General features: G+C 39.6%; 2 pseudogenes; both read right to left on the bottom strand.

The window, feature by feature from the left end:
* The window catches only part of LOC127670629 (vomeronasal type-2 receptor 116-like), an 11224-nt pseudogene extending 10750 nt beyond the window's left edge, over positions 1-474 (bottom strand).
* A 28221-nt stretch (positions 475-28695) lies between these two features.
* LOC127670628 (vomeronasal type-2 receptor 116-like) lies at positions 28696-58866 on the bottom strand (annotated as a pseudogene).
* Between the last annotated feature and the right edge of the window lie 13223 nt (positions 58867-72089).

Genomic DNA, 72089 nt, shown 5'->3' with positions numbered 1-72089 from the left:
CTACGTCAAAGGAAACGAAGAACAGACTGTGTCCGTAATTGTCTTTGTATTTCCTCTTTAATGCCAATTAATCAAAATCTCTCCTTTTCATTTTGCAAACAGCTAATTCTGAGGGAAAAAAGCTGGCTTCCCACCACTCACATCATGTGTACTCACATGAGGAAATTTGTAAAGACCCAACAATGTCCCAATGATTTCAGATGATTGCCATGATATTCCAGTAAGTGTAGCAGCGGATTTGCACTTTTTTCTACAATTGTAATTAGGGATAAATATGCTCAAACCTGTGAGCCAATAGAATACACTCTTCATAATGTTCCTTTCAATATCTGGGAGATTATATATCTCAAGTCCCAGAGACATGTTTGGTAAAATATGAGGGTTCAAGTTGATTTCATTGATTGCAAATAACATGGCCAAAACAAGTTGGTAGTTTCGTATAACCGTCCTGCATAGAAGTATCACAGCATTCATATTGGGAACTCATAACTATTATACCTATAACTTTAGAGTAATGGCTTTTATATTCTGATAGATTGTGTTTGCTTATAACACACAGTCCTTCAACAAATTCTTCATCTCAAATGATATACTGAAGAGCAAAACTTGTTAATTATATATCCAAGAGAGTTTGCTTTCTCTGAATTCCAGATGTGGAAATATTACATAATTCCATCGTAGAATTCACAAATTATCCACTCTTCTTATCTTCCAGTATGTCAAACTATGTAAAATAGTTTATTTTTCATGAAGCCACCAAATTCATGTGATATACTATTATGAAAGTGCTCACTTTCTGATTTTAGTCTATCTGTGGCAAGATTTGGCTTTTGAACAAATTGTTCATTTTTGGTTTACCCTGGAAAATAGTTGGATGCAACGTTCTCTGTGTGGGCCAGAGATTAAATACCTTTTGCAAGATGGAATGGTTAGAAAGGGAATCATATTGTGTAAACCCTCAGAGCCACTAGGTACCTCATTTGCATGGGAAACTATGTTTTGTGGTATGTGATCACATGTCTTATGTCCTTATGTGGAAAATATGGCAAATATCCAATTCAGGAATGTAGTAGGGAGTTAGGAGATGCCTACAATCTCTGGTGGGTGCCTGGGTACCAGAGTGCCGGGATCTTAGACATATTCAAGTTTAATACGTTTCTGGCTTTGTCTACTATCCCAGACTCATCTCCTTAAGAAAACTAGGAGCTGGGTGGTGGTGGTGCACTCCTGTAATCCCAGCACTCTGGGAAGTAGAGGCAGGCGGATTTCAGACTTCGAGGCCAGCCTGATCTACAGGGTAAGTTCCAAGACAGCCAGGGAACTCTGTCTCAGAGAAAAGAGAAACCCTGTCTCAAAAAAAAAAAACCAAATCCAAAAATCAAAAAAAAAAAAAAACAAAGAAAGAAAGAAAGAAAGAAAGAAAGAAAGAAAGAAAGAAAGAAAGAAAGAAAGAAGGAAGGAAAGAAACAAAGAAAGAAAACTAGGAAGAGGATCAAGATTGGTGGCACATTGTGTGATGTTTTGTCACTAGTATTGGATTGCTGAATTCTAATCTTTCAGGGAGTAAAGCGCTAGCTTAGTTGTCAGTTCTTGGTTTTGCTATTTCTACAGACTATGACTGGCCTGATATTTTGTGAACATTCATCCTTCCTCACTTGCCTTTAGGACGTAAGATATATCTGACTACCAATAGCTGGGAAGTAAGTGAATAGCAAAACTTCCAGGAGATATAGGGATACTTCAAAGCAGAAATCAAAGGTGGGAGTCTTGCTAGCAGGACACTGTGGTTTCTGGATGGACCTGAAGATGAGCAGAGAAGTAGAGTTGACCACATCCAGGACATAGTGGCAGGTATTACAGTGGAGAGTTTCAAAGTTTTCTGGAAATCTGCACACCTAAAACTCCTATGCTTTAAAATATTGAAAAGCATCTGTCATTATCTATACCACTGGTGGGTGCATGAGTCTACTACATACAACCTTATTAAACATGCAGAAGCAGGCCTATCTGTAAATTCCAAATGAATCTGTCTATATCTTACTTCCAGACAACCCTGGATATACATTAATCCTATATCAAAGAAAATGAAAAAGTAGAAAAATTTCACTGTGAAGTCACAAATATTGTTAAAAGTACCTAAGTTATCACTTCTTGACCTTTTAGCTAAGTTAGATGCTCTCCACTAAATGATTCTAAAATACAGGAGAAAGAAAGGAGTCAACATAGTAGGACTTCACTGCTAAAGAGGACAGTCAGGTCTGAAGATCAGAATAACATATGAACGCCTAGCCTCAAGTGATTCGGTGATTTCTGCTTTTCCTCACTGATGAACACTCATGGAAGCCCACATAAGCTCTGAAGCTGCAACATGGACAGGATATTTTCCCTGCCCAAAAACAACATCTAGTTTCACTTCTTGTTTCTATCCCAGAGCTGAACCTGTGCACCAGCTCTCTATACCAAAATACTGCCAATAGAGAGTTAGTCTCCAAGTAGTGATGACAAACCTATGAGCACAGATAAGACTACCAATCTGCTCTGAGGGACCTGACCAGAGCCCTCAGATCACAGGAACCAAGGAGAAGTCTGAGATTGGATCCCTTGGGTTTCTGTCTGTGCCCGGAGTTGACCCTGGGCCACAGAGAGAATTCCTCACAGAGAGAACTGATATTGAAGGAGTGCTGACAAGCAGACTTGCAGAAGGGACAAGCCACAATAAGGGACAGGAATACCAACTAACACCAGAGATAAGTAGATGGCAAGAGCCAAGGGAAAGAACATAAACAACAGAAACCAAGGCTACTTGTCATCAGCAGAACCCAGATATCCCATCACAGCAAGTCCTGGATACGCCAACAAACCAGAAAATCAAGGTTCTCAATTAAAATCAAATCTCATGCTAATGATAGAAGACTGTAAGGACATAAATAACTCCCTTTAAAAATGCAGGAGAATAACAGGAAAACAGGTAGAAAGTGTTAAAGAGGAAACACAAAAATACCTTAAAGAATTACAGGAAAACACAACCAAATAGGTTAAGGAACTGAACAAAACCATCCATGATTAAAAATGGAAATAGAAACAACAAAGGAAACAAAGGGAGACAACACTGAAGCTAGAAAAAGTAGGAAAGAGATCAGGACTCATAGATGCAAGCACCACCAACAGAATACAAAAGATAGAAGAGAGAATCTATGGTGCAGAAGACACCATAGAAAATATTGACACAACAATCAAAGAAACCACAAAATGAAAAAAGTTCCTAACTTAAAACATCCTGGGTATCCAAGACACAATGAGAAGACTAAACCTATGGATAATAGGTATAGAATAGAACTAAAATTCCCAACAGAGAGGGCGAGGAAATATCTTCAATAAAATTATAGAAGAAAACTTCTATAACCTAAAGAAAGAGATGCCCACAAATATATAAGAAGCCTACAGAACTCCAAACAGACTGAACCTGAACAGAAATTCCTCCCATTACATAATAGTCAAAACACAAAATGCACAAAACAAATAAAGAATATTAAAAGCAGTAAGTTTAAAAGGTCAGGTAACATATAAAGGCAGACCTATCAGGATTACAACAGACTTCTCAACAGAAACTATGAGAGCTAGAATATCCTCAGCAGATATCATACAAACCCTAAGAGAAGACAAATGCCAGCCCAGGCTACTATCTTTCTACAAATTCAGCCCTACAAAAGATAACAGATGGAAAATTCCAACAGGAGGAGGGAAACTACACCCTAGAAACAGAAGAAAGTAATCTTTCAAGGAACCCCAATGAAGATACCCAAAAGAAAAGAACATAATTTCATCTCTAACAACAAAAATAACAGGAAACAACAATCACTATTTCCTAACATCTCTTAATATCAATAGACTCAATTCCCCAATAAAAAGATATACACTAACAGAATGGATATGTGAACAGGATACAGCATTTTGCTGTATACAGGAAGCAAACCTCACAGACAAAAACAGAAACTACCTCAGGGTAAAGGGCTGGAAAACAATTTTCAAAGTAAATGGTCTCAGGAAAGAAGCTGGAGTAGCGATTCCAATATTGAATAAAATCTACTTAGAACCAAAAGTTTTCAAAAAAAAGATAAGGAAGGATACGTCATACTCATCAGATGAAAAATCTGCCAAGGAAAGCTCTCAATTCTGAACATCTGTGCTACAAATGCAAGGGCATCCAAATTCATGATAGAAATTTTATTAAAGCTCAAAGCAAACAGTGAACCTCACAATAATAGTGGGGCACTTTAATACTTCAATCTAACCATTGGACATATCATGGATACAGAAACTAAAGAAAGAGACACAGTGAAACTTACAAAAGTTATGAAACAAATGGATTTAACTGATAACTACAGATGATTTAACCCTAAAGCAAAATAATAAAACTTCTTCTCACCATGGTACCTTCTCAAAAATCTACCATATAATTTGGACACAAAATAAACATCAACAGATCCAAGAATTTTGAGTTAATCCGATGTATTCTACCAGACCACGACAGAATGAGGCTGATCTTCGATAACTACAAAAACAGGAAGCCCGTGTACACATGGAAGTTGAACATCAATCTCCTCAATTGTAACTTGGTCAGGGAAGAAATAAAGAAGGAAATGAAAGACTTTTAGAATTCAATGAAAAATCCCAACTCAATTCTTCACAGAGTTAGAAAGAGCAATTATCAAATTCATCTGGAACAACAAAAAACCCAGCATAGCTAAAACTATTCTCAGCAACAAAAGAAAGTCTGGGGGAATCAGTATCCCTGACCTCAAGCAATACTACAGAGCAATAGTGTTAAAAATTGCATGGTATTGGTACAGTGACAGGCAGGAGGATCAAGGGAACAGGATTGAAGATCCAGAAATGAACCCACACACTTATGGCCACTTGATCCTCGACAAAGAGGCTGAAAACATCCAATGGAAAAAAGATAGCCTTTTCAATAAATGGTGCTGGTTCAACTGGAGGTCAGCATGCAGAAGAATGCGAATTGATCCATCCTGTCTCCTTGTACTAAGCTCAAGTCCAAATGGATCAAGGACCTCCACATAAAGCCAGACACTCTGAAGCTAATAGAAAAGAAACTGGGGAAGACCCTTGAGGACATCAGTACAGGGAGAAAGTTTCTGAACAGAACACCAATAGCCTATGCTCTAAGAGCAAGAATTGACAAATGGGAACTCATAAAATTACAAAGTTTCTGTAAGGCAAAGGACACCATCAAGAGGACAAATCGGCAACCAACAAATTGGGAAAATATCTTCACTAATCCTACATCAGATAGAGGGCTAATATCCAATATATATAAAGAACTCAAGAAGTTAGACTCCAGAAAACCAAACAACCCTATTAAAAAATGGGGTACAGAGTTAAACAAAGAATTCTCACCTGAAGAACTTCGGATGGTGGAGAAGCATCTTAAAAAATGCTCAACTTCATTAGTCATTAGGGAAATGCAAATCAAAACAACCCTGAGATTTCATCTTACACCAGTCAGAATGGCAAAGGTTAAAAATTCAGGAGACAACAGGTGTTGGAGAGGGTGTGGAGAAAGAGGAACACTCCTCCACTGCTGGTGGGGTTGCAAATTGTTACAACCAATCTGGAAATCAGTCTGGCGGGTCCTCTGAAAACTGGGCACCCCACTTCCAGAAGATCCTGCTATACCACTCCTGGGCATATACCCAGAGGATTCCCCACCACGTAATAAGGATACATGCTCTACTATGTTCATAGCAGCCCTATTTATAATTGCCAGATGCTGGAAGGAACCCAGGTATCCCTCAACAGAAGAGTGGATGCAAAAAATGTGATATATATGCACAATGGAGTACTATTCAGCCATTAGAAACAATTAATTCATGAAATTCTTAAGCAAATGGATTGAGCTAGAGAACATCATACTAAGTGAGGTAACCCTGACTCAAAAGGTGAATCATGGTATGCACTCACTAATAAGTGGATATTAACCTCGAAAACTGGAATACCCAAAACATAATCCACACATCAAATGAGGTACAAGAAGAAAGGAGGAGTGGCCCCCTGTTCTGGAAAGACTCAGTGAAGCGGTATTCGGCAAAACCAGAACGGGGAAGTGTGAAGGAGTGGGTGGGAGGACAGGGGGAGAGAAGGGGACTTGCGGGACTTTCGGGGAGTCGGGGATTAGAAAAGGGGAAATCATTTGAAATGTAAATAAAAAATATATCGAATAAAAAAAAATAGCAAAAAAAAAAAAAAAAAAAAAAAAAAAAAAAAAAAAAAAAAAAAAGCCCAGGACCAGATGGGTTTAGTGGGGAATTCTATCAGATCTTCAAAGAAGAGTTAATACCGATACTCTTCAAACTAATCCACAAAATAGAAACACAAGGAACACTAGCCAATTCATTCTATGAAGCCACAATAATGCTTATACCTAAACCAAACAAAGACCAAACAAGGAAAGAGAAGTTAAGACCAATTTCCCTTATGAACATTGATGCAAAAATACTCAACAAAACTCTGGCCAGCCGAATCAAAGAATGCATCAAAATAATAATTCACCATCATCAAGTAGGCTTCATCCCAGGGATGAAGGGATGGTACAATATATGCAAATCCATCCATGTAAGCCACTACAAAAACAAAATTAAAAAAAAAAACCCACATGGTCATTTTATTAGATGCTGAAATCGCTTTTGCCAAAATTCAGCATGCCTTCATGATAAAAAACTTGGAGAGATCAGGAATTCAAGGCCCATACCCAAATATAGTGAAAGCAATTTACTGTAAAACGGTAGCCACTACCTTATTAGGACTACACAATATAAGATCCACCTGTGACAAGAGATCTCTTCCCCCAAAGGGTAGTAGGCAAATTTGGCATAAGGCTGAATTTGTCCTGAATTGCCTTCTTCATCTTTGCAGGTTAGAAGTTTAGCGCTTTGCTTTGGGTTATTGGCATAACCAATCCCTCAGAGGTGAGTGAGCATATCTGACAAGGGCCAAGTTGAAGGCCAGTCTTGTCCTCTAATAATTGTCACATCAGCTCCAGCATCTATTAGTCCTTCAAAGTTTTTTCCCTTAATAGTTAATTTAAGGTTAGATCTCTTACTAGTAATAGATTGAACCCAGTACACAACAGAGGAACCAAAGACACTCTGTCCTCTCTTACTAGAATCTGGAAGGTAGTTGATACAAGGGAACTAAGTTGAGCAATTCTTTGGTTAGCAGGTATACTTATAATACCATGAAGGGAAGCAGCCATAATTTTAATTTCTCCCTCATAATCATTGTCTATGAACCTGGATAACTCTGCAGTTCTTTTACAATAGTACTGCTTCGTCCTAGAAGCAATCCACAAGTTTCTGCAGGCAAAGATCCAAAAATTCCTGTAGGCAGGAGGGTCTGAACTCCCATTTCTGGGGTTAATACAACATGGGAGGTGGAATAGATGTCCAATCCTGCGCTGCCTGGTGTTGCCCTGAAAATTCAAAAACGGATTTCCCTGGCCTGGCAGCGGCTTCATGGCCCCACAAAATGCTTGCTGTGGGCATCTGGGGGGAGGCTGGCCCCTCTGCCTGAGGCTGGCCCCTCTGCCTGAGGCTGGGCCCTCTGCCTGAGGCTGGCCCCTCTGCCTGAGGCTGGCCCTTCTGCCTGTTTCCCGACAGGGAACAGCCCTGAATATATCTTAGATTTACAGTGCCTGGCCCCGTGATTACCTTTCCTGCATCCAGGACAAACTCCTGGGGAAAACTTGATTGCCCACTTACAGCGCCTCTGTTCCTAGGGCAATCACTTCTAAAATGACCCAAACCTCCACATTTAAAACACATTTTATTCTCTCCTCTCTGTGAGAGTATCACTTGCATGGTGGTTCCTTGCAAAGCTGTAGCCATAGCTAGACTTTGATTGTACGAAGGCCCAATCTCTGCACAAAGGCAAATATACCCAGAGAAGTCTATCCGTCCCTTGTAAGGTCTAATGGTGGTATGACAAGCTGCATTAGCATTCTCATAAGCCAATTGTGTGACAAAGAGTATAGGGTTCTGTAGTAAGATCTAATAATATTTTTGCATTTCCTCAGTTTCTGTCCTTATGTCTCCCTTTGATTTTCTTAAAAAACCAACCCCTGGTTTTGTTGGTTTCCATGTACTTCTTTTTGTTTCTACTTGGTTGATTTCAATTCTAAGTTTGATAATTTCCTGCTGGGTACTCCTCTTGGGTGTATTTTCTTCTTTTTGTTCTAGAGCTTTCAGGTGTGCTGTTAAGCTGATAGTGTATGCTCTCTCCATTTTTTTCTTTCTTTGGGGGACAGGGAAATGACTCATAGCTATGGGTTTTCCTCTAAGCGCTGTTTTCAATTGGATATTAGCCATAAAATAAAGGATACCGATGCTACACTCCACAGACCCAAGAAGGTAAGCAAGAAGGAAGGTTCAAGTGAGGATGCTTGAATCTCACTTAGAAGAGGGAATAAAACAGTCATAGGAGATAGACGAAGGGAGGGAACTGGGTGAGAGAGGGGATAGGGAGGTGAATGAGGTGATACAAGGTTCAGGATCAGGTGGGGAGACAGAAGGGCCCAGAAGGCCTCCCAGAGCCCAGTGTCCTCCATCCCGCGGGATCCTAGGAAGCCTGATGAGGCAGTGCATTCAGGAACCTGAAGGGTTCCACCCCATCAGAAGTGGTGCAGCATGGCCCTGCCCAGGCACTCATGCCTGATGGAAGCCTCAACCTTCTTCTTTACTCTTTGGCTAATATCCACTTATAAGTAAGTATATACAGTTGTAGATTTGGTTTATTGCTAGTATTATCTTAATGGGGTTCCCAAATTATAGGAGAATTTGCATGTCTAAGTGTGAGGCACTGTCCTTCCCAGATTGTGCTAAATGCTGGTAGCAAATGACTGGACAGGGAGACAGAGGTGGGACTTTAGATTTCTCAGAGAGTAGATCACTGAAAGAAGGAAGTTTTAGAATTGCCATGCTGTCACCTTTCCCTGGGACTAGATGTCCCAGGCTAGGTTGGTACCCAAGAGGGTCTTCCTCTTCTCTGTGCACAGGGTAGAGGGGAATATGGAGGGAGAGGGATTTGTAAGATCGTAACTAGAAGAGGAGATGGGGGACTGCAGTCAGGATGCAAAGAGATTTTTTTTAAAAAATAAAATGAAGAAAAATGAAAAAAATTGTCATGCTGGGGAAGCAGAGGATGGAAAGGTCTCCCATTCTCATGGATTGATAGGTTTAATACAGTGAAATGAGCATCTTACTAAAAGAAATCTACTGATTCAATGCAATCCCCATCAAAATAGCAACACAATAATTTACTGACATGGAAAGAGCAAATCTCAGTTTCACATGGAAAAACAAAAAACCAGGATGAATGAAACAATTCTGAAAAAGACTTCTGGAAGAAACACCATCCCTGACCTCAAGCTGTACTACAGAGCAATAGTGACATAAATTGCATGATAGGGGACACGGACAGTCAGGTTAATCAACCGAATAAAATCAAAGACCCAGAATTAAACACACTTACCTGTGGACACTTGTCTTTTGATAAAGAAGCCAAAACCATGCAACCAAAATTATAGCATCTTCAAATCAGACGGGCACTTAACACCTCATTTTAAAACAGCGGTGGATTAAGTAAGGGATTCCTTGCTAGAACCCTTCCCCTCATGTCCAGATGCCTCTTGCTTGTGTGGCTAGGGGGAGATTTGGAGCAATAAACTTCTATTGAACCAGAAGAAGAGAGTCAAATTTGCAGAAGAATGTTTTTACATAAGTAAACATGGATAAACTCACATAAAATTATATATGGATTCATGCTTACACCTTCATATATCTCCATTAAAACCAGTTGGGCCAAACTACATCCTTATCTCATAATTACACACACACACACACACACACACACACACACACACACACACACACACACAAACACATCTATACTTACAAATGCATTTGGAGCAAAAGATCCAGCACCAGCGCAGAATGAACTCATTCATTCTGGATGAAAAATGAGCTCCAATCTTTATTGCATAGAGAAAGAAAAGCTTCTTCAAGTTTGTTGCTAAATGAATTTAAACCAAGTCCATAGCAGAAAGCTTTGTCCTCTTTAGTACAACTAAGCTTGCCTTGCTATTAAGAAAATATCTGTTCTGTCCTGTGGTAAGGAGGGTCCTACCTGCTCCTTCCACTCTGTAGTTTCTTCTTTTTCCCTCTTTCTCTCTGCATTGTGCATATTGCTCTTATTTTATAAAGTTGTCTTATATTTAAGATATTAAACTCTTCATTCTCCTTCTAATCTTGCTCCCTCCTCCTGCTCTGATCTAACAATGCTATTACTTTCAATGTGTTTGTTACTTTTTATTTCACTCACTTTTTTATTAGATATTTTCTTTATTCACATTTCAAATGTTATCCCCTTTCCTCATTTCCCCTCCAAAAAGCTCCTATCCCATCCCTCCTCCACCTGCTTACTACCCCACCCACACCCGCTTCCCTATCCTGGCGTTCCCTGTCACTGGGACGTGGACCCTTTACAGGACCCAGGGCCTCTCCTCTCATTGAGGTCTGACAGGGCCATTCCCTTCAACATATGTGGCTGGAACCATGGTTCCCTCCATGTGTACTCTTTGTTTGATGGTTTAGTCCCTGGGAGTTCTGGGGGTGTTGGTTGGTTCATATTTTTGTTCCTCCTACGAGGCTGCAAGATCCTTCAGCTCCCTGGGTCCTTTCTCTAGCTCCTCCATTAGGGACCCTATGCTTAGTTCATTAGTTGGCTATGAGTATCCACTTCTGTATTTGTCAGGCACCAACAGAGCCTCTCAGGAGACAGCCATATCATCTTCCTCTCAGGAAGCACTTGCTGACATCCACAATAGAGTCTGGGTTTGGTGACTGTATGAGGGATGGATCCCCAGATGGGGCAGTATCTGGATGGCCTTCCCTTCAGTCTCTGCTCCACATTTTGTCTCTGTATCTCCTCCTGTGGGTATTTAGTTCCCCTTTCTAAGAAGTACTGAAGTCTTCCTTCTTCTTGAGCTTCATTTGCTCTATGAATTCTATCTTGGGTGTTCCAAGCTTCTGGGCTAATATCTACTTTTTAGTGAGTGCATGAAATGTGTGTTCTTTTGTGACTGGGTTACCTCACTCAGGATGATATTTTATAGTTCCACCCATTTCCCTAAGAATTCCATGAATTTGTTGTTTTTAATAACTGAGTAGTACTCCCTTAGGCAAATATCATCTACAAATAGTGATATTCTGATATCTTCCATTCCAATTTATTTGCCTTTACCTTCTTTTGTTGTCTAATTGCTTTTGCTAGGTCTTTGAGTACTATATTGAACAGGTAGGGAGAGAATAGACAGCCTTGTCTAGTTCTTGATTTTAGAGGGATTGCTTCAAGTTTCTCTCCATTTAGTTTGATGTTGGCTACTGCTTTGCTGTGTATTGCTTTTCTATTATCAGGTATGGTCCTTGAATTTATGATCTTTCCAAGACTTTTATCATAAAGGGTATTGGATTTTGTCAAATATTTTCTCTGCATCTAATGAAATGGTCATGTGATTTTTTTCTTTGCCTTTTTTTATATAGTGGATTATGTGTATCATGAAGGTGTGATGGATTTTGTCAAATACTTTCTCAGCATCTAATGAAGTGATAATGTGTTTTTTTTCCTTTGAGTTCCTTCATATAGTGGATTACATTGATAGATTTCTGTATATTGAACCATCCCTGCATCCCTGTGACGAAGCCTACTTGATCAAGGTGGATGATTGCTTTGATGTTTACTTGGATTCTAATAGGAAAACTCCAAAACAAGGAAGGTACCTTCACCAATGAGAAAAGAAGATAAGAGTTATCTCAGAACAAAATAATCAAAAGGAGAGAATCACGTGCATATAATGCCATCTACAACAACAAACATAACAGGAACTAAAATATTCCATCCTTAGTATTTCTCAATATCAACAGGCTCAATTCCCCAATAAACAGACATACGCTAACAGACTGGATATGCAAAAAGGATCTAGCATTTTGCTGCATATAAGAAACACACCCCCAATGACAAAGGTAAACATTACCTCAGAGTTAAAGGCTTGAAGCAAGTCTTCCAAGCAAACAGTCCCAAAAAACAAGCAGGAGTTGTCATTCTAATAGCTAATAAACTTTCAACCAAAAATTTTCAAGGGAGATGGCAAACGACACTTCATATTAATCAAAGGAAAAATCAACCAACTGAAAGTCTCAATTCTGAACTTCTGTGCCACAAATGTAAGGGTATCCACATTCATAAGAGGTGACTTTAATGAAGCTGAAAACACACCTTGGATCATACACAGTAATAGTGGAAGACCTCAACACCTCACTCTCACCAAAGGACAGAGCATTGAAACAGAAACTAAACAGAGACACAGTGACACTAATAGAGGTTATGACTCAAATGCATCTAACAAATATATATAGAACATTTTACACTACCACAAAAGAATATAACTTCTTCTCCATACCTTATATTACCTTTTCTAAAATTAGCCATATAATCGGTTACAAAAAAAGCTTCAACAAGTACAAGAAGATTGAAATAATCCTGTGCATTTTATGAGATTATCACAGATTAAGGCTAGATTTCAAAAACAACACAAAGCTCCCAGAAAACCCATGTAATTATGGAAATTGAACAACTCTCTATTCAATGATAACTTCATCAGGGAAGAAGTAAAGAAAGAGATGAATAACATTTTAGAATTCAATGAAAATGAAGGCACAACAACCCAAACTTATGAGACAGTGAAAGCAGGGCAAAGAGGAAAATTCATAGCACTTAGGGTCCTAGTAAAGAAACTGGAGAGATCCTACACTAACACACTAACACACTAACACACTAACAGCACACCTGAAAGCCCCACAACCTAAAGAAACAAACACACCCAAGAGGAGCGGAGAGTAGGAAATTGTCAAGCACAGAACCAAAATCAAAAAAGTAGAAACAAAGAGAATAATACAAATAAAGAAACCAAAAGCTGTTCCTTTAAAAAAATCAACATTATAGATAAATCCCCTAGCCAAACTAAGTAAAGGGCCCAGAGACAGAATCTAAATGAACAAAATCAGAAATTAAAAAGGGGACATAACAACAGAAGCTGAAAAATTAAAAAAAAATCATATCTTTGTACAAAAGCCTATACTCAACAAAACTGGAAAATCTAAATGAAATGGATGATTTCCTAGACAGATACCATGCACCAAAATAAAATTGGCATCAGGTACACCATCAAATCACATATCATCTAAGGAAATTCAAAAATTAAACTTCTGGAGTCTGGAGGCCTCTGGCAGTAGCCCTCAGATCTCTCTGCTTCTGGATCCAGGTCAGCCTGGGCGGCAACAACTCATCTCCAGGTCCTGTAAGAGGCAAGAGGGGCTTCCGGGCGGCCAGTGGAGAGAAGTTGGTGTGCTCTGGTGAATACAGGGAGCCCCAGCAGGAGCCTTCAGGTGCCTGCTTTGGGATCTGAACAGCCTGGGCCACAGCACTCGGTCTCCAGGAAGTGCATAAGACCTGGTGTGCACCCAGAGGCAGTCTGGGAGCTCACAGCACAGCTTGCTCCTGTGAGACAGAGCTTAGGCTCCAGTCCGGAGGCCTCTGGCAGGAGCACTCAGACCTCTCCGCTTCCGGATCCAGATCAGCCTGGGCGGCAACACCACATCTCCAGGTCCTGCAAGAGGCAAGAGGGGCTTCCGGGCCCCCAGCGGGGAGAAGTCAGTGTGCTCCAGTGAATCCAGCAGGCCTCAGCGGGAGCCTTCAGGTGTCTGCTTAGGGATCTGAACAGCCTGGGCATCAGCACCCTGTCTGCAGGCAGTGCAGGAGGTAAGCTGTTCACCAGAGGCCACCTGGGAAGGGGCAGCTTGCACTGGTGAGTCCAACATTGACAATACCAACTAACACCAGTGAGAACTAGATGGCAAAAGGCAAACGCAGCAATGCCAATAACAGAAATCAAGGCAATATGGCAACATCAGAACCCAATTCTCCTTTACCAGCATGGCCTGGATACCCCATCACACCAGTAAAACAAGATTTGGATTTAAAATCACTGGTCATGATGCTGGTACAGGAACACATGAAGGACATACATAAAGAAATTCAGGAGAAAATGGATCAAAAGTTAGAAGCCCTTGCAAGGGAAACACAAAAATCATTGAAAGAAATCCAGGAGAATACAAAAGCCAATAATGAGGAAACACAAAAAACACTTAAAGAAATACAGGAGAACTTTGGTCAAGAGGCTGAGGTCATGAAAGAGGAAACAAAAAAAATCTCTTAAGGAATTACAGGAAAGCACAAACAAGCAACTGAAGGAGCTAAGCAAAACCATCCAGGATCTAAAATCAGAAGTAGAAACAACTAAGAAAACTCAAAGGGAGACAACTTTGGAGATACAAAACCTTGGGAAGAAATCGGTGGACATAGATGCAAATATCAACAACAGAATACAAGAGATAGAAGAAAGAATCTCAGATGCTGAAGATTCCATAGAAACCATGGACTCAACAGTTAAAGAAAATGCAAAAAGCAAAAAGCTTGTAACCCAAAATATCCAGGAAAATCCAGGACACAATGAGAAGACCAAACCTAAGGATTATAGGCATAGATGAGAGTGAAGATTTACAACTTAAAGGGCCAGCAAATATCTTCAATAAAATTATGGAAGAAAACTTCCCTAACCTAAAGAGAGAGATGCCCATGAATAAACAAGAAGCCTACAGAACTCCAAACACACTGGACCATAACAGAAATACTTCCTGTCACATAATAATCAAAACATCATATGTAATAAACAAAGAAAGAATATTAAAGGCAGTAAGAGAAAAAGGCCAAGTAACATATAAAGGAAGACCTATCAGAATCACAGCAGACTTTTCATCTGAGACTATGAAGGCTAGAAGATCCTGGGCAGATCTCATGCAGCCCCTAAGATTACACAAATGCCAGTCAAACCTACTATATCCAGCAAAACTCTCAAACACCCTAGATGGAGAAACAAAGATATTCCATGACAAAACCAAGTTTACCCAATATCTATCCACAAACCCAGCCCTACAAAGGAAAATAGGAGGAAAACACCAATACAAGGAGGGAAACTTCACCCTGGAAAAAGCAAGATAGTAACCTTTCATCAAACCCAAAAGAGGTTAACCAATCAAATTTAAAAAATAACGTCAAAAATGGCAAGAAGTAACAATCACTATTCCTTAATATCTCTTAACATCAATGGACTCAATGCCCCAATAAAAAGACATAGACTAACTGACTGGATACGTAAACAGGACCCTACATTTTGCTGCTTACAGGAAACACACCTAAGGGTCAAAGACAAGCACTACCTTAGAGTAAAAGGCTGAAAGACAATTTTACAAGCAAATGGTCTCAGGAAACAAGCTGGAGTAGCCATTTTAATATCAGATAAAATTGACTTTCAACCCAAAGTCATCAAAAGAGACTCTGAGGGACTCTTCTTGCTGATCAAAGGAAAAATACAACAAGAAGAACCCTCAATCCTGAACATCTATGCTCCAAATGCAAGGACACCCTCTTTCCTAAAAGAAACTTTATTAAAGCTCAAAGCACACATTGCACCTAACACAGTAATTGTGGGCGACTTCAACACTGCACTTTCCTCAATGGACCGATCAGGAAAACAGAAACTAAACAGGAACACAATGAAACTAATTGACGCTTTGGACCAACTAACTTTAACAGATATATATAGAACATTCTATCCTAAAGCAAAAGAGTATACCTTTTTCTGAGCACCTCATGGTACCTTCTCCAAAACTGACCATATATTTGGTCACAAGACAGACCTCAACAAATATAAGAAGATCGAACTTATCCCATGCCTCCTATCAGATCACTATGGAGTAAAAGTGGTCTTCAATAGCAACAAAAACAACAGAAAACCCACATACACATGGAAACTGAACAATATTCTACTCAATGATACCTTGGTCAAGGAAGAAATAAAGAAAGAAATTAAAGACTTTTTAGAACTCAATGAAAATGAAAACACAACATACATAAATCTATGAGGCACAATGAAAGCAGTGCTAAGAGGAAAACTCATAGCCCTGAGTGCCTCCAAAAAGAAAATGGAGAGAGCATACATTACCAGCTTAATGACACACCTGAAAGCCCTGGAACAAAAAGAAGCTATTTCACCCAGGAGGAGTAGAAGGCAGGACATCATCAAACTCAGGGCCGAAATCAATCAAGTAGAAACAAAGAGAACCATACAAAGAATCAACGAGTCCAGGAGCTGGTTCTTTGAGAAAATCAACAAGATAGATAAACCATTAGCCAGACTGACCAAAGGGCACAGAGAAAGTATCCAAATTAACAAACTTAGAAATGAAAAGGGAGATATAACAATGGAAACTGAGGAAATCCAAAAATCATCAGATCCTACTACAAGAGCCTGTACTCGACACAACTGGAGAATCTGGAGGAAATGGACAATTTCCTAGACAGATACCAAATACCAGAATTAAGTCAGGACCAAATAGATCATCTAAAACAGTCCCATAATGCCTAAGGAAATAGAAGGAGTCATAGAAAGACTTCCAACCAAAAAAAGCACAGGACCAGATGGTTTCAGTGCAGAATTCTAACAGACCTTCAAATAAGACTTAACACCAATACTCTTCAAACTATTCCAAAAAATAGAAACAGAAGGAAAACTACCCAATTCCTTCTACGAAGCCACAATTACGCTGATACCAAAACCACACAAAGATCCAACAAAGAAAGAGAACTTCAGACCAATTTCCCTTATGAACATCGATGCAAAAATACTCAATAAAATTCTTGCCAACCGAATCCAAAAACACATCAAAACGATCATCAGCCATGATCAAGTAGGCTTTATCCCGGGCATGCAGGATTGGTTCAATATACGGAAATCCATCAATGCAATCCACTACATAAACAAACTCAAAGAAAAAAAAACACATGGACATTTCATTGGATGCTGAAAAAGCATTTGACAAAATTCAGCATCCTTTCATGCTTAAAGGCTTGGAAAGAACAGGAATTCAAGGCCCATACCTAAACATCGTTAAAGCAATATACAGCAAACCAGTAGCCAGCATCAAACTAAATGGAGAGAAACTTGAAGCAATCCCACTAAAATCAGGGACTATACAGGGCTGCCCCCTTTCTCCTTATCTTTTCAATATTGTACTTGAGGTTCTAGCTCGTACAATTTGACAACATAAGGAGGTCAAAGGGATACAAATTGGAAAGGAAGAAGTCAAACTATCATTATTTGCAGATGACATGATAGTCTACCTAAGTGACCGAAAAATACTACAGAGCAATAGTGTTAAAAACTGCATGGTATTGGTACAGTGACAGGCAGGAGGATCAATGGAACAGGATTGAAGATCCAGAAATGAACCCATACACCTATGGACACTTGATCCTCGACAAAGAGGCTGAAAACATCCAATGGAAAAAAGATAGCCTTTTCAACAAATAGTGTTGGTTCAACTGGAGGTCAGCATGCAGAAGAATGCGAATTGATCCATCCTTGTCTCCTTGTACTAAGCTCAAATCCAAATGGATCAAGGACCTCCACATAAAGCCAGACACTCTGAAGCTAATAGAAAAGAAACTGGGGAAGACCCTTGAGGACATCGGTACAGGGAGAAAGTTTCTGAACAGAATACCAATAGCGTATGCTCTAAGAGCAAGAATTGACAAATGGGACCTCATAAAATTACAAAGTTTCTGAAAGGCAAAGGACACCAGCAAGAGGACAAATCGGCAACCAACAAATTGGGAAAAGATCTTCACTAATCCTACATCAGATAGAGGGCTAATATCCAATATATATAAAGAACTCAAGAAGTTAGACTCCAGAAAACCAAACAACCCTATTAAAAAATGGGGTACAGAGTTAAACAAAGAATTCTCAACGGAAGAACTTCGGATGGCGGAGAAGCATATTAAAAAATGCTCAACTTCATTAGTCATTAGGGAAATGCAAATCAAAACAACCCTGAGATTCCACCTTACACCAGTCAGAATGGCAAAGGTTAAAAATTCAGGAGACAGCAGGTGTTGGAGAGGGTGTGGAGAAAGAGGAACACTCCTCCACTGCTGGTGGGGTTGCAAATTGGTACAACCACTCTGGAAATCAGTCTGGCGGTTCCTCTGAAAACTGGGCACCTCACTTCCAGAAGATCCTGCTATACCACTCCTGGGCATATACCCAGAGGATTCCCCACCATGTAATAAGGATGCATGCTCTACTATGTTCATAGCAGCCCTATTTATAATTGCCACATGCTGGAAAGAACCCAGATATCCCTCAACAGAAGAGTGGATGCAAAAGATATGGTATATCTACACAATGGAGTAATATTCAGCCATTGGAAACAATGAATTCATGAAATTCTTAGGCAAATGGATGGCGCTAAAGAACATCATACTAAGTGATGTAACCCAGACTCAAAAGGTGAATCATGGTATGCACTCACTAATAAGTGGATATTAACCTAGAAAACTGGAATACCCAAAATATAATCCACACATCAAATGAGGTACAAGAAGAAAGGAAGAGTGGCCCCCTGTTCTGGAAAGACTCAGTGAAGCAGTATTGGGCAAAACCAGAACGGGGAAGTGGGAAGGGGTTGGTGGGAGGACAGGGGGAGAGAAGGGGGCTTGCAGGACTTTCAGGAGTGGGGGGCTAGAAAAGGGGAAATCACTTGAAATGTAAATAAATTATATCAAATAAAAAAATTAAAAAAAAGAAAAGGGGAAATCATTTGAAATGTAAATAAAAAATATATCAAATAAAAAAAAACTTAAAAAAAAATTAAATTTCCCAACCAAAAACCGCTCAGGGCCCAGATGGCTTTAGTGTAGAATTCTACCACACTTTCAAAGAAGACATAAAAATAATACTCCTGAAATTATTTCTTAAGGCAAACGCAGAAAAAAACACAACCTTGTTCATTTTTTGATTCCATAATTACTCTGATACCTAAACCACACAGAGACCCAACAAAGAAAGACAACTTCAGTCCAATTTCCCTTATGAATGTCAATGAAAAAATACTCAATATAATTCTAGGAAACTGAATAAAAGAACACAGGGATAAAAGGTTGATTCAATATGTGAAAATACATTAACCTAATCAAGTATGTAAACAATCTAAATGAAAAAAATCACATGATCATCTCATTAGATGTTGAAAAAGCATTTGACAAAATCAACACAACCTCATGTTAAAATAATGGAGAGAACCGGAATTCAAGGCACATACCTAAACAAAATAAATATAACATATAGCAAACCAACAGCCAATATCAAATTAATGGAGAGAAATTTGAAGCAATTCCACCATAATCAGGAAAAGGACAATGATGCCAACTCTCCCCATATCTCTTTAATATAGTAATTGAAGGTGTAGCCCGAGATCTACAACAACAAAAGGAAATCAAAGGGATACAAATTGGCAAGAATTCAAGCTATCACTATTTGCAAATGATATGATAGTATATGTAAACATCCACAAAACTTCTACCTGAGAACTAGTACAACTTATAACCAACTTTAGCAAAGTGTCCAGATACAAAATTAACTCCAAAAAATCAGTATCCTTCCTTTAGACAAATGATCAACGGGCTGAAAAAGAAATAATCAAAATAATGCCCTTCACAATTGTCACAAATTATATAAAATATCTTCATGTAACTCTAACCAAACAAGGGAAAGATCTGTATGTCCAGAACTTCTAGTCTTTCATGAAGGAAATCTAAAAAGACCTCAGAAAATGGAGTCATCCCCCATGCTCATGGATTGATAGTTTAAACATAGTAAAAATGGCCATCCTACCAAAAGTATTGTAAAGGTTCATTTCAATCCACATCAAAATTCAAACAAAATTCATCAAAGACGTGGAAATAGCAATTCTAAATTTCATATGGAAAAACAATCCTGCCAGGATAGCAAAAACAATTCTTAACAATAAAAGAATGTGTGGGGCAATCACTACCCGTGATCTAAAACTATACTACAGAGCAATAGTGATAAAAACTGCATGGTGAAGATCTTTAAGATCTTCACCAATCCTACATCAGATAGAGGGCTAATATCCAATATATATAAAGAACTCAAGAAGTTAGACTCCAGAAAACCGAACAACCCTATTAAAAAATGGGGTACAGAGTTAAACAAAGAATTCTCACCTGAAGAACTTCGGATGGCGGAGAAGCATCTTAAAAAATGCTCCACTTCATTAGTCATTAGGGAAATGCAAATCAAAACAACCCTAAGATTTCACCTTACACCAGTCAGAATGGCTAAGATTAAAAATTCAGGAGACAGCAGGTGTTGGAGAGGGTGCGGAGAAAGAGGAACACTCCTCCACTGCTGGTGGAGTTGCAAATTGGTACAACCACTCTGGAAAGCAGTCTGGCGGTTCCTCCGAAAACTGGGCACCTCACTTCCAGAAGATCCTGCTATACCACTCCTGGGCATATACCCAGAGGATTCCCCACCATGTAATAAGGATACATGCTCTACTATGTTCATAGCAGCCCTATTTATAATTGCCAGATGCTGGAAAGAACCCAGGTATCCCTCAACAGAAGAGTGGATACAAAAAATGTGGTATATCTACACAATGGAGTACTATTCAGCCATTAGAAACAATGAATTCATGAAATTCTTAGGCAAATGGATGGAGCTAGAGAACGTCATACTAAGTGAGGTAACCCAGACTCAAAAGGTGAATCATGGTATGCACTCACTAATAAGTGGTTATTAACCTAGAAAACTGGAATACCCAAAACATAATCCACACATCAAATGAGATACAAGAAGAAAGCAGGAGTGGTCCCTGGTTCTGGAAAGACTCAGTGAAACAGTATTTGGCAAAACCAGAACGGGGAACTGGGAAGGGGTGGGAGGGAGGACAGGGGAAGAGAAGGGGGCTTACAGGACTTTCGGGGAGTGGGGGGGGGGCTAGAAAAGGGGAAATCATTTGAAATGTAAATAAATTATATCAAATAAAAAAAAAGACAAAAAAAAAACTGCATGGTATTGGTACATCACAGACAGGTTGATCAATGAAACAGAATGGAAAACTAAGAAATATAACTACACGCTTATGCACACTTCATCTTTGACAAAGAAGTAAAAAATATACAATGGATAAAGGAAAGCATCTTCAATAAACCGTGCTGGTCTAACTGGCAGTTGGTATGTAGAAAGATGAATGTACATACATATTTGTCACATTGCAAAAAGCTCAACTACAAGTGGATCAAGGACCTCAAAATAAAACTAGGTACACAGAATCTAATATAAGAGAAAGTGGAAAAGATCCTCAAACACATTGGCACAGAACAAAATTTCCTAAACAGAACTCCAATGGTTCAGATTATAAGATCAAGAATTGATAAATGGGACCTAAGGAAACTGAAAAACCTCTGCAAGTCAAAGTACATAGTCAATAGGAAAAATCAGAAACCTACAAATTGGGGAAAACAATCTTCACTAACTCCAAATCTGATTTCCAGAGTGGTTGTACCAATTTGCAACCCCACCAGCAGTGGAGGAGTGTTCCTCTTTCTCCACATCCTCTCCAACACCTGCTGTCTCCTGAATTTTTAATCTTAGCCATTCTGACTGGTGTAAGATGAAATCTTAGGGTTGTTTTGATTTGCATTTCCCTAATGAACAACCACTCTGGAAATCAGTCTGGCGGTTCCTCAGAAAACTGGGCACCTCACTTCCAGAAGATCCTGCTATACCACTCCTGGGCATATACCCAGAAGACTCCCCACCATGTAATAAGGATACATGTTCTACTATGTTCATAGTAGCCCTATTTATAATTGCCAGATGCTGGAAAGAACCCAGGTCTCCCTCAACAGAAGAGTGGATGCAAAAAATGTGGTATATCTACACAATGAAGTACTATTCAGCCGTTAGAAACAATGAATTCATGAAATTATTAGGCAAATGGATGGAGCTAGAGAATATCATACTAAGTGAGGTAACCCAGGCTCAAAAGGTGAATCATGGTATGCACTCACTAATAAGTGGTTATTAACCTAGAAAACTGGAATACTCAAAACATAATCCACACATCAAATGAGATACAAGAAGAAAGGAGGAGTGGCCCCTGGTTCTGGAAAGACTCAGTGAAACAGTATTCAGCAAAACCAGAACGGGGAAGTGGGAAGGGGTGGGAGGGAAGACAGGGGAAGAGAAGGGGGCTTACGGGTCTTTCGGGGAGTGGGGGGGGCTAGAAAAGGGCAAATCATTTGAAATGTAAATAAATTATATCGAATAAAAAAAAAAGAACTCAAGAAGCTAACTTCCAACAAAAACAAACAACACAATAAAAAAAAATTCGGGTACAGAACTAAAGAGAATTTACAACAGAGTAATTTTGAATGACAGATAAGCACTTAAACAAAAGTTCAAATTCCTTAGTGATCAGGGAAATGCAATTCTTAATGGCCTTGCAATTCTACCTTACACCATTCACAAAGGCTAGGAAAAAAACTCAGTGGACAGTACCTGTTGGTGAGGACTTGGAGAGAGAGGAACACTCCTGGTTGCTGGTGGGCTTGCAAACTGAAAGAACTACTCTGGAAATCAATCTGGAGGTTCCTCAGAAAATTGGAACTAGATGTACCTGAAGACACAGCTATCCTACTCCTGGGCATACACCCTAAAGGTACCTGACTATGCCACAGGGCACGGGCATCACTGTGTTCATCAGCTATTAAGAATGAGGGCATCATGAGTTTTGCAAGCAAATGAATGGAACAGGGAAATATCACATTGAGTGAGGTATCTCATACCCAAAAAGACATGAATGGCATGTACTCACTAATAAGCAGATATTAGCCAAAAATATACAGAATTCCCAGGATACAATCCAGAGAACTCAAGTTTAAGAAGCCAAAGGGCCCAAGTGAAGATGCTTCATTTTCATTTTTATTTTTTTTCTTTCTTTTTTTATTTTTTTATTTTATTTTATTATTATTATCAATTTTTTTTTTTTTTTGGTTTTTTGAGACAGGGTGTCTCTGTGTAGCCATGGCTGTCCTGGAACTCACTCTGTAGACCAGGCTGGCCTCGAACTAAAAAATCTGCCTGCCTTTGCCTCCGAAGTGCTGGGATTACAGGCGTGCACTACCACCACTGGACTTAAGATGCTTCATTTTCACTCAGGAGGGAGAAGAAAGCAGAGGACAGAGGGACAAAGTGAACTGGGTAGAAGAGATGGGGGGGTGTTCAGGGAAAAGGGAAACATGATCAGATATTGTGGGGGTGGGAGGAGCAGGAGTGAAGCCAGAGGGCCAGCATAATGAATGGAAATATGCAATCTCAGGAGCTAGGAGGTTGGGAGACCCTCTAGAATATACCAGAGACCTGAGCAGTGAGCAAATCTCAAGACACAAAGGAAAGGACCTTAGATGAAATGCCAACATGTGGGAAGAGGGAAGTTTTAGAATCTACCTCTTGGGGGGCTGGAGAGATGGCTCAGTGGTTAAGAGCACTGACTGTTCTTCTGACAGTCCTGAGTTCAAATCCCAGCAACCACATGGTGGCTCACAACCATCCATAATGAGATCCAACGTCCTCTTCTGGTGTGTTTGAAGACAGCTATAGTGAACTTACATATAATAAATAAATAAATCTTTAAAAAAAGACTCCAGAATTTCTTTTCTTGCTGAGAATAGTTTTAGCTATCCTGTGTTTTTTGTTATTCCAGATAATTTGAGAATTGCTCTTTCTAACTCTGTGAAGAATTGAGTTGGGATTTTGCATTGAATCTGTAGACTGCTTTTGGCAGAATGGCCATTTTAACTATATTGATCCTGCCGATCCATGAGCATGGGAGGTTTTCCCATTTTTTGAGGTCTTCTTCCATTTCCTTCTTCAGAGTCTTGAAGTTCTTGTCATACAGATCTTTCACATGTTTGGTAAGAGTCACCCCAAGATACTTTATACTGTTTGTGGCTATTGTGAAGGGGGTCATTTTCCTAATTTCTTTCTCAGCCTGCTTATCCTTTGAGTATAGGAAGGCCACTGATTTGCTGGAGTTGATTTTATAACCTGCTACTTTGCTGAAGTTGTTTATCAGCTGTAGGAGTTCTCTAGAGGAGTTTTTTCGGTCACTTAGGTAGACTATCATGTCATCTGCAAATAATGATAGTTTGACTTCTTCCTTTCCAATTTGTATCCCTTTGACCCCCTTATATTGTCTAATTGCCCGAGCTAGTACCTAAAGTACAATATTCAATAGGTAAGGAGAAAGGGGGCAGCCCTGTCTAGTCCCTGATTTTAGTGGGATTGCTTCAAGTTTCTCTACATTTTTTTTGATGCTGGCTACCAGTGGGCTGTATATTGCTTTAACGATGTTTAGGTATGGGCCTTGAATTCACGTTCTTTCCAAGACTTTAAGCATGAAAGGATGCTGAATTTTGTCAAATGCTTTTTCAGCATCCAATAAAATGACCATGTGGTTTTTTTTTCTTTGAGTTTGTTTATGTAGTGGATTATATTGATGGATTTCCGTATATTGAACCATCCCTGCATTCCTGGGATAAAGCCTACTTGATCATGGTGGATGATCGTTTTGATGTGTTCTTGGATTCGGTTGGCAAGAATTTCATTGACTATTTTTGCATCGATGTTCATAAGGGAGATTGGTCTGAAGTTTTCTTTCTTTGTTGGCTCTTTGTGTGGTTTTGGTATCAGCGTAATTGTGGCTTCGTAGAAGGAATTGGGTAGTGTTCCTTCTGTTTCTATTTTGTGGAATAGTTTGAAGAGTATTGGTGTTAGGACTTCTTTGAAGGTCTGAAAAAATTCTGCACTGAAACCATCTGGTCCTGTGCTTTTTTTGGTTGGAAAACTTTCTATGACCCCTTCTATTTCTTTAGGGGTTAGGGGACTGTTTAGATGATATATTTGGTCCTGATTTACTTTTGGTCTTTGGTATCTGTCTAGGAAATTGTCCATTTCCTCCAGATTATCCAGTTGTGTTGAGTATAGGCTTTTGTAGTAGGATCTGATGATTTTTTGGATTTCCTCAGTTTCTGTTGTAATATCTCTCTTTTCATTTCTAATTTTGTTAATTTGGATACTTTCTCTGTGCCCTTTGGTCAGTCTGGCTAAGGGTTTATCTATCTTGTTGATTTTCTCAAAGAACAAGCTCCTGGACTCGTTGATTCTTTGTATGGTTCTCTTTGTTTCCACTTGATTGATTTAAGCAAAAAAAAAAAAAAAAAAAAAAAAAAAAAAAGACTCTACCTCTGGTAGAAATACAGGAATCAAGTGGAGGCATAGGGTTGCTGTCCACAGTGAAAAATGCTGACCCAGGATTGTTCCTGTCTGAAAGAACTGCAGGCACAAGAATGGAGAAGAGATTGAGAGAAAGAAGGTCCCGTGACAGGTCCAAATTGTACCTCATCTGAAGGGGAGGCTCCAAGGCTGACACTATTATTGATCCTAAGATGCAGCTGAATGAGGGAAAGGCTGGAATAATTGAAGAAGAGTGCGACCCATAGGAAGACCAGTTGTCTCAATAAACCCGGATCCTCCAGATCTCTCAGACAATGAACTGCCAAGCAGGCATCATACACTAGCTGGCCCAAGGCCCCTCACACACACACACACACACACACACACACACACACACACACACTAGGACTCACTGAAATGGCCTCACTGAGAGTAGACACACCTATCACTTGAGAGACTTGAGGTCCCAGGACATGTGTAGGCCTGGTGGTGTGTGGTGGGGGGTGGGTTTGTTGGAGGTTGGGCCATTCCCTTGGAGAATGTGGTGGAGGAATGGGGTGAGAAAAGGTCAGAGGGCAAAGAGGGAAAGGGATAGAGACTAAACTGTAAAAATAAATTGGAATTAGTAATAATACTGATAATAATACATAAAAAATATGAAGTACCATTGGTAGCTTTACCACTAGAACAAATAATCACAAAGAGACTTGCTAAGTACAATTTCTAATTATATCATAAAACAGATATGAGACTGAGTCTCAACCTTTCTAGTACATCTGTTAAATATCATGAAACTCTACAGTCCATAAAGATCCTTAACTGTAAATATCTGTGTTTACAATTAAAATAATTAATATAAAAGAATTCTTTTAGTCTCCTTTCCTTAGGTTGATTTGCCTTGTCCTAGTTCAGTGAGATGGGCTTTTTTTCTTATAGGATTTGCTAGTATGTTTTGTTTTTATCTTACGGAATCTTATTCTTTTCTAATGAGAAACAGAAATGGACTAGATCCAGAAGGGATGAGAGTAGGGAGAAACTGGGAAGATTACAGTGAGAAAAAACTGTAATCAGGATATTTTGTTTAAGAAAAGAATCGATTTATTTTTTAATTTTTTTTATTTGGTGTATTTTTTATTTACATTTCAAACGATTTCCCCTTTCCTAGCCCCCCCACTCCCAAAAAGTCCCGTAAGCCCCCTTCTCTCCCTCTGTCCTCCCACCCACCCCTTTCCACTTCCCCGTTCTGGTTTTGCTGAATACTGCTTCATTGAGTCTTTCCAGAACAAGGGGCCATTCTTCCTTTTTCTTGTACCTCATTTGATGTGTAGATTATGTTTTGGGTAATCCAGGTTTCTAGGTTAGTATCCACTTATTAGTGAGTGCATACCATGATTCATCTTTTGAGTCTGGGTTACCTCACTTAGTATGATGTTCTCTAGGTCCATCCATTTGCCTAAGGATTTCATGAATTCATTGTTTCTAATGGCTGAAAGAATCAATTTTTAACAAAAGGGATAAGTTGCCCATGGTTGGTGAATATGTGAGTTGGTAATAAATCTTTAAACTGAATTAAAGTACAGTAAATAAATGAGTCCCTGGTTATTATAGCTATTAATAGCAGTCTTTGGTTCAGAGAGAATAAAAAATATCCCCCTAAAAGATTTAGACTGCCAAAGCTGCTGATGGTTATCTAGACAAGTAGCTTTTAGTTGAAGATAGATAATTTTGGCTTCAAGGAAGATTTTATCAGTAGAAAAGGAAAAACATAAGGAGAAGAAGCAGAGAGGAAAGAGTGAAGGAAGGAAAGAAGGAAGAAGGAGGGAAGAAAACGAGAGTATACTGGAGTTAGTTTATTTTTTCTTGAAAGAAAAGAAAGATGCCTTTGAAGTTCTGAAATTACTATAAATTCAGTGAGATCAGTGATTCTCAACCCTTGAGTCATGTCCCTTCTGTGTTCACAGGACTCTTCACAAGAGTCACCAAATACCTTTGAATCAAGAGATAATTATTTAATGATTCATAATGGTAGCAAAATTATTGTAATGAATTATCCATGAAAATAATATTATTATTGGAGTAACCAGAATATTTGGGAATATATTAAAGGGTCACAGAGTTATAGAGCTTGTGAACCACAGATTTAAGATGGTCAAGCAAATTTTAATTCATGTTAGGAACAAACCATTACCTTTGTGAGTTTTGGGCAAGTGGTCTGCTAACTTAGTCTGAAAAATGGGGGTTACATGCCCACATTTTGAATAGATTTTAAAAGTAAAGAATTCTATGTGCTAAAAATTATGCATAATTTTTAGAGCACATTGTTTGTTTGCAAAGACTCAGGATATAATCCACTGTATCCTTATATGGTGTCAAGAAATAATTTTAGATTTTGAGATACACAAAATTTTCAAAATGTGTTGGGAAGTGTTTAAAGGACACTTTTCATAATTTTGGATAAGAAGGTAGAGAATAATGGTTAGAGTGATGTCACAATTAACTTATGGTTCCAGAGGAACAAGAATTTTATTGGTCAATATAATCATGTTACACATTGCACATAATGTGAAGCAGTGTCAGGGATTTGCCCACATGATGCTGACCTCAGACTCAGAGAACTAATTGCTTATTTAGCAGGAGAAACATGAAGAATGGGTCACATTTAGCTATGCCATGGTTTCTGCTGATTGCTGTTTCAGGACTTCAGTTGAAATAAGAACAGTACTGAAAGAATTGAAAATGTGAAAATTTATGAGGAATATTGTGGTATGAAGTTTTATGTGGCAGTCAAACTGTGTGAAATTCATGACATGTGAAACTGTTAGAAATCAATGCCACCAGAAAGACATTGCATAGTCAGCACTGGGAGAAATGAAAAGGTCCTTTAAGGAAAAAACACCCCTGGTTGAAGTAATTAACATGATTTAGAAATAAGAATTTAGAGGAAAAAGCCCCAGGACCATCACATGATTTGATGAATAGAGTGTCCTTATTGCAAAATGTGACAGATTTCAAGAGGAAAAATTAATATTTTATGTCAGTGTAAACAATGAAAGCTCATGCTGTCATATCTCAATGTTATGACTGTTTTCAAAAGGGTTTTCTAAAGTTATATTAAAAATGTTTACTTATTTTAGGGACTGGAAATGCACTAGTTCAACTTCAGAAAATCGATTCCTTACTTCATCATGGGGTTCCAGGGAATTAAGCTCAGAATATGATATCCGGTGAGAAGAAGCCATACCCACAAAGCCATCACAGGAAAAACATGTGACCTAATATGTGATGGTCAGAACGGTAGAGATCCAGTAAAATTCAGTTTAGATGAAGAGTCATGTGAACTATGTTTTAAGTAAATATTTGCCCCTGTGGTGTCTTTCATCCCTGTTACGAGGAAGTGTGTTTAATTCTGGCCTAAACAAAACAATGAAGCACTTAGGGACAAAGATTACAATTAGAATGCTTGCACTAGAAGCCAGGATAGAGAACATTTCCATAGCTACCCTGACCTTCCCAGTGGTGCTGTGATAGACAGGGAGGAATGTGACCCATACACTGCAGAACACAAGCATGCTGAAAGCCATGGACTTGGATTCATTAAATGTGTCAGGAAGGTTCCTGGACAAGAAAGCCATGACTCCCAGGTAGGCCAGAGCACAGTAGAAGGCAACAGCTGAACCCTTGTTGCAAAGAATGATGATGTGTCCCTGTTCAGAGTGAGCATCCATGTCAATAAAGGGAGGGGATGTTCCCAGCCATATGCCAGAGAGAAGTACTTGTATCAGAGTGCAAGCTAGAATGACACACTTAGGGACCTGTGATATCTGCAACCATCTGATCTTTCTTCCTGGAGCTGTAATCTTGAAGGCCATAACTACAGTGATAGTTTTGGCCAACACAGTGGATAGAGTCACAGTGAACAGAAGTCCAAACACGTTCTGTTGCAGGACACATGTGGCTGTGTGTGGAAGATCAAGGAAGAGCAATGGACAGAGGAAACAGAGGGTCAGAGTAATGAGCAGGGTGTAACTAAGAAATCTGTTATTGACCTTGACTATTGGAGTGTCTCTGTGGTTTACAAAGACCCCAATAACAAGAACTGTGAGAGTAGAAAATCCAAGGGACACGAGTGTGAGTCCCTTCCCCAAGGGATCATCATAGGCCAGAAAGGTGACATTTTTCTCCAGGCAGTGTGTCTTCTCTGCATTTGCATAATGAGTTTCTGGACAGTGCACACACTGATCCATACCTGGTGGAAATGAAGTTGATCATGAATGCATGGTCAAGTTTCCCTTTACCCTACTACATTTTATGCTTCAAATTCATTGGATTGTTATTACAACCATGTTCCCTTTTCACTTTTGGTATAGAGATATGAGTATTCTAAAGTGAATAATCACACAAGGTAAGGTTTATACTCCTTTCGAAAAACCCCATGAATAGTATCCTTTTCTGGAGAAAAGGGTATTTTTCACATTATACATTATAAATATATCACTGAGGAAACCATGCAGGAACTGAAGGTAGAATAAGGAGGTAAGAACTGAAGCTGAGTCCACTGGGGTGTGGGGCTGCCTGCCCTGCCTCTACTATTTTCCCTGACCTGCTTTGTTATGTAGCTTATGATCACCTCCTCAGAGCTGCACCAACCCAGTGAGGCAGCGCAGCCCACAGCAACCACTAAACATGAGGATGTATAAAACTTTTTGCTACAGTCCAGCCCTTCAAAGGATTTTCAATTGTGATTTTCTTTTATTACATAAATCTTGATTGTGTCAGATTGACAATGAAAACACCCATAAAATCTCATACCTAGAGCCGATTTATTTTAGTTGTATATTGAAGTATTCTTATTTTTTGCTTTTTACCTCTCTTTTATTTATATTTTGTAATACTGTTGAAGCATATATTTTCAAACTAGAAAATACCAAATTACATGGCAATAACTAATTCAATTTTTATGCCAGTTCTCAAAAATATTTCTAAATTTCCAATAGAAGATGCGAATTCAATTTTGAAATAGACATTTTTCATTGAATTTCTTAGTAAATTGATTTTTTAGTCTGGGATATATGACACATATTCATTTTTATTTATAAATTTCTTTCAGTTTGAAAATATTTTCTTCTCATGTGATCTTGGTTGGAAACTACTAAATATGTGTTCAAAGCATTCCTTATCTTTCCCCAGCCCCTTTCATTTTTGTTGGAAGGAAGTTCTCACAGGTGTTATAGTGAATATATGGATGTTTGAGAAAAGTTAGTAGGCCTTTTCTCTTTTAACTTCTTCTGGGTTCTGTGATGAAATTAAGGATAGAGTAGGGGATGTAAGTTCCTTTTCATATTGAGATAATTTCGTGGCTATTAGTTTACTGTTTTGGAAAACTTTTTGAAAGATTTTCAGGAAAACAACTACTTAAATAGTTAAATTTATGTTTTCTTTGTTTCTCCAGAATAGATTTTTAAGAACTAAATCTTTGTGAATAAAACTCAGAGGCAAAAAATAAATGCTCCTAATATTATTTAATCACATATTTCTTGTCACAAATAACTTTCCGTATTTTTGTAAAAAGGCTTCATTTCAAAAACTATTTTAGTTTCACTTTTCCTTAAAAGATATAGAAACACTACATTTACTTCTTTTTACACTCAGCTCTACATTTGTGTATCTTTCTTATGCTTTCTTAAACTCTCCTGTCAAATAGTTAACATTTTCTCAATGTGACTATTCATGCTAATGTAACACTTTTAAAAATATCTGTTCTGCTCTGTTGTTAGATTATTTTTGTTGCTTTGTTATGCTAGCTTTTAATATTGTATCTTATAAACAATATTCATTAATTTATGGCAACTGATCTATAAGACAAAATTTATTTTGTATAAGGCTTATTGTTTGTCTTGAAATATATGTTTATTATATTTCCCTGTATTCAAATTCCTTTGATCAGGAATTTCTTTAACTTTTGACTGTTCAACATATATGTAGCTGTATTTTTAATCAATACAATCTGATACTGTGATGTAGGTCAAAACCTTTATTCTATTCCATCCCTCCAAATGTACATATCTCTAAAGTGTCTGAACTTCAGTGTGTAATAAAGGAAGCATTTTGGGGAGACAGTTGAAGTGGTCCTTCTACAACCACAGTAAATTCGTAAGTGAAATTTATATGTCTTCAATCTGCATACAGGAATTATAACCGAATTAACAGGCAATTAGGTAGTCTATATGTAGCAGAGAAATACCTTATATAAAATATTTTACTGTCAAATAATAGAAATTAATAGATGAGGAAATATAATTATCCAGAAATCTGCACCAGACTTCTATTCTCCCACTACATCTCTGCCCAGGTTCATCAAGCCTGTTGATCCAGAACCAAAACATTTAGATTTCTTTCCTTCTCTAAACATCCCTGCCCAAAGAACTTTGTCAGGCATGGCTCTGAGGAGATCGTCCCTGCCAGATATAATATTTTCTGCCAAGTCTCCTGCCATCTTTTTAAGACCTGCTATTCCAGAACCATATATCCCAAAAATATACACCAGGGGTCTGTCACACCAAGATCACGGTGGTTAGCCAAAATCCCAATATATATCATAACTGGAACATGCAGTGACTAAAACATGTAGATGGCTGTAGGAGTTCTCTAGTAGAGTTTTTTGGGTCACTTAGGTAGACTATCATGTCATCTGCAAATAATGATAGTTTGACTTCTTCCTTTCCAATTTGTATCCCTTTGACCTCCTTATGTTGTCAAATGATTTATTGTTTTATTATTTAAAAAAAATTCTAGATGGCTAAAGGCATGAAACTAACTCAAACAACAAAATTCAAGAATATTATGACACCAACAGGGCAAACTTACTCTACAACAGCAAGCCCTGCAAATCTTAACACAACTGAACCACAGTGCCCTTAAATCCAGTCTTATGAAGATGATAGAGGCCGTTAAAGAGGAAAGAATAAAATGCTTAAAAAAGAAAAGGAAAACACAATCAAACAAATATAGGGCTTTACAGAGGAAACAAATAAATCTCTTAAAGTAATAGCAGAAACTACAGTTAACCAGGGAAGTAAATAAAGCTGTTCAGGAAATGAAAGTGGAAATAGAAGCCAGAATGAAAATACAAACTGAGGGTAAACTGCAGATGGAAAACCTAAAGAAGCTTACAGAACAACAAATGCAAGTATCACCAATAAGATAAAAGGATGTAGGAGAGAATCTCAGGCATACAAAAATAGAAACTGGCACATCAGTAAAAGAAAATGTTAACGCTAAAATATCCCTGAAACAAAACAGCCAAGAAATCTGGAATACAAAGAAAACATGTAACCTTAGAATGATAGAAATATTAGAAGGTAAAGAATCCCAGATCCCAGGGTGAGAAAGTATTTTCAACAAAATTATATTAGAAAAAATCACAATGTAAAGAGAGAAATACCTATAAACATCAAAGATGCTTGTGAAACACAAAATAGAGTGGGCCAGAAAAGTCCTCTCTCAACAAAATAATGAAAATACAGAATGTAGAGAACTAAGAAAGAATAAGTACTGAGGGAAAAGACCATGTATCATTCCATGGCAGACCTGTTATAATTGTGCCTTTTCAATAGATTCTCTAAAAACTGAAGGGCCTGGACAGATATCATAAAACCTATCTGCCTGCACTCAGGAACTGAGCACCTGGGCAGCTTTTGTCTGCCAGCCCGCTGGGCTCTGGAAGGTGTGGAAGGAGAGAAGACCCGCAGCCATATTTGCTGTCTGCAGAGACACAAAAAGATCACTAGGTACTGTAACACACTGAGCCTTAGAATTCTGGTGGTGCAAACCGCCAGGGGTCTGCCTGCACTCAGAAACTGAGCACCTGGGCGGCTTTTGTCTGCCAGCCTGCCGGGCTCGTGAAGCTGTGGAAGGAGAGAAGCCCTGCAGCCATATTTGTTGTCTGCAGGGACACAAAGGGAACACTAGGTGCCATAACACCCTGAGCCTTAGATCTCTGGAGGTACAAACCACCAGGGGTCTGCCTGCACTCAGGAACTGAGCACATATGCGGTTCATCTGCAAGCCAGTCCATTGTAGGACCTGCGTCCTATGTGAGAATCAACAGAGGGAGTGACCCCCACCACAACTTCTTCCCTTCATTATAGAGCAGACAGAGAACACCTGGTTGACCTTGACAACCTAAGTATAGCATTGCTTGAGGCAAAATTGAGAAGGGCTCCAAAGGCACAAAAGAGGAAGCTAGAATATCAATAATCTGTGCCAGAAGAAACCCAGTCATCCAGTGTTGCAGAAATAACCTTAAAGATCCACAGTAGGTTGAAGCTCCAGCCAGTGACAATAAGACAATCTAACTCCTGGGAGAACCAGATGGCTAAAGGCAAACATAGGAACGTTACTAACAGAAACCAAGGCATTATGGCAACATCTGAACCCAATTCTCCAACACTAGCAAGTCCTGGATACCCCAACACACCAGAAAAACAAGATTTGGATTTAAAATCACTGGTCATGATGCTAGTACAGGAACACATGAAGGACATACATAAAGAAAGTCAGGAGAAAATGGATCAAAAATTAGAAGCCCTTACAAGGGAAACACAAAAATCATTGAAAGAAATTCAGGAGAATACAAAAGCCAATAAGGAGGAAACACAAAAATCACTTAAAGAAATACAGGAGAACCTTGATCAACAGGCAGAAGTCATGAAAGAGGAAACACAAAAATCGCTTAAAGAATTAGAGGAACAAACAAACAAGCAAATAACAGAACTGAGCAAAAATTTTCAGGATCTAAAAACAGAAGTAGAAACAACTAAGAAAGCACAAAGGGAGACAACTTTGGAGATAGAAAACCTTAGGAAGAAATCAGGGACCATAGATGCAAATATCAACAACATAATACAAGAGATAGAAGAAAGAATCTCAGATGCCGAAGATACCATAGAAACCATGGACTCAACAGTTAAAGAAAATGCAAAATGCAAAAAGCTTGTAACCCAAATTATCCAGGAAATCCAGGACACAATGAGAAAGCCAAATCTAAGGATCATAGGTATTGATGAGAGTGAAGATTTACAACTTAAAGGGCCAGCAAATATCTTCAAAAAAAATTATGGAAGAAAACTTCCCTAACCTAAAGAGAGAGATACCCATGAATATACAAGAAGCGTACAGAACTCCAAACAGACTGGACCAGAACAGAAATACCTCCCGTCACATAATAATCAAAACCCCAAATGTACTAAACAAAGAAAGAATACTTAGGGCAGTAAGAGAAAAGGGGCAAATAACATATAAATGAAGACCTATCAGAATTACACCAGATTTCTCACCAGAGACCATGAAAGCTAGAAGATCCTGGGCGGAGCTCATGCATAATCTAAGAGAACACAAATGCCAGCCGAGACTACTATACCCAGTGAAACTCTCAATTACTATAGATGGAGAAATCAAGATATTCCACGACAAAACCAAATTTACACAATATCTTTCTACAAACCCAGCCCTACAAAGGTTAATAGGGGGAAAGCACCAGTACAATGAGGGAAACTATACCCTGGCAAGAGCAGGATATTTAGCTTCTTTCATTAAACCCAAAGAGGATAACCACACACATATAAAATTAAAATAAAAAATGTTAGGAAGCAATAACCACTACTCATTGATATCTCTTAACATCAATGGACTCAATTCCCCCAAAAAAGACATAGACTAACAGACTGGTTACATAAACAGGACCCTACATTTTGCTGCTTACAGGAAACACACCTCAATGTCAAAGACAAAAACTACCTTAGAGTAAAAGGTTGGAAGACAATTCTACAAGCAAATGGTCCCAGGAAACAAGCCGGAGTTGCCATTCTAATTTCAGATAAAATTGACTTTCAACCTAAAGTCATCAAAAGAGACATGGAAGGTCACTACTTGGTGGTCAAAGGAAAAATCCAACAAGAAGAAGTCTCAATCCTGAACATCTATGCCCCAAATACAAGGGCGCCCTCATTCATAAAAGAAACTTTACTAAAGCTCAAAGTACACATTGCACCTAACACAATATTTGTGGGTGACTTCAACACTCCAATTTCACAAATGGACCGATCAGGAAAACAGAAACTAAACAGGGAGACAATGAAACTAATTGAAGCTTTGAACCAATTGGAGTTAACAGATATATAAAGAACTTTTTATCCCAAAGCAAAAGAATATACCTTTTTCTCAGCACCTCATGGAACCTTCTCCAAAATAAATCATATAGTTGGTCACAAGACAGACCTCAACAAATATAAGAAGATTGAAATAATCCGGGTAGCAGTGGAGAATCTGGAGGAAATGGACAATTTCCTTGACAGATACCAAATACCAAAATTAAATCAGGACCAACTAGACCATCTAAACAGTCCCATAAAGCCTAAAGAAATAGAAGGAGTCATAGAAAGTCTTCCAACCAAAAAAAGCACAGGACCAGATGGTTTCAGTGCAGAATTCTACCAGACCTTCAAAGAAGAGTTAACACCAGTACTCTTCAAACTATTCCACAAAATAGAAACAGAAGGAACACTACCCAATTCCTTCTACGAAGCCACAATTACGCTGATACCAAAGCCACACAAAGATCCAACAAAGAAAGAGAACTTCAGACCAATTTCCCTTATGAACATCGATGCAAAAATACTCAACAAAATTCTTGCCAACCGAATCCAAGAACACATCAAAACGATCATCCACCATGATCAAGTAGGCTTTATCCCGGGAATGCAGGGTTGGTTCAATATACGGAAATCCATCAATACAATCCACTACATAAACATACTCAAAGAACAAAACCACATGGTCATTTCATTGGATGCTGAAAAAGCATTTGACAAAATTCAGCATCCTTTCATGCTTAAAGTCTTGGAGAGAACAGGAATTCAAGGCCCATACCTAAACATAGTAAAAGCAATATACAGCAAACCGGTAGCCAGCATCAAACTAAACGGAGAGAAACTTGAAGCAATCCCACTGAAATCAGGGACCAGACAAGGCTGCCCCCTTTCTCCTTATCTTTTCAATATTGTACTTGAGGTACTAGCTCGGGCAATTCGACAACATAAGGAGGTCAAAGGGATACAAATTGGAAAGGAGGAAGTCAAACTATCATTATTTGCAGACGACATGATCGTCTACCTAAGTGACCCAAAGAACTCCACTAGAGAGCTCCTACAGCTGATAAACAACTTCAGCAAAGTGGCAGGTTACAAAATCAACTCAAGCAAATCAGTGGCCTTCCTATACTCAAAGGATAAGCAGGCTGAGAAAGAAATTAGGGAAATGACCCCCTTCACAATAGCCACAAACAGTATAAAGTATCTTGGGGTGACTCTTACCAAACATGCGAAAGATCTGTATGGCAAGAACTTCAAGACTCTGAAGAAGGAAATGGAAGAAGACCTCAAAAAATGGGAAAACCTCCCATGCTCATGGATCGGTAGAATCAATATAGTTAAAATGGCCATTTTGCCTAAAGCACTATACAGATTCAATGCAATACCCATCAAAATCCCAACTCAATTCTTCACAGAGTTAGAAAGAGCAATTATCAAATTCATCTGGAACAACAAAAAACCCAGGATAGCTAAAACTATTCTCAGCAACAAAAGAAAATCTGGGGGAATCAGTATCCCTGACCTCAAGCAATACTATAGAGCAATAGTGTTAAAAACTGCATGGTATTGGTACAGTGACAGGCAGGAGGATCAATGGAACAGGATTGAAGATCCAGAAATGAACCCACACACCTATGGCCACTTGATCCTCGACAAAGAGGCTGAAAACATCCAATGGAAAAAAGATAGCCTTTTCAACAAATGGTGCTGGTTCAACTGGAGGTCAGCATGCAGAAGAATGCGAATTGATCCATCCTTGTCTCCTTGTACTAAGCTCAAATCCAAATGGATCAAGGACCTCCACATAAAGCCAGACACTCTGAAGCTAATAGAAAAGAAACTGGGGAAGACCCTTGAGGACATCGGTACAGGGAGAAAGTTTCTGAACAGAACACCAATAGCGTATGCTCTAAGAGCAAGAATTGACAAATGGGACCTCATAAGGTTACAGAGTTTCTGTAAGGCAAAGGACACCGTCAAGAGGACAGATCGGCAACCAACAAATTGGGAAAAGATCTTCACCAATCCTACATCAGATAGAGGGCTAATATCCAATATATATAAAGAACTCAAGAAGTTAGACTCCAGAAAACCGAACAACCCTATTAAAAAATGGAGTACAGAGTTAAACAAAGAATTCTCACCTGAAGAACTTCGGATGGCAGAGAAGCATCTTAAAAAATGCTCCACTTCATTAGTCATTAGGGAAATGCAAATCAAAACAACCCTAAGATTTCATCTTACACCAGTCAGAATGGCTAAGATTAAAAATTCAGGAGACAGCAGGTGTTGGAGAGGGTGCGGAGAAAGAGGAACACTCCTCCACTGCTGGTGGGGTTGCAAATTGGTACAACCACTCTGGAAAGCAGTCTGGCGGTTCCTCCGAAAACTGGGCACCTCACTTCCAGAAGATCCTGCTATACCACTCCTGGGCATATACCCAGAGGATTCCCCACCATGTAATAAGGATACATGCTCTACTATGTTCATAGCAGCCCTATTTATAATTGCCAGATGCTGGAAAGAACCCAGGTATCCCTCAACAGAAGAGTGGATACAAAAAATGTGGTATATCTACACAATGGAGTACTATTCAGCCGTTAGAAACAATGAATTCATGAAATTCTTAGGCAAATGGATGGAGCTAGAGAACATCATACTAAGTGAGGTAACCCAGACTCAAAAGGTGAATCATGGTATGCACTCACTAATAAGTGGTTATTAACCTAGAAAACTGGAATACCCAAAACATAATCCACACATCAAATGATATACAAGAAGAAAGCAGGAGTGGTCCCTGGTTCTGGAAAGACTCAGTGAAACAGTATTTGGCAAAACCAGAACGGGGAACTGGGAAGGGGTGGGAGGGAGGACAGGGGAAGAGAAGGGAGCTTACGGGACTTTCGGGGAGTGGGGGGGGGGCTAGAAAAGGGGAAATCATTTGAAATGTAAATAAATTATATCAAATAAAAAAAAGACAAAAAAAAAAAAAGAAATAATCCCATGCCTCCTATCAGATCACTATGGAGTAAAAGTGGTCTTTAGTAACAGTAAAATCAACAGAAAGCCCACATACACATGGAAACTGAATAATACTCTACTCAATGATACCTTGGTCAAGGAAGAAATAAAGAAAGAAATCAAAGATTTCTTAGAATTTAATGAAAATGAAGGCACAACATACACAAATCTATAGGACACATTGAAAGCAGTGCTAAGAGGAAAACTCATAGCGTTGAGTGCCTTCAAAAAGAAATTCGAGAGAGCTTACACTAGAAGATTAAAGGAACAACTGAAAACCCTGGAACAAGAAAAAGCTAATTCACCCAGGAGGAGGAGAAGACAAGAAATCATCAAACTCAGGGCTGAAATCAATCAAGTAGAAGCCAAAAGAACCATACAAAGAATCAACAAGACCAAAAGCTGGTTCTTTGAAAAATTCAACAAGATAGATAAACCCTTAGCCAGACTAACCAAAGGGCACAGAGAAAGTATCTAAATTAACAAAATTAGGAATGAAAACGGAGATATCACAACAGAAACCGAGGAAATTCAAAAAAATCATCATATCCTACTACAAAAACCTGTACTCAACACAACTGGAGAATCTGGAGGAAATGGACATTTTCTTAGACAGATACCAATTACCAAAATTAAACCAGGATCAAATAGACCATCTAAACAGACCCATAACCCCTAAAGAAATAAAAGGGGTCATAGATAGGCTTCCAACCAAAAAAAAGCACAGGACCAGATGGTTTCAGTGCAGAATTCTATCAGACCTTCAAAGAAGACTTAACACCAATACTCTTCAAACTCTTCCACCAAATAGAAATAGAGGGAACACTACCCAACTCCTTCTTCGAAGCCACTATTACACTGATACCAAAACCACACAAAGACCCAACTAAGAAAGAGAATTTCAGGCCAATTCCCCATATGAATATCTATGCAAAAATACTAAATAAAATTCTTGCCCACAGAATCCAAGAACACATCAAAACGATCATCCACCATGATCAAGTAGGCTTCATCCCAGGGATGCAGGGATGGTTCAATATACGGAAATCCATAAATGCTAACCACTACATAAACTCAAAGAAAAAAAACCACATGATCATTTCATTAGATGCTGAAAAAGCATTTGACAAAATTCAGCATCCTTTCATGCTAAAAAGTCTTGTAAAGGACAGGAATTCAAGGCCCATATCTAAACATAGTAAAAGCAATATATAGCAAACCGGTAGCCAAAATCAAACTAAATGGAGAGAAACTTGAAGCAATCCCACTAAAATCAGGGACTAGACAAGGCTGCCCCCTCTCTCCATATCTTTTCAATATAGTTCTTGAAGTCCTAGCTAGAGCAATTAGACAATAGAAGGAAATCAAAGGGATACAAATTGGAAAGGAAGAAGTCAAATTATCACTATTTGCAGATGATATGATCGTATAGTTAAGTGACCCTAAAAACTCTACTAGAGAACTACTACAGCTGATAAACAACTTCAGCAAAGTGGCTGGCTACAAAATCAACGCAAGCAAATTAGTAGCCTTTATATATTCAAAGGATAAGCAGACTGAGAAAGAAATTAGGGAAATGACCCCCTTCACCATAGCTACAAACATCATAAAGTGTCTTGTGGTGATTCTAACCAAACAAGTGAAAGACCTATATGACAAGAACTTCAGATCTCTGAAGAAGGAAATCGAAGATCTCAGAAAATGGAAAAACCTTCTATGCTCGTGGATTGGCAGGATTAATATAGTTAAAATGGCCATCTTGCCAAAGGCAATTTACAGATTCAATGCTATTCCCATAAAAATCCCAACACAGTTCTTCATAGAGCTAGAAAGAGCAATTCTCAAATTCATCTGGAATAACAAAAAAACCAGGATAGCTAAAACTATTCTCAAAAGTAAAAGAACTTCAGGGGGATTCAATATCCCAGACTTTAAACTCTACTACAGAGCAATAGTGATAAAAACTGTATGGTATTGGTACAATATCAGGCAAGCGGATCAATGGAATAGGATTGAAGACCCAGAAATGAACCAATACACCTATGGTCACTTGGTCTTCGACAAAGGGGCTGAAAGCATCCAGTGGAAAAAAAGATAGTCTTTTCAACAAATGGTGCTGGTTCAATTGGAGGTCAGCATGCAGAAGAATGCGCATTGATCCATTCTTATCTCCTTGTACCAAGCTCAACTCCAAATGGATCAAGGACCTCTACATAAAACCTGACACACTGAAACTAATTGAAAAAAAAACTGGGGAAGACCCTGGAGGACATGGGAACAGGGGAAAAGTTCCTGAATAGAACACCAATAGCTTATGCTCTAAGATCAAGAATTGACAAATGGGACCTCATAAAACTGCAAAGTTTCTGTAAGGCAAAGGACACCGTCAAAAGGACAAAAGGTCAACCAACAGACTGGGAAAGAATCTTCACCAACCCTAAATCCAACAGAAGGCTAATATCTAATATATACAAAGAACTCAAGAAAGTAGAACCCAGAGATCCAAATAACCCCATTAAAAAGTGGGGTACGGAGCTAAACAAAGAATTTTCACATGAAGAACTTCGGAGAGCTGAGAAACACCTTAAGAAACGTTCAACATCATTAATCATTAGGGAAATGCAAATCAAAACAACCCTGAGATTTCACCTCACACCAGTCAGAATGGCTAAGGTCAAAAACTCAGAAGACAGCAGGTGTTGGCGAGGATGTGGAGAAAGAGGAACACTCCTCCACTGCTGGTGGGATTGCATGATGCTGCAACCACTTTGGAAATCAGTCTGGCGGTTCCACAGAAAACTGGGCATGTCACTTCCTGAGGACCCTGTTATACCACTACTGGGCATATATCCAGAGGATTCTTCAGCGTGCAGTAAGGACACATGCTCCACTATGTTCATAGCAGCACTATTTGTAGTAGCCAGAAGCTGGAAAGAACCTAGATGTCCTTCAAAGGAGGAATGGATACAAAAAAATGTGGTATATTTATACAATGGAGTACTATTCAGCCATTAGAAACAATGAATTCATGAAATTCTTAGACAAATGGATGGAGCTGGAGAACATCATACTAAGTGAGGTAACCAAGTCTCAAAAGATCAATCATGGTATGCACTCACTGATAAGTGGATATTAGCCTAGAAACTTTGAATACCCAGGACATAATCCACAAATTAAATGATGTCCAAAAAGAATGGAGGAGTGGGCCCTGGTTCTGGAAAGACTCAGTGCAAGAGTATAGGGGAATTCCAGAACAGGGAAGTGGGAAGGGGTAGATGGAAGAATAGGGGACGGAAGAGGGCTTATGGGACTTGCGGGGAGTGGGGACCCAGAAAAGGGGAAATCATTTGCAATGTAAATAAAAATAAATTAAAAAAATCTATGAAAAATCACACATGCCAACCTAGAGTCCTATACCCAGAAAAACTGTCAATCAAAACAGATGGAGTAAATAGCCATTATTCAAGACAAGACTGGATTTAAACAATATCTATCCAAAAATCCATTCCTATGACAAAATGCTAGAAGGAAAACTCCAACAGAAAGATGATAGCTAATTTGAAGGATACACAAGAAATAGGTAATTCCATACAAGGAAAATCAATTTAATCACACACAAACCCATACACACACAACACCAACATCAAATAATAGGGATAAACAAACACTGATCATTAATATTTCTCACCATCTATGGATTCAATTTCTCAATAAATGACACAGACTAACAGAACAAGTAAAAAACAGCAACTATCTGTACTGGCTGGTTTTGTGTGTCAACCTGACACAGGTTGGACTTACCACAGAGACAGGTGCTTCATTTGAGAAAATGGCTCCATGAGATCCAGCTGAGGGGCATTTTCTCAATTAGTGATTACAGGGAAGGGCCCCTTGTCAGTGTTGCCATCCCTGGGCTGGTAGTCTTGCTTTCCATAAGAAAGCAGGCCAAGAAAGCCAGGGATGCTAGCCCAAATGTAACATCCCTCCATGGCCTCTGCATCAGCTCCTGCTTCCTGACCCGCTTGAGTTCCAGCCCTGACATCCTTTAGTGATGAACAGCAGTGTGGAAGTGTAAGCTGAATAAACCCTTTCCTCCCCAAATTCCTTCGTGGTCATGATGTTTGTGCAGGAATAGAAACCCTGACTAAGATGCTTTCACTTTGCTGTATAAAACAAACATCTCAGCAATACCAATAGACATTACCTTAGAGTAAGTTCTGAAAAAAATTTCCAGGACAAAAAACCCTAGAAGTAAGCCGAAATAATCATTCTTATACTTATTAAAATAAACTTCCAACTAAAATTAATAAAAGGATATGGGAATGGATAATTCATACTCAGCAAAGGAAAAATTAACTAAGATGATATTTCAATTCTCAACATGCATACCTCCAGTTCAAAGGCCTGAACATTTGTAAATGAAACATTGATAAAGCTTGAACCACATGTCAAACTCTGAACATTACTAGTGGTTAATTTCAAAACCCTGTTTTCACCAACTGACATGTTATTTAGTCAGAAACTAAACAGAGAAATAACAAAACTTACAAACATGAATCAAATGAACTTAAAAGGCATCTAGAGAATATTTCACACAAACACAAAAGAATATACTGTCTTCTCAGCACCTGATGGATTCTTCCCCCCAAAATTTACCAGATAATCAGTCACAAAGCATCCTTCATGGATACAAGAAAATTGAAACATCATCTTTTCTGTTATGAGAGAACCTTGAAGGAAATTTGAACTTCAACAACAGAAATACCATGAAACCTAAACACTCATGAAAACTGAAGAACTCATTACTCAATGATCTCTGGATTAGGGGAGATATAAAGAAATTTTTAGATTTCAATAAAAACAAAGCACAGCAAAACCAAATTTTTGGGAAACAGTAAAAATAGTGCTAAGAGGAAGGATCATTGCACTGAGTGTCTTTATAAAGAATTTATTTTGAAAATTCTCAAAAGAGTAATTTAAACATATATGTGAGAGCTCTAGAAAAAGGAAATACCAGGAAGAGGAGGTAAGAAGAGGAAATAATCAAATCAGGGCTGAAATCAATCAGTTAGAGCAAAAGGAATAAAATTAATCAATGAAGACAAGAACTAGTTCATCGGGAAAATCAATAAGATAGACAAAACCTCACCATATTAACTACATAGCAATCGTATCAAAATAAATAAAACCCACACTTGAGAATTCTTTGTTTAGCTCTGTACCCCATTGTTAATAGGTTTCTTTTGTTCTCTGGAATCTAACTTCTTAAATTCTTTTGTATATTGGATATTAGCCCTCTACCGGATATCCGGTTGGTAAAGATCTTTTCTCACTTTGTTGGTTGCCATTGTGTTTGTGCTATTGACAGTGTCCTTTGTCTTACAGAAACTTTGTAGTTTTGTGAGGTGCCATTTGTCAATTCTTTATCTTAGAGCATAAGTCACTGGTGCTCTGTTCAGTAAATTTTCCCCTGTGCCCATGTGCTCGAGGCTCTGCCCCACTTACTCTTCTATTAGTTTCAGTGGATCTGGTTTTATGTGGAGGTTCTTGATCCAATTGAACTTGAGCTTTGTACAAGGAGATAATAATGGAACAATTTGCCTTCTTCTGCATGCTGACCACCCGTTAAACCATAACCATTTGATGAAATGGCTATCTTTTTCTCACTGGATGGTTTTAGCTACGTTGTCAAACATCAAGTGACCAAAGGTGTGTTGTTTCATTTCTGGGTCTTCAATTCCATTGCACTGATCTACCAGCCTGTCACTGTACCAGTTTACCATTCACTTTTTAAGCACTATTGCTCTGTAGTACAGTTTGAGGTCCAGGATGCTGCATTCCCACAGAAGTTCTTTTATTTTTGATAATAGTTTTTACTATCCTGGGTTTTTTGTTATGCCAGATGAATTTGAGAATTGCTCTTTCTAACTCTGAAAAATTGAGTTGGAATTTGGATGGGGATGGCATTTAATCTGTATATTGCTTTTGGCAAGATGGTCATTTTTACTATGTTATTCCTGCCAATCCACAAGCATGGGAGATCTTTCCATCTTCTGAGGTCTTCTTCAATTTCTTTCCTCAGTGACTTGAAGTTCTTGTCATACAGATCTTTGACTTGCTTGGTTAGAGTCACACCAAGATACTTTATATTGTTGGTGACTACTGTGAATGATGTTATTTTTGTAATTTCTTTCTCTTGCTGAGAAACACCTAAAGAAATATTCAACATCCTTAGTCATCAGGGAAATGAACATCAAAACAACCCTGAATTTCCACCTCACCCCAGTCAGAATGGCTAAGATCAAAAACTCAAGTGACAGCAGGTGCTGGAAAGGATGTGGGGAAAGAGAAACACAACTCCCCTCCACTGCTGGTGGGACTGCACGCTGGTACAACCACTCTGAAGGCAGTTTGGTGTTTCCTCAGAAAACCATATGGACACAGTATTATTGTCCATATTGGACATAGTATTACCTGATTATCCAGCGCTACCACTGCTGGGCATATACCCAGATGATTCTCCAACATGTAATAAGGACACATGCTACACTATGTTCATAGCAGCCAGAAGCTGGGAAGAACCTACATGTTCCTCAACACTGGAATGGATACAGAAAATATGGTACATTTACACAATGGAATACACTATTAAGGTATTAAAAGCAATGAATTTATTAATTTTGAAATTCTTAGGGAAATGAATGGAAGTAGAAGATATCATCCCAAGTGAGGTAACCCAATCACAAAAGAGCACACATTGTATATGCTCACTGGTAAGTGGATAGTAGCCTAGAAGCTCAGAATACCTAAGATACAATTCCCAGACCAAACAAAGCTCAAGAAGAAGGAAGACCAAAGTATGGATACTTTGGTCCTTCTTAGAAGGGGGCACAAAATGCCCATGGGAGGAGATAAAGAGACCAAGTGTGAGCAGAGCCTGAATAAAAGACCCACCAGAGACTGCCCCACAGAGAGATCAATCCCATATACAGTCACCAAACCCAATCACTATTGTGGATGCCAACAAGCGCTTGCTGACAGTAGTCCGAAATAGCTGTCTCTTGAGAGGCTCTGCCAGTAGCAGACAAGTGCAGAGGTGGATGATCTCAGAAAACCACTGAACTGATCATAAGGTCCCCAATGGAGGACCTAGAGAAAGGACCCAATGAGCTGAAGGAACTTGTAGTCCCATAGGAGAAACAACAATATGAACCAACCAGAACCCCCAGAGCTCCCAGGGACTAAACCACCAACCAAAGAGTACACATGGAGGAACCCATGGTTCCAGCTTCGTATGTAGCAGAGGATGGCCTTGTTGGGCATCAAAGGGAGGAGAGTCCCTTGGTCCTGAGAAGATTCGATGCCTCAGTATAGGGGAATGCCAGGACAAGGAAGTATGAGTAGGTAGGTTGGTGAGCTGGGGGAGGGGCGATGGAATAGGGCGTTTTCAGAGGGGAAACGAGGAAAGTGGATAACATTTGAAATGTAAGTAAAGAAAATAACTAAGCAAACATAAACAAATATATATAAATAAATAAAATCATAAATGAAAAAGGAGGCAAAAAATCAGACAAGAAAAAAAAGTGTTAACTTACTGCAAAGCTTATACTCCACAAAACTGGAAAAGCTTAATGAACTGGCTGAATTTCTAAACAAATTCCACATTTACTAAAGTTAAATCAAGATCAGGTATCCTATATAAATATCTCTAAAACCCTAAAAAAAAAAAAAAAAAAGAGAGAAGCAGTCATGAAATGTCTCTTGTCTATTAAAAATACCCAAGAAATTTGGAATACCCAAAACATAATCCACACATCAAATGATGTGCAAGAAGAATGTAGGAGTGGCCCCTAGTTCTGGAAACAGTCAGTGTAGCAGTATAGGGCAAAACCAGAACAGGGAAGTGGGAAGGGGTGGATGGGAGAATGGGGGGTCAGGGGGGGGGGAAGGGAAATCATTTGAAATGTAAATAAAAAATATATCAAATTAAAAAAATACCCAGGGCCAGGTGGTTTTATTTCAGAATTCTCCCAGACTTTTAAAGGAGAGCTAAAACCAATGCTTCATGGATCATTCCCCCAAATAGAAGCAGGAGCACCGCCAAACACATTTTATGAATCAACCGTCAAACTGATACACAAATTTCACAGACCCAACAAAGAAAGATAATTTCGGACCTATTTCACTTTTGCATATTGATGCAGAAATACTAAAAAAAAATCTATAAAAATCAAAACTCACAAACCAATTGCAAGAACACATCAAAAACATCATACACCATAACTCCGTAGCATTCATCCCTGAGATCCAAAAATTGTTCAATGCATGAAAATCCTTCTGCCTGATTCACCATATAAAAAAACTGAAGAAAAAAAAACATAATGATCATCTCATTAAATGCTGAAAGAAACATTATGAGAATGTGATACCAATTCATTCACGAAAAGGAACCTTCTAGCTTGACAGAGCACTGGAAATTCCAACAAGCAGCAGAAAGAGTCAGATGCAGATATTTGCACCCAACCAATAGACAGAAGCAGCTGACCCCTGTTGTTGAACTAGTGAAGGTTGAAAGAAGCTGAGGAGAAGAGTGATCCTGTAGGAGGACCAGCAGTCTCAAGTAATCTGGACCTATGTGATCCTTCGATCACTGGACCACCAAACAGGCAGCATATACCAGCTCCCAACACACATACAGTAGAGGACTGATGGGTCAGTGTTCTGAGATGATGCACCTAACCATCAAGAGACTGGAGACCTCAGGGAGTTTAGAGGTCAGGCAGGGTGGGGGTCTGGACCTCCATGTGGGGACAGAGGGTGTTAAGGAAGTATGAGATGTTGAACAGTTGGTGAGTAGATGGGGGTGAATAAAATATGGAGTGTAAAAAATTAATTAAAATAAAGAAAATGTGACATCAATTTATTTTTAAAGTATTTGAAAAATCAGGGATATATGTCAAACATCTAAAGTTTACACAACCAACATACAGAAAGCCTGTAGCTAATATCAAATTAAATGGACAGAAACTTAGGTAATTCCACTAAGATCAGGGACAAGACAATGTTGGCCACTCTCACTAATCTATTCAATACAGATGTTGAAGTTGTAGCTGGAACAGTCAGAGAACTAAAACAGATCAAGTGGATACAAATTGGAAAGAAAGAAGTCAAAGTATTGCTTTTGACAAAAGATATGATAATAAACATAAATAATTCCAAAAATTCTACCAGAGAACACCTACAACTGATGAACACTCAGGGAGTAGGGGACCAGAAAAGGAGAAATCATTCGAAATGTAAATAAAAAATATATCGAATAAAATAAAAAAATTAATAAATAAAGAAAAAAGAAAAAATAATAAAAGAAATATTAAAAATCACAAAAAAGTGACTGAATACAAAATTAAGATTAAAAATGCCACATTCCTTCTTTACACAAATGATAAATGAGTTGAGAAAGAAATTAGGGAAACAGATTACTTTATAATATTTACAAATAATATAAATATCTTCATGAAATTCTAGTCATGCAACTGAAAACCTATAAGAAATTATCTTGAAATCACTGAAGAAAACATTGAGAAAGATAACAGAATATCGAAAGATCTCTCATGCCCTTGAAATCAAAATTAACATAATGTAAATGATTACCAAACCAAAAGTAATCTACGTATTCAATCCGATTCCCATCAAAATTACAATACAATTCTTTACAGACTTTGAAATAGTAATCTTAAATTTATATGGAAAAACAAAATCCCAGCATCACTAAGGGAATCTGAACTATAATAGAACTTTTGGAGGTAACCCCATCCTTGACCTTAAGTAATAGTAATAAAATCTGCATGATACTAGTCTAGGAACAAACAGATTGATCAATGGAATCAATCCTCAAAGCCACATGCGTACAGACACTTAAATTTCTGACAAAAACCCAAAATCATACAATGAGGAAAAAGGAAAGCATCTAAATAATAGTGGTGAGCTAATGGGATGTCTGATGTAGAGGAATGAAAATAGATGTATATCTATCACCCTGAACAAAACTTCAAGTGAAGTTGATCAAAGACGATAGCATAGACTCCGGAGAACCAGGTAATGCTATTAAAAATGGAATATAGAGCTAATAAAAGACTTTCCAAATAAGGAATCTCAAGTGGCTTAGAAGTTCCTAATGAGGAAATGCAAATCAAAACAACCCTGAGATTTCATCTTATACCAGTCAGAATGGCTAAGATTAAAAGTTCAGGAGACAGCAGGTGTTGGAGAGGGTGTGGAGAAAGAGGAACACTCCTCCACTGCTGGTGGAGTTGCAAATTGGTACGACCTCTCTGGAAATCAGTCCGGCGGTTCCTCTGAAAACTGGGCACCTCACTTCCAGAAGATCCTGCTATACCACTCCTGGGCATATACCCAGAGGATTCCCCACCATGTAATAAGGATACATGCTCTACTATGTTCATAGCAGCCCTTTGTATAATTGCCAGATGCTGGAAAGAACCCAGGTATCCCTCAACAGAAGAGTAGATGCAAAAAATGTGGTATATCTACAGAATAGAGTACTATTCAGCCATTAGAAACAATGAATTCATGAAATTCTTAGGCAAATGGATGGAGCTAGAGAACAACATACTAAGTGAGGTAACCAAGACTCAAAAGGTGAATCATGGTATGCACTCACTAATAAGTGGATATTAACCTAGAAAACTGGAATACCTAAAACATAATCCACACATCAAATGAGGTACAAGAAGAAAGGAGGAGTGGCCCCTTGTTCTGGAAAGACTCAGTGAAGCAGTATTCGGCAAAACCAGAACGAGGAAGTGGGAAAGGGTGGGTGGGAGGACAGGGGAAGAGAAGGGGGCTTACGGGACTTTCGGGGAGTGGGGGGCTAGAAAAGGGGAAATCATTTGAAATGTAAATAAAAAAGTATATCGAATAGAAAAGAAAAAGAAAAAAAAAAGAAAAAGAAAAAGCTCCTAATGAATTGTTCAACATTCTTAGTCATCAGGGAAATGTAAATCAAAATGACCCTCAGATTCCACCACACACCCTTTAGAATAACTAAAATCAAACTCTCAGGTGACAGCAAATGCTGGTAAGGATGTGGAGAAAGAGGCAAACTCTTCTATTGCTGGTGGGAATGGAATCTGGTAAAACCACTCTTGAAATCAGTCTGATAATTTCTCAGAAAATTGTAAATAGTACTACCTGAGGATCCAGTTACACCACTCCTGGGCATATATCCAAAAGATGCTCCAATATGATCATATCAGCCTTTTTTATAATAGCCAGAACTTGAAACAACCCAGATGCCCATCAGTGAAAGAATGGATACAATACTTATCATACAAATGCACAATGGAGTGCTATTTAGCTATTAGAAATGGCAACTTTGAGTTTTGCATTCAAATGGATGGAAATAGAAAATACCATCCTTACTGAATGTCGAGCAGCAAAAGAACACGAAACATATGTACTACTCTCTCATAGTGATCTGGCTATTAGGCAAAAGGCTTGTAATACCCATGATACAATGGACAAACTATGAAGATCAAGCTGAAAGAAGACCAAATTGTGGATCCTTCAGTCCTACTTAGAGGATGGAAGAAAATAACAATGGGAGCTAGAGGGAGAAAATTGGTTGACAGAGCGGAGGATGAGGAGAAAAGAGGGGCAGGATACAATTCACAGACTAAATGAAGCTCAAGAAGAAGAAAGAACAAAGTATGGATACTCTGGTCCTTCTTAGAAGGGGGAACTAAATACCCACAGGAGGAGATACAGAGACAAAGTGTAGATTAGAGACTGCGGGAGAGATAATCCAGAGACTGCTCCACCTAGGGATCCATCTCATATACAGTTACAAAACCTGGAGACTATTGTGGATGCCAACAAGTGCTTGCTGATAGGAGCCTGATATAGCTGTCACCTGGGAGGCTCTGCCAGTGATTGACAAATATAGAGGTGGATGCTCTCAGCCAACCATTGAACTGAGCACAATGGACAAACTAGAGAAAAGACCCAAGGAGCTGAAGGGGTTGCAGCGCCATAGGAAGAACAACAATATGAACCACCCAGCTCCCCCAGAGCTCCCAGGGACTAAACCATCAACCATAGAGTACACAGGGACGGACCCCTGGCTCCAGATACATATGAAGCAGAGGATGGCCTTGTTGGACATCAAAGGGAGGAGAGGCCCTTGGTCCTGAGAAAGCTAGATGCCCCAGTATAGGGGAACCCCAAAACAGGGAAGTGAGAGTCCGTGGAATGGTGAGCAGGGGGAGGGGGGATGAGTTAGGGGATTTTCGGGGGGAAATCAGGAATGGGGACGACATTTGAAATGTAAATAAAGAATATAATTAATAACAATAAAAGTGCTTGCTCAGAGGATCCAGATACAGGTGTCTACTGACAGAGTCTGAGAAATACAGATGGGGATGCTCACAGCCAAACGCTGGACAAGAATCCCAATGGAGGAGTTAGACAAAGGCCTGCAGGAGCTGAAGGGGTTGCAACTCCATAGGAAGAATAGTATCAACCAAACAGAACACATGGAGAGAACCATGGGTACGGCTGCATATGCACCAGAAGATTACCTTATCTGGCATCAGTGGGAGGGGAGCCCTTTATTCCTGTGGAGGGTGGATGACCCAGTGGTGGAGAATGCTAGGGCTCTGAAGAAGGAAGGTGTTGTGTGGGTGGGGGTGGCATCATCATAGAAGCAGGAGGGATAGGATTGGGGGTTTACTGAGGGCAAAACAGGAAGGGAGATAATATTTGAAATGTAAACAAATAAAACAAACAATAAAAAATTTTAAAGAAAGAGCATAGACTTAAAGATTTAGTTGCGAATCTGAAGTAATGTAATTGCCACGTAGTTCTCTTGTTTAGTTTTTTTTTCATTACTTAGTTTTGTCAGTGCGCCATAGGGAGGATGTAAAATCCTCTGATCAACTTGTCCTTCACCTGTCTCATTGGAAATCTCATTGTCTGGGCAAGGACTGCAGTCAAAGCAACAGACAGGCCTTCCCTCCAGGACAACTTTCCTGAATCCAGGGCTGCAGCTCTCACTGCAGACAGACCGAGGAATCTTAAAAATATTTAATACAAGATACAAAATGCTTAGCTCTTAATCAATGCCCAAGTACATATTTTATAATAAAAGGTGTATTAATTAAAATTTATATTTAAAAACATACAAACGTGCTATTGAATGAAAAGTGGAAATGAAGTTTGGCCAGCAACAGCCATCGCTTTCCTCCTCCTGAATGTGGACAGAATCTGCCCAGTTTCCTCAAATCACTGCTGTCCTGATTCCCTGCCATAATGAACTTCACCCTCCAACTGTGATGTTCTGAAGAGAATCCTACTTTCCTCGCATTGGTTTTGTTGCCATTTTTCTAAGATGAGACTTAAAAATTAAAGGACATCCTCTCAGTTTGTTGTGTGTCTGCCAAAGGCTTAAAAGCAAAGGCCCCCTGAAAACTGACTGTGACTGCCTTTCTAGTTGTCTTAGTTCCGGTTTCTATTGTGATCAAACAGCATACCAAAAGCAAACTGAGGACAGACTTGTTTCTCATCAATGGATATAAGGACAGGAGTTAAAGCAGGAAACTGGAAAATTAATAGAAATGGAGAACGTGCAGTATTTCTGTTTACTATCCTGCTAATCATGGGTTTCTCACCCATGATTCTTAAACAACTAAGGACCACCTGTCACCATTCCATTTTATGTGTCATTGTGAGGTTATTTTTTCACTAATTGTTTTATTAAGTTCACATACAGGATGTTACCTCTCCTGGTCCACACCCTAACACTCCTCCCCCTGCCCTGCTCTGCTGAGAGGGTGTGGGCCCCCTGGATTTACTGCCACTCTGCCACATCATGTCTCTACAGGATTAGCTTCATACTCTCCCACTCTGGCCAAGGAAGGTAGCTAAGTTGTGGAGTGAGTCCCACAGATAGCTTAAGGACATCCCCCACTTCAGCTATTTGGAACCAACATGGAGTTTGAGCTGCACATCTACTACATATTTTGAGGGTGTTGAGACTATGTCTATCTCATGTATGGCCTTTGATTGGTGGATTATTTTGTCAGAGCCCCCAAGGGTTGCGGTTACTAGACTCTTGGTCTTCCTGTGCAGTTCCTAAACTATCCTCAATCCTTCCATAAGAGACCCTTAGCTCTGTCCAGTGTTAGGCTGTGGATCTCTTCATCTGTGTCTGTCAGCTGTTGGGTGAAGCATCTTGGAGGACACTTGTGCTAGGTCTTTTTCTGCAAGCATAACAAAATATCATTAACTGTTTCAGGGATTGAGTATTGCCCCAGGATGGATCTCAAATTGGGCCAATTATTGGTTGGCCATTCTATCAATCTTTCTTCCATCCTTGCATTTCTTTTAAATAGGACAGATTTGGGGTCAAAATTTTTGTGTCTGTGTTGTTGTCCTTATCCCCCGAAGGCAGGACCAGCATGGCTATAGGAGTTGTTTGTCCTCTTCATGTTACACATCTCCACGGCTATTTTTCTCAGCTATGGTCACCTGAATTTTCTACTGGTACCCTTCCTAAAGCCATGTCTCTGACACTTATTGTGATTCCTCCAAACCCTCCACTGATGGCAGCTACAGATTGCCTTTCATTTTTCTAACTCTCCCAACACCTGATACTGAGACCACCATTCCCTACCACCTTCCCTCTCACACCCAGTTCCTCCCTCACTCTCCCCATTATGACTGATTCAAACCACTTCTAAGAGAGATTCAAGTATGCTCGCTTCAGTATCTTGCTTTGTTTAGCTTCACTGGATCTGTGGACTGAATAAGGGCTATCATGTACTTTATGACTAATGTCCTCTCAAGAGGGAGCAAATTCAGTGCATGCCTTTTGGGTCTGGGTTACTTCATTGAGGAGGATATTTTCTAGTTCCATCCGTTTTCCTTGAAAATTTATAATGGCCGAGTGTTTTAATAGCTGAATAGTAGACCACTATGTGAATGAACCACATTTTCTGAATCTATTTTTCCATTGAGGCCTAACTGGGTTGTTTCCAGTTTCTGGCTATTATGTAAGGATGCTATAAAGATAGGAGAGCAAGGCCTTTCTGATATGGTAGAGCAGTTTTGGGTATATGCCCAGAAGCAGTATATATATCTTCATGTAGTACTATTTTCAGTTTTCTGAGAAAATGACAGATTGTTTTCCTGTGTGATTGTACAAGTTTGCAATCCCACCAGAAACAGAGGAGTGCTTCCCTTTCTCTATATCCTTACTACCACATGCTATCTCTTGAGCATTTCTTTTTATCTTAGCCATTTTGATTGGTGTAAGATGATTTCTCAGGATCATTTTCACTTGCATTTCCCTGATGACTATGGTTGTTGAACATTTCTTTAACTGCTTCTAAGACATTAAAGGCTCCTCTTTTGAGAATTCTCTATTTAGTTCTTTACCACATTTTAAAAATTTTGTTATTAGCTTTTCAAATTAAGGAATCTAATTTCTTGAGTTACTTATTATTTAGAATATTAGGCTTCTACTGAAAGTAAAGATAATGAAGATCTTTACACAGTCTATCACCTGCCATTTTTGTCCTATTGATAATGTCCTTTGCCTTATGGAAGCGTTTCAGGTTCAGTTATCAATGGTTTCATGATCCATTCAGGAAATTGTCTTATCTGCCAATGGGTTCAAAGCTATTTCCCACTTTCTCTTCTATTAGACTCTGTGTATCTTGATATTATGTTAAGGCTTTTAATGCACTTGGTCTTGGGTGTCTTCAGAGTGATAATATTGGTCTATTTGCATTCCTCTACAAGCATATATTCAGTAGGAGAGACATCATTTGTTGAAGATGCTTTCTTTTTTTCCATTGTAAGGTTCAGCTTCTGTCAAAATCAAGTGTCCATAATGTACTACAAGGAACTGATTTCATTCCACCGATCAACTACTTTCATTTTATAAGACACCATAAAGGTTTTATACCATTGCTCAGTATTACATTTTGAGGGCAAGGATGGTGATTTCTCCAGAAGTTCTTTTTTTGTTCAGGTTCATTTAGCTATGCTTGGTTTTTGTTTTTCCATATGAAATTGAGAATTGCTCTTTGAAGGTCTGTAAATAATTGTGTGAGAATTTTCATAGGAATTACACTGTATCTGTAGATTCTTTATAAAATTTGTAAAATTTAGGTAACACTCTAAATTTCCAATTTTCACTAGGTTAATCAAATTCATCCATGAGGATGAAAGAGGTTTCCATCTTCTCACATCTTCTTCAATTTATTTCTTCAAGGACTTGAATTTGTTTTCATACACGTCTTTGATTTCCTTGGTTAGAGTTACACCAAAATAGTTTACATTATTTGTGGTTATTATTGGTAAGGGTGTTTTTTCACTAATTTATTTCTAATCCCATTTTTTAATAAATTAGGGAAATATCTCCCATATTAATGATCCCTCATACATACACCATGTTTTATGATAATACTTGACAGGTTTTCCTTGATGAAAGAAGTTCAGAAATACTATCTATACTAAGATTCCTCTTCTCAGAGAAGTTCAATTTATGTTATTTTGAAAAAAATTCACCTCGGACTCTAGAAGTTAATGTAAACAGCCTGATATCTCTTTTGTTACAATGATGTCAGAAAGTAGTAATTGATAACCCTTCTTTAAAGGCCAAAATGATTAGATAATTTAAAAATACTTAAAACACTTCCACAAGAATGAGCGATCAGTAAAACTCTTAATAATAATAGTTATGAGTGTATTGATGGGGTAATTATTAACAACCAAGATTTACTACATCAAGAAGCATATAAGATTTACTTAGAAACACACCTCTGTAAATCCTATGGGCCAGTTAATCATGTATTCAGATATCATCAGCTGTTCCCCCTTGGAAGCACTAGGAACAAATGTTCCCACTTTCACCAATAGTGAAAGACCTGATGGAAAGTTCCAAACGTTGTTAATATCATACTCTGGATCAGCCTTCCTTTTCCAGTCCAGAACCACAGGGTCACCAACAGAGTTTTTGACTTGAATATTCTTCAGAAAAGGGTGAAGCTAAAAGATATGAGAAATCATATGATGAAGTTGAAGTTATGGATTTATAATTTAATTATGAATAAGGAGTTATTTCCTGACAATAGTGTATGATGTTAACACTATTTTAATTAATTTTCTATGGGATTGAACACAACAAAAGAAAGCTTAGGAGAAAATAAATCTAATTTTTGTCTTAAATGTCAATTTGCATAGAATATGCCAGGCCAAGAAGAGCCAGATGATCAAAGATAATACAGCAAACAAGTCACAACTTTTTATCCCTTTTCAAAAGATTGAAACTACTTCATTTCTATCACTATTATCTAATAGAATACAATATAATTCCAAGAATCTATAAAATGCTACAAAAGAGCCTATTACTTTGCCATGGTTTAAAGAAACTATCTTATTACTACTATTCCAAGTACTACCAAATGTTCAAGGACTATGGAGTGAACAGATCTCAACTTCTTTGAAAAACTAGGTATATCCTTATATTTCCTGACATTTTCACAGCCTCAATGTTTAAGATGAGGTTACTTGAGTTTGGTGGATAATCAGGAGTGGGCTGATTTAGAGCACATACTTATTCTAATGGCATACAGGAATTTTGTATATATTTTGTGTAAAATGAACTTGAAAACCTGGATTTTTTTTCTTTTTTCTTTTTTCTTTTTGTTCTGGTTTATTTGCAAGACTCAGAACATGCATTTCAAACAATCAAATGTTTTATAAACTTAGCAACATAGAATGCAATGTCATTTTTCAAACTAGAAAGCATAGCCTAAGATGAATTGGTAGCCATGATTTACATGTATGTTGACTTCTATGAAACCCAGAGGTACACTGTTGTCCTGTACGCTTCACTGACTTAGAGAGTGCTTATTGTTCCTATAAATAAAAAGTCACACAAAATTTCCCTAGATTCAAAGACCGAACTCCCCAAAGTCGCCTGACACAAGCCTCTCGAGAAAGCTTAACAGGGTAACTCCAGCATAACCACCAGCTTGGCCCTTGGATTTGGATTGCAGACGCAGTCACATTGACGACTATGACTACCCATCACAACTAACTGTATGTCATGCTATGAAACAATAAATTATTCTTATATATCTAAAGTGGGGTGTCCTCTAAAAAACATTTTCATTGCCTTTACCCTCTAATCACCTTTTCTTGGCAATTCCCTTTCTACTTTCTAAATCTACTCTAGAATTTGGATCTATATTTCCTTTTTTATAGTTTTTGTATGCTTTTCAATGTAATTATTTAGTTCCATCCTGATTGCAGTTCCTCTTTTTAGACTAATCCATCTCACCACCCAACCCCCATCAACTTCTCTGAGATGGTGTAGCATCCCCTGGGTATTCACAACTCTAAGACATGAAGATTCTTTAGGGATCGGCACATTAATGAAAATCTTGGTTTTTCTACTGAGAAATTAGCAAGACAAAAATCTCTGCTATTTCTTTTTTTGTTTGCTTGGGGTGTTTTTGGTAGTTTTTTAAGACAGGGTTTCTCTGTGTAGTCCTGGCTGTCCTGGAACTCACTCTGTAGACCAGCCTGACCTCGAACTCAGAAATCTGCCTACTTCTGCCTCCCAAGTGCTGGGATTACAGGCATGTGCCACCATGCCCAGCTATCTCTGCTATTTCTACAAAAAGAAGAATTAGTCTGTTGAACAGAATCTTCTACAGGCCACTCATCATGTACATAGATATTGAACTATATTGATATCTAAGCACTGAAATATGCACTATGTCTTATAGGTTATTTAATGGAAAAATAATATAGCATTACTAGTTTGAGAGCTTTTCAGCCATCTGTGTCATGTTGGTGAATTTACAATACAAAGAAAGGCACATTACCTGCCAGGGGAATGACAGAGTCCTATCAATATTTGCCTGTAGTTGAACTTGTGTTTGATTGAGATTCTTCTCATGGAGACTGTGGGCCACTGCATACACAGCATTGTACACATTGTAACTCTCTTCAGTCATGACCATTTCAAAAAGACTCCTTGGCAACAATCCCAAAGAGGCATTGGGCAGACAGTTTTCAATGATTTTACGTTCAGAATGCAATCTTGAGCAATTGAAAAAAATCATCCACAAGCTATGAAGAAGAGTATCTTCTGGGTACTTAACAGTATTGGCTTCCTGCAGAAATTTTGTGAAACCAACAATCTCCCCATGATGGGGTGAAAAAGTGAGAGCCCCATGGGATAAATGTAACATTGTATATGGTTGAATCGTTGGGACAATCCATTTTTTATTCATAACCCAGATTTTATTCATCGTGTACTTTCTATAGATATTTATTATTACAGTTAATAGGAAATCAGTGGGTCCATAAATTACAATCACATCTGCTGATGACTCTAGAGTATGCATCTGATCATATGTTAGCGAATGAAATATTGATTCTCCCACATATGATACTGTTTCCACAAAAGCTATGCAGGCTTTGTTCTTTTCCATCTCCATTCTAAAATCTGATAGAAACTGAGAACCTTTGTGGTCTTCCAGCTGAAATGAAGCATCAAAGAGGCAATCCCATAGAACAGAGCTGTGTCTTTGGGGGCTACCTGGTACAGAGAGGTAAACTGATTTGTGTCAGTCTCTGCATGATCAAAAGGCTCAACAGTAAGCTGAAAGGAAATCAGTATTTTAAACAGGAGAACAATAAATGCCATTTAAATAGTCTTAGTCTTAAAAACCCGATTTAAGTTATAAAGTTGATACTCTTCTCAATAGTTCTTAATGTCACATCTCACCTCCTGAGGGTTTCCAGAAAAATTATTAAAAGTATTAAAGTTTAAAATTGCCTTGTGTACTGTTCATTCTTCTTACTCTACGTCAAAGGAAACGAAGAACAGACTGTGTCCGTATTTGTCTTTGTATTTCATCTTTAATGCCAATTAATCAAAATCTCTCCTTTTCATTTTGCAAACAGCTAATTCTGAGGGAAAAAAGCTGGCTTCCCACCACTCACATCATGTGCACTCACCTGAGGAAATTTGTAAAGACCCAACAATGTCCCAATGATTTCAAATGATTTCCATGATAATCCAGTAAGTGTAGCAGCCGATTTCCACTTTTTTCTACAATTGTAATTAGGGATAAATATGCTCAAACCTGTGAGCCAATAGAATACACTCTTCAGAATGTTCCTTTCAATATCTGGGAGATTATATATCTCAAGTCCCAGAGACATGTTTGGTAAAACATGAGGGTTCAAGTTGATTTCATTGATTGCAAATAACATGGCCAAAACAAGTTGGTAGTTTTGTATAACCGTCCTGCATAGAAGTATCACAGCATTCATATTGGGAACTCATAACTATTATACCTATAACTTTAGAGCAATGGCTTTTATATTCTGAAAGCTTGTGTTTGCTTAGAACACACAGTCCTTCAACAAATTCTTCATCTCAAATGATATACTGAAGAGCAAAACTTGTTAATTATATATCCAAGAGAGTTTGCTTTCTCTGACTTCCAGATGTGGAAATATTACATAATTCCATCGTAGAATTCACAAATTATCCACTCTTCTTATCTTCCAGTATGCCAAACTATGCAAAATAGTTTATTTTTCATGAAGCCACCAAATTCATGTGATATACTATTATGAAAGTGCTCACTTTCTGATTTCAGTCTATCTGTGGCAAGATTTGGCTTTTGAACAAATTGTTCATATTTGGTTTACCCTGGAAAATAGTTGGATGCAACGTTCTCTGTGTGGACCAGAGATTAAATACCTTTTGCAAGTTGGAATGGCTAGAAAGGGAATCATATTGTGTAAACCCTCAGAGCCACTAGGTACCTCATTTGCATGGGAAACTATGTTTTGTGGTATGTGATCACATGTCTTATGTCCTTATGTGGAAAATATGGCAAATATCCAATTCAGGAATATAGTAGGGAGTTAGGAAATGCCTACAATCTCTGGTGGGTGCCTGGGTACCAGAGTGCCGGGATCTTAGACATATTCATGTTTACTACGTTTCTGGCTTTGTCTACTATCCCAGACTCATCTCCTTAAGAAAACAAGGAGCTGGGTGGTGGTGGCGCACTCCTGTAATCCCAGTACTCTGGGAAGTAGAGGCAGGCGGATTTCAGAGTTCGAGGCCAGCCTGGTCTACAGGGTAAGTTCCAAGACAGCCAGGGAACTCTGTCTCAGAGAAAAGAGAAACCCTGTCTCAAAAAAAAAACCAAATCCAAAAATCAAAAAAAAAAAAGACAAAAAAAAAAGAAAGAAAGAAAGAAAGAAAGAAAGAAAGAAACAAAGAAACAAAGAAACAAAGAAAGAAAGATGGAAAGAAAGACAGACGGAAAGAAAGAAAGACAGAAAGAAAGAAAGAAAGAAAGAAAGAAAGAAAGAAAGAAAGACAGAAAGAAAGAAAGACGGAAAGAAAGAAGGAAAGAAAGAAAGTAAAAAAGAAAGAAAGAGAGAAAGAAAGAAAGAAAGAAAGAGAGAGAGAGAGAGAGAGAGAGAGAGAGAGAGAGAGAGAGAGAGAGAGAAAGAAAGAAAGAAAGAAAGAAAGAAAGAAAGAAAGAAAGAAAGAAAGAAAGAAAGAAAGAAAGAAAGAAAGAAAACTAGGAAGAGGATCAAGATTGGTGGCAAGTTTCTATGCTGGGGCACATTGTGTGATGTTTTGTCACTATTATTGGATTGCTGAATTCTAATCTTTTAGGGAGTAAAGCGCTAGCTTAGTTGTCAGTTCTTGGTTTTGCTATTTATACAGACCATCACTGGCCTGACATTTTGTGAACATACAACCTTCCTCACTTGCCTTTTGGATGTAAGATATATCTGACTACCAATAGCTGGGAAGAAAGTGAATAGCAAAACTTCCAGGAGATATAGGGATACTTCAAAGCAGAAATCAAAGGTGGGAGTCTTGCTAGCAGGACACTGTGGTTTCTGGATGGACCTGAAGATGAGCAGAGAAGTAAATGGACCACATCCAGGACCACATCCAGGACAAAGTGGCAGGTATTACAGTGGAGAGTTTCAAAGTTTTCTGGAAATCTGCACACCTAAAACTCCTATGCCTTAAAATATTGAAAAGCATCTGTCATTATCTATACCACTGGTGGGTGCATGAGTCTACTACATACAACCTTATTAAACATGCAGAAGCAGGCCTATCTGTAAATTCCAAATGAGTCTGTCTATATCTTGCTTCCAGACAACCCTGGATATACATTAATCCTATATCAAAGAAAATGAAAACGTAGAAAAATTTCACTGTGAAGTCACAAATATTGTTAAAAGTACCTAAGTTATCACTTCTTGACCTTTTAGCTAAGTTAGATGCTCTCCACTAAATGATTCTAAAATACAGGAGAAAGAAAGGAGTCGACATAGTAGGACTTCACTGCTAAAGAGGACAGTCAGGTCTGAAGATCAGAATAACATATGAACGCCTAGCCTCAAGTGATTCGGTGATTTCTGCTTTTCCTCACTGATGAACACTCATGGAAGCCCACATAAGCTCTGAAGCTGCAACATGGACAGGATATTTTCCCTGCCCAAAAACAACATCTAGTTTCACTTCTGGTTTCTATCCCAGAGCTGAACCTGTGCACCAGCTCTCTATACCAAAATACTGCCAATAGAGAGTTAGTCTCCAAGTAGTGATGACAAACCTATGAGCACAGATAAGACTACCAATCTGCTCTGAGGGACCTGACCAGAGCCCTCAGATCACAGGAACCAAGGAGAGGTCTGAGATAGGATCCCTTCGGTTTCTGTCTGTGCCCTGAGTTGATCCTGGACCACAGAGAGAATTCCTCACAGAGAGAACTGATATCGAAGGAGTGCTGACAAGCAGACTTGCAGAAGGGACAAGCCACAATAAGGGACAGGAATACCAACTAACACCAGAGATAACTAGATGGCAAGAGCCAAGGGAAAGAACATAAACAACAGAAACCAAGGCTACTTGTCATCAGCAGAACCCAGATATCCCATCACAGCAAGTCCTGGATACGCCAACAAACCAGAAAATCAAGGCTCTCAATTAAAATCAAATCTCATGATAATGATAGAGGACTGTAAGGACATAATAACTCCCTTTAAAAATGCAGGAGAATAACAGGAAAACAGGTAGAAAGTGTTAAAGAGGAAACACAAAAATACCTTAATGAATTACAGGAAAACACAACCAAATAGGTTAAGGAACTGAACAAAACCATCCATGATTAAAAATGGAAATAGAAACAACAAAGGAAACAAAGGGAGACAACACTGAAGCTAAAAAAAGTAGGAAAGAGATCCGGACTCATAGATGCAAGCAGCACCAACAGACTACAAAAGATAGAAGAGAGAATCTAAGGTGCAGAAGACACCATAGAAAATATTGACACAACAATCAAAGAAACCACAAAATGAAAAAAGTTCCTAACTTAAAACATCCTGGGTATCCAAGACACAATGAGAAGACTAAACCTAAGGATAATAGGTATAGAATAGAACAAAGATTCCCAACAGAGAGGGCGAGTAAATATCTTCAATAAAATTATAGAAGAAAACTTCCATAACCTAAATAAAGAGATGCCCACAAATATATAAGAAGCCTACAGAACTCCAAACAGACAGAACCAGAACAGAAATTCCTCCCATTATATAATAGTCAAAACACAAAATGCACAAAACAAATAAAGAATATTAAAAGCAGTAAGTTTAAAAGGTCAGGTAACATATAAAGGCAGACCTATCAGGATTACACCAGACTTCTCAACAGAAACTATGAGAGCTAGAATATCCTCAGCAGATATCATACAAACCCTAAGAGAAGACAAATGCCAGGCCAGGCTACAAACTTTCTACAAATTCAGCCCTACAAAAGATAACAGATGGAAAATTCCAACAGGAGGAGGGAAACTACACCCTAGAAACAGAAGAAAGTAATCTTTCAAGGAACCCCAAAGAAGATACCCAAAAGAAAAGAACATAATTTCATCTCTAACAACAAAAATAACAGGAAACAACAATCACTATTTCCTAACATCTCTTAATATCAATAGATTCAATTCCCCAATAAAAAGATATACACTAAGAGAATGGATATGTGAACAGGATACAGCATTTTGCCGTATACAGGAAGCAAACCTCACAGACAAAAACAGAAACTACCTCAGGAGAAAGGGCTGGAAAACAATTTTCAAAGTAAATGGTCTCAGGAAAGAAGCTGGAGTAGAGATTCCAATATTGAATAAAATCTACTTAGAACCAAAAGTTTTCAAAAAAAAGATAAGGAAGGATACTTCATACTCATCAGATGAAAAATCTGCCAAGGAAAGCTCCCAATTCTGAACATCTGTGCTACAAATGCAAGGGCATCCACATTCATGATAGAAATTTTATTAAAGCTCAAAACACACAGTGAACCTCACAATAATAGTGGGGCACTTTAATACTTCAATCTAACCATTGGACATATCATGGATACAGAAACTAAAGAAAGAGACACAGTGAAACTAACAAAAGTTATGAAAAAAATGGATTTAACTGATAACTACAGATGATTTTACCCTAAAGCAAAATAATAAACCTTCTTCTCACCATGGTACCTTCTCAAAAATCTACCATATAATTTGGACACAAAATAAACATCAACAGATCCAAAAATTTTGAGTTAATCCGATGTATTCTACCAGACCACCACAGAATGAGGCTGGATCTTCGATAACTACAAAAACAGGAAGCCCGTGTACACATGGAAGTTGAACATCATCTCCTCAATGGTAACTTGGTCAGGGAAGAAATAAAGAAGGAAATGAAAGACTTTTAGAATTCAATGAAAAATCCCAACTCAATTCTTCACAGAGTTAGAAAGAGCAATTATCAAATTCATCTGGAACAACAAAAAACCCAGGATAGCTAAAACTATTCTCAGCAACAAAAGAAAGTCTGGGGGAATCAGTATCCCTGACCTCAAGCAATACTACAGAGCAATAGTCTTAAAAACTGCATGGTATTGGTACAGTGACAGGCAGGAGGATCAATGGAACAGGACTGAAGATCCAGAAATGAACCCATACACTTAAGGCCACTTGATCCTTGACAAAGAGGCTGAAAAACATCCAATGGAAAAAAGATAGCCTTTTCAATAAATGGTGCTGGTTCAACTGGAGGTCAGCATGCAGAGAGAATGCGAATTGATCCATCCTGTCTCCTTGTACTAAGCTCAAATCCAATGGATCAAGGACCTCCACATAAAGCCAGACACTCTGAAGCTAATAGAAAAGAAACTGGGGAAGACCCTTGAGGACATCGGTACAGGGAGAAAGTTTCTGAACAGAACACCAATAGCGTATGCTCTAAGAGCAAGAATTGACAAATGGGACCTCATAAAATTACAAAGTTTTCTGTAAGGCAAAGGACACCATCAAGAGGACAAATCGTCAACCAACAAATTGGGAAAAGATCTTCACCAATCCTACATCAGATAGATGGCTAATATCCAATATATATAAAGAACTCAAGAAGTTAGACTCCAGAAAAACGAACAACCCTATTAAAACATGGGGTACAGACTTAAACAAAGAATTCTCACCTGAAGAACTTCGGATGGTGGAGAAGCATCTTAAAAAAATGCTCAACTTCATTAGTCATTAGGGAAATGCAAATCAAAAACAACCCTGAGATTTCATCTTACACCAGTCAGAATGGCTAAGTTTAAAAATTCAGGAGACAGCAGGTGTTGGAGATGACCCACATGGTCATTTTATTAGATGCTGAAATCGCTTTTGCCAAAATTCAGCATGCCTTCATGATAAAAAACTTGGAGATATCAGGAATTCAAGGCCCATACCCAAATATAGTGAAAGCAATTTACTGTAAAGCGGTAGCCACTACCTTATTAGGACTACACATTATAAGATCCACCTGTGACAAGAGATCTCTTCCCCCAAAGGGTAGTAGGCAAATTTGGCATAAGGCTGAATTTGTCCTGAATTGCCTTCTTCATCTTTGCAGGTTAGAAGTTTAGTGCTTTGCTTTGGGTTATTGGCATAGCCAATCCCTCAGAGGTGAATGAGCGTATCTGACAAGGGCCAAGTTGAAGGCCAGTCTTGTCCTCTAATAATTGTCACATCAGCTCCAGCATCTATTAGTCCTTCAAAGTTTTTTCCCTCAATTGTTAATTTAAGGTTAGATCCCTTACTAGTAATAGATTGAACCCAGTATACAACAGAGGAACCAAAGCCACTCTGTCCTCTCTTACTGGAATCTGGAAGGTAGTTAGTTGATACAAGGGAACTAAGTTGAGCAATTCTTTGGCTAGCAGGTATAGTTATAATACCATGAAGGAAGCAGCCATAATTTTAATTTCTCCCTCATAATTATTGTCTATGAACCTGGATAACTCTGCAGTTCTTTTACAATAGTACTGCTTCGTCCTAGAAGCAATCCACAAGTTTCTGCAGGCAAAGATCCAAAAACTCCTGTAGGCAGGGTCTGAACTCCCATTTCTGGGGTTAATACAACATGGGAAGTAGAATAGATGTCCAATCCTGAGCTGCCTTGTGTTGCCCTGAAAATTCAAAAACGGATTTCCCTGGCCTGGCAGCGGCTTCATGGCCCCAAAAAATGCTTGCTGTGGGCATCTTGGGGAGGCTGGCCCCTCTGCCTGAGGCTGGCACCTCTGCCTGAGGCTGGCCCCTCTGCCTGAGGTTGGCACCTCTGCCTGAGGCTGGTCCTTCTGCCTGTTTCCCGACATGGGACAGCCCTGAATATATCTTAGATTTACAGTCCCTGGCCCCGTGATTACCTTTCCTGCATCTAGGACAAACTCCTGGGGATAACTTGATTGCCCACTTACAGCACCTCTGTTCCTAGGGCAATCACTTCTAAAATGACCCAAACCTCCACATTTAAAACACATTTTATTCTCTCCTCTCTGTGAGAGTATCGCTTGCATGGTGGTTCCTTGCAAAGCTGTAGCCATAGCTAGACTTTGATTGTATGAAGGCCCAATCTCTGCACAAAGGCAAATATGCCCAGATAAGTCTATCTGTCCCTTGTAAGGTCTAATGGTGGTATGACAAGCTGCATTAGCATTCTCATAAGCCAATTGTGTGACAAAGAGTATAGGGTTCTGTAGTAAGATCTAATAATATTTTTGCATTTCCTCAGTTTCTGTCCTTATGTCTCCCTTTGATTTTCTTAAAAAACCAACCCCTGGTTTTGTTGGTTTCCATGTACTTCTTTTTGTTTCTACTTGGTTAATTTCAATTCTAAGTTTGATTATTTCCTACTGGGTACTTCTCTTGGGTGTATTTTCTTCTTTTTGTTCTAGAGCTTTCAGGTGTGCTGTTAAGCTGATAGTGTATGCTCTCTCCATTTTTTTTCTTTCTTTGGGGGACAGGGAAATGACTCATAGCTATGGGTTTTCCTCTAAGCGCTGTTTTCAATTGGATATTAGCCATAAAATAAAGGATACCGATGCTACACTCCACAGACCCAAGAAGGTAAGCAAGAAGGAAGGTTCAAGTGAGGATGCTTGAATCTCACTTAGAAGAGGGAATAAAACAGTCATAGGAGATAGACGAAGGGAGGGAACTGGGTGAGAGAGGGGATAGGGAGGTGAATGAGGTGATACAGGGTTCAGGATCAGGTGGGGAGACAGAAGGGCCCAGAAGGCCAGGAGAATAAATGGAAATCTGCAACTTGCAGGGTTGGGGGCTGGAAGCATCACAAGGACATGCCAAAAACCTGGGATGGGGGAGGCCCCCAGAAATCAGTGGGGACGACCTTAGCTGACACTCACAGCAGTGGAGATATGAAGCCTGAAAAGGCCACCTCCAGTAGCCAGACAGGAACCCCAGTGAAGTGATAGGGACACCAACCCACCCACAAAACTTCTGACCCAAAATTTATCCTGTCTACAAGAAATGGAGGGGTAAAGATGGAGCAGAGACTAAGGGATTGGCCAACCAATAACCAGCCCAACTTGAGACACAACCCACGGGCAAGCACCAGTCCATGACACTATGATGATACTCTGTTATGATTCCAAACAGGAGCCAAGCATAACTGTCCTCTGAAAGGGTCCACTCAGAAGCTGACTGAACCATCCAAACATGGGATGGAACTGGGGGACTTGTGTTAGTCAGGGTTCTCTAGAGTCACAGAATTTATGGAATGTCTCTCTATATTGAGGGAATTTATTGTGATGACTTACAGTCTCTAACCCAACTAACCCAACAATTGTCAGCTGTGGATGGGAAGTCCAAGAATCTAGTAGTTGCTCAGTACCCATGAGGCTGTTTGTTTCAGCTGATCTTCTGTAGAAGTAGGTTCCAACAGATGTGCTGGCAAGTAAGTGCAAGCGGGCAAAGAAGAGTGAATCTTCCTCCTTCAATGTCCTTATGTAGGTCTCCAGCAGAAGGTGTGGCCCAGATTAAAGGAGTATGCCACCACACCTGGATCTGGAACTTGCTTTGTCCTAGGCTGACCTGGAACTCAGAGATCTCCTTGCCTCAGTCCCCTGGTATTAAAAGTGTGTACCACCTTGCCTGGGCCTAAGCATTTCATGGCCACTATGCCTCAAGATCTCCATGCCAAGATCCAAATCAGAAACTTGTATCTTCCAGCCTCAAGATCTGGAGCACAAGTATGCCCCTCAATTCTGAATTGTAGTTCTTTCCACATGTAGTCAAGCTGACAACCAGGAACAGCCATTACAAGAATCTTATGGAAGAGTTGGGGGAAGGATTGAGGGCCTGGAAGGGGATAGGAACTCACAGGAAAACCAACAGGGTCAACTAACCTGGACCCCTGTGGGCTCTCAGAGACTGAATCATCAACCAAAGATGTTTGAATGTATTGGAACTAGGCCTCCCCATGCATATGTAGCAAATGTGTAATTAGGTCTTCATGTGGGTCTTCCAACAGGTGGAATGGCGTGTATCCCCAAAGCTGTGAAATATGTTTCCCTAACTTGGTTACCTTGTCTGGTCTCAGTGAAAGAGGATATGTGTAATCCTGCAAAGACTTGATGCACAAGGGTGTGGGATACCCGAGGGAGGTCCTCTAAGAGGAGAAGGAGATGGGTGACAGGGGGGAGGGATTGAGTGAGGGGAAGACCAAGAGGGAGGGCATCAACCAGGTGAATGAATGAATAAATAAGAGTGAATAAATAAATAAATGAATAAATGAATAAATGAATAAATAAAATGTTCTATTTTAAGTGTATGGGATTTGGGAGGGAGCGGTATGGGCACACGTGTACAGTGCCCAGTGCCCAGTGGTCAGAAGAAGGTATCAGATACCTCTGATGATGAAGCGAACAGGCAGTCATGAGTTACCATGCACACTAGCCACTGGGCCATCTCTCCAACCACAAAATTATTCCATTGCTACAGCATGACTGTAATTTTGATACCATTATGAATCATCATGTAAATATCTGATTTGCAGGATGTCTGGTACGTGACCCCTGTAGGTGTTGTGACCCCCCCCCCATGTTGAGAATCACTGTTTTAGGGACTTGACGTGAAGTGTAAAATCCACAATGTGAGGTCGACTACTTGGTGAGGTTCCAGGCCAATTAGAGACCTTGTTTTATTAGAAGAAGAAGAAGAAGAAGAAGAAGAAGAAGAAGAAGAAGAAGAAGAAGAAGAAGAAAGAAAGAAAGAAAGAAAGAAAGAAAGAAAGAAAGAAAGAAAGAAAGAAAGAAAGAAAGAAAGAAAGAAAGGAAGGAAGGAAGGAAGGAAGGAAGGAAGGAAGGAAGGAAGGAAGGAAGGAAGGAAGGAAGGAAGGAAGGAAGGAAGGAAGGAAGGAAGGAAGGAAGGAAGGAAGAAAAGAAAGAAAGAAAACATCTAAGAATGGACACTTGAGGTTGCCCTCTGACTTCCACAGGCAAACACACACATACACACACACACACACACACACACACACACACACATGAACATGTGCAGGCACACAGGAGAATCACTGTCGCTCAAGCTGGTCTCACACTCCCCATTCTACTACCTCAACTGCCCAGTGCCAGTGTCACAGGCACGCGTCCCACACCCACAGTCTCTGTGCCTGCTAAACAGAGCCAGCACAGGGCAGTGAGGCAGAGAGGCAGGCATGGGTGCCTGGGAGAGGCTCAGCTCAGCTGCAGTCAGGCCAAATGGAGGATCTGTACAAGCAGAGCCCTGCTGTGCTCAGGATGTGAGCCTGCATTTTCACTGGGAACTTCTGCCTCTAACAGAACAGCTGGGACCTGTGGGACCTACAGTGCAGAGCATTGGCTGGAGGATGCTGGCACGCAGTCACTTAACAGGGAGGATCCCCGTGAAAATGCAGGCTGTCAAAGGCTGAACACCAGCTACCAAGGGCAGAGGCATCTGGCATGCTCTCTGAGTTGGGCTGAATTCCTTGGGCCTCCTGGATTTTAGTGTCTGCCAGTGGCATACAGAGGATCCTGACCCAGCCTCTAAGGAGAGGAAGGAAATGGAGGGGGGAGTCGGTACTTTTGACTGTCCCCCCATGCTTCCAGACCCAAAGACCTGAAGGACATAAGGAGCCCGCCCAGTCCCAGAGAAACACACACCTTGTCCTGGGATACAGCAAGACCTGCACCCCTCCTGCTGCCCCTGGGAGACCGGCCAGGCACCCTGGGAACACGATCAGGCACCTAACCAGCACTAACCATGAAGGGTCTGTGTTTTCTAACCTGGACCTAGGATAAGTATCCACCACACACAGTGGAAGGCCACACTGGCTATGAGGCCTCTGTCTTGGCCTATATACAAGATACCCAGGACAGGTCTCTGTCCCCCAAGTCTCTGCTAAGACTGGCAGGTCCTGCACAATGATGCACTGAGAGGTTAGGTAGGCACAGGAGGACCTTCTACCTCACCAGGAGAGCTTGAAAAGCAACATGCACAGCAGAGACATTTGGTACAAAGTTTATAACACACCCTCCTATGAGACAGTAACTTAAAGTGTTTTGAAACAATCAGGAAGGGCAGATCCAGGAGGACCTACTTCCAAAGCCTGGAATACACATTTGGTCCACATGGTCAGAGTGGGGACAGGACAGGACATCAAGTCTGAGGGAGGGGCTTGGAGGCCCCGAGCAGTAATCTTCCACAGGCGTGAGGAAAGGATTCAGACCAAAAGCAATGTGTGACCTTCCAGGCAGTCCAAGGGTTGGCAGCCTTCTTCCCAAGGCCACCTGCCCACGCAGGCAAACAAAGTGTTCATCACCTTCAGGGCTGTCAGGGAGGGTGCTGACTTCGTGAACAGTCTCGGGCCAACCATTCCCGGGGCCATGCTGGGATGGCCCTCCTCGAAAACCCACTGGTGACCAGAGAAGCCCTCCGAGCAGGACCGCATCTTTTGAGGCCATGTGATAGTCAAGGAATGCTGAGGATGGGCCCTACCCACACTCAGGGCCACACAGGCACCCAAGACCCTGGTCCACAGTCACCAGCCAGGACCCCGGGACAGCTCCAAAGCCAGGAGTGCCTGATCGGGGCATGGGGCCAACACATGACTGGCCCACGGGTGACTTTCCAGCTTCCATAGCAGCTAAGGTCGGTCACCAAGGGTCAGCGTCAGCGACAGACTGGGCTTGCGCTCTGGCTCTTCACCCTCCTGGCAGGGCTGGGGCGGCCGGGATTTGAAGAAATCTGAAATGTAGCGGACCTGGGGAGGGGAAAGACAGTGAGTAGGACAGGAAGAAAAAGAACATCTTCTGGGGGCCCTGAGGGAGAAGGTGAGGGGGTGTAGTCATGTGGATGGGTGGGGCCAGCAGTGAGGGGCTGTTTGAAACTAATTCCGCTCCTCAGAGGGGCTGCAGATGAGGAGTTGCCTTGTGAACCTTCTCCCCACCTTAACTTTTCAAATAAAGGATTGAGCCAATGATTGGGCAGGAGGAAGGGGGAGGAGCTGAGAGTCGGGGGGAGGAGCTGAGAGTCGAGGGGAGGAGCCACAGGGGATAAATAGGAGGGGAGGTGCTATGAAGGATAAATAGGAGGGGAGGGGCTTCGGGGATTGCAAGCTAGGCTGCAGAGAGAATCTCATGGCCTGGAGAAACTGCAAGTTACATGGACTAATATAGATGGGAATAGAGTAGTGTGGCAGGAGATCTGCCCAATCTAGGCTTGTAGCTTTTTTTGTTAAACGAATGAGATTTCTTTTACCGGGGAATTGGGTTGGAAACAAAAGTAGCAACAAGGGAAAAGCTCTTGAAGACAAAACAGCAGGCAGAAGTTGCAGGCCATCAGAGGTCGGCAGTGCAGATCCTGTAGGTCAGGCAAGCAGCACTCACCTTGAGGCAGGCCACCAGGGCTCCCTGAAGGAGGCCGACGAGGACATCACTCCAGTGGTGCTTGTTGTCAGACACTGGGCTATAGCCCACATAGATGGCAAAAGCCACCAAGAAGAACTGAACGGTGGGCCTCAGCAGCCGGGCCCACTTCCAGCAGAGCCAGGCCTGCAAGTACAGCTATCGGGACATCAGCCTGCTGTCAGCTGGGCCCACGAGTGTCCACAGCCTGCCCAGCCCGGGGCCAGAGTCGCAAGGCCTCCCACCCTTAGTGCCTCCTCCACACACCCCATTGTACAGAAGGGTAGACCAAGGCACAGGGAAGGCATGGCCCCATAAGGTCCCCCGGGAAGGAGATGGGTACTCACCACCAGGAACAACATGCAGTACATGCCAAAGGAGGAGTGGCCAGAGTAGAAGAACAGCCTGGGAGAAAGGACAGCCACTCAGGTCATGGAGACACAGAGGCAGAGCCGCAAGCTCCTTGGGGAGCTGGCAGCTATAGAGGAGTGCAACTCAAAACTCAGGCAAACAGGGCCAGAGAGGTGGCTCAGCAGTTAAGAGCCCTGACTGCTTCTGGAAAGGACCCAAGTTCAGTTCCTGGTGCCCACATCCTACTCTTCACAACTACCTATAACTCCGAGTCCAGGAAATCTGATGCCTTTGGTCTCTGAGGGTACCTGTAGTAATGCACAAACACACACACACACACACACACACACACACACTTTTTTTTGTTTTTTTTTTTCAAGACAGGGTTTCTCTGAGTAGCCATGGGTGTTCTGGAACTCACTCTGTAGGCCAGGCTGGCTTCGAACTCGGAAATCCACCTGCCTCTGCCCCCCAAGCACTGGGATTAAGGCGTGCCCCACCACTGCCAAGCTCACACACGCACACACACACACACACTTAAAAGTAATAAAAATAAATTGTCTTTAGGACTTACTTTTATTGTATGTGTATGGGTGTTTTGACACATCTCTGTGTGCCACACGCATGCAATGCCTGCAGTAGCCAGAAGGAGGCATCAGATCCCATGGACCTGAAGTTGCAAACTGTTGTGTGTGGACTAACTTGTGAGTTTTCAGAATCTAATACAGATCCCCTGGAATTAAAATAAAAATTTAACCCGAGGGGAACTGGAGAGATGGTGTAACTGTTAAGAGCACTGGCTGCTCTTCCAAAGGACCTCAGTTCAATTTCCAGGACCCACACGGTGGCTCACAAC

Source organism: Apodemus sylvaticus, chromosome 20, assembly GCF_947179515.1.
Source record: "Apodemus sylvaticus chromosome 20, mApoSyl1.1, whole genome shotgun sequence".
Classification (NCBI taxonomy): Eukaryota; Metazoa; Chordata; class Mammalia; order Rodentia; family Muridae; genus Apodemus; species Apodemus sylvaticus.
The sequence above is the reverse complement of the archived record's forward strand: the minus strand, read 5'-3'. Positions and strand labels throughout refer to the sequence as shown.